General features: G+C 40.8%; 4 protein-coding genes and 1 long non-coding RNA gene across 9 annotated transcripts; 4 read left to right on the top strand and 1 right to left on the bottom strand.

Moving 5' to 3' along the window:
• Positions 1-2,114: 2,114 nt before the first annotated feature.
• Positions 2,115-19,476, top strand: LOC124288611 (sulfotransferase 1B1-like). Of its 5 annotated transcripts, XR_006901491.1 has the most exons (8): positions 2,115-2,201; positions 2,722-2,920; positions 3,384-3,704; positions 4,515-4,618; positions 4,937-5,099; positions 5,320-5,430; positions 5,934-6,191; positions 6,409-6,740. XR_006901491.1 is itself a non-coding variant. In XM_046725169.1 (7 exons), the coding sequence occupies exons 1-7, from the start codon at positions 2,166-2,168 to the stop codon at positions 5,935-5,937; spliced, it is 927 nt and encodes a 308-aa protein (XP_046581125.1). In that variant the 5' UTR covers positions 2,115-2,165; the 3' UTR covers positions 5,938-6,740. The 5 variants fall into 5 exon arrangements, 4 of the variants coding, with proteins under 4 accessions (XP_046581125.1, XP_046581122.1, XP_046581124.1 ...); XM_046725169.1 differs by having other exon boundaries at positions 5,320-5,419; positions 5,934-6,740; XM_046725166.1 differs by having other exon boundaries at positions 5,934-6,740.
• LOC124288619 lies at positions 9,876-16,128 on the top strand. The gene is made up of 2 exons (XR_006901496.1): positions 9,876-9,977; positions 15,929-16,128. It is a non-coding gene; the product is annotated as an uncharacterized LOC124288619 (long non-coding RNA).
• A 1,671-nt stretch (positions 19,477-21,147) lies between the features above and the next one.
• Positions 21,148-24,361, top strand: LOC124288657. Its single transcript, XM_046725226.1, has 2 exons — positions 21,148-21,451; positions 23,793-24,361. Exons 1-2 carry the CDS (start codon positions 21,431-21,433, stop codon positions 24,075-24,077), a joined length of 306 nt encoding a protein of 101 aa, XP_046581182.1. The 5' UTR covers positions 21,148-21,430; the 3' UTR covers positions 24,078-24,361.
• A 32-nt stretch (positions 24,362-24,393) lies between these two features.
• Positions 24,394-28,229, top strand: LOC124288656 (flavonol sulfotransferase-like). The gene is made up of 4 exons (XM_046725225.1): positions 24,394-25,272; positions 26,119-26,222; positions 27,103-27,265; positions 28,001-28,229. The coding sequence occupies exons 2-4, from the start codon at positions 26,133-26,135 to the stop codon at positions 28,123-28,125; spliced, it is 378 nt and encodes a 125-aa protein (XP_046581181.1). The 5' UTR covers positions 24,394-25,272; positions 26,119-26,132; the 3' UTR covers positions 28,126-28,229.
• Positions 28,230-30,568: 2,339 nt separating this feature from the next.
• LOC124288621 (protocadherin-23-like) lies at positions 30,569-52,834 on the bottom strand. Its single transcript, XM_046725174.1, has 9 exons — positions 52,761-52,834; positions 51,030-51,214; positions 41,665-41,909; positions 40,025-40,214; positions 36,754-37,290; positions 33,773-33,947; positions 33,129-33,178; positions 31,598-31,662; positions 30,569-30,667 (listed from the first exon to the last, which is right to left on the bottom strand). The coding sequence occupies exons 1-9, from the start codon at positions 52,832-52,834 to the stop codon at positions 30,569-30,571; spliced, it is 1,620 nt and encodes a 539-aa protein (XP_046581130.1).
• Between the last annotated feature and the right edge of the window lie 8,114 nt (positions 52,835-60,948).

The following is a 60,948-nucleotide window of genomic DNA, read 5'->3' as shown; positions in this document are numbered from 1 at the left end:
ACAAAAAATGAGTATGTATTTACAAAACCCAACATCTCTATATATACACACACAATGAGCCGTGAGGGCGGCATCTGCAAATGAACCAGCCGTTACAGTTGAGTGCACACCCACCCGCTCTTACTGGGTTCGGTATCCCGGCTGCCTCGTTTCTTGGGAAGTAAACCCAAGTACAAAATATTGCACTTTTGATTTGCGATTGTACGCTTATAATTTTGTTTTTATGTTTTTTCATAACCAGCAATGTATATTATATGTCATGAATAAGTGATAATTGTGTTTTAATTATGTTTGATTTTTTGGTTGCATGTGACCTTTAATCCTGCATCCCGAGCATTGACTCTTCTTAGGCATAATAGATAGTCCTGTGGTGAAAAGCACTTGATGTATTTACAAGACTGTATGACTGTACATTGCAACCTGTGTTATCATAATGTTCCAGGCTGTGGGGAATACATAAATACCAAGAAGTACATGCTATCCATAACAGAGCATCTCCTGTTTTCCTTAATGTTGCAGGGTACAATGTGTGAAGCCCAGTTCTGGTGTCCCCCGCCGTGATGTTGCTGGAATATTGCTAAAAGCGGCGTAAAACCCAAACTCAGTCAGTCAGTCTTAACGTTGCAGAATAATATTTTGCCCAGCCGTCCGACGACGCTGATAATGGCCTGAGCGCAGCTTCATTTCTCGGGCCAAAGGTGTATGATATTATGCATGATGATCTTTACCGCAACTGATTTACCGTATTAAGTGAGTGAGTGAGTGAGTGAGTATGGTTTTACGCCGCTTTTAGCAATATTCCAGCAATATCACGGCGGGGGACACCAGAAATGGGCTTCACACATAGTGCCCATGCCGTATTAAGTAGCAATGTGGAGATGCCTATAGCTACATGTATGTATAGATTTATGAATGCTTTATACGACAATACTCTCATGAGAGTTTCTATCATCAAAAGAGCAAAGAGTTTTCAATAGGCATGCTGATGTCATAAATTCCGTTGAAATTCGTGGAATAAGCCGCGAGGGAGACCATTCGGGATATGAATTCTTCTTCTATTGTTTCAGACCAAAGCAAAATCTGTCGTTTTAGCAGCAGTTTTCGTAGAACTTTCAGTGCAGGTTGAGAGACCTCCAGGTATCATGGGATGATTTTGTGGAAGATTTTAAAGTTTAATAACTGTCCATCTAATAATCAGAACTGGTTATGTTATTAGGAATCTACGTTATATGCCAGTTTAGTAAGGCTGTGAAGTGTTCTCTTTGGTTCGCTAAGTTTGTTCTTTTGGTTATTTCTGCTTTAGTTTCATGTTCGGAAGAACGTTTCCGTGGTCAGTGAATATATCATTTCCCAGAGAAACTATTCCCCAGTTATCTAATGAACAGTAGATGCCAACCAACCTGTTGATTTCCTGTGTATCCAGACGCAGAAACCTTATTCGTACGTATGCAGATACTCTCTGCCGGAAGTTACAAAACAGTCACAGCCACAGACCGTAGAGCAGTAGCGAACGATGATAGACCTCGGATCACGTACATTCTTTTGTCAAAGTCAATTAAGTTTGGTATTTTTCCTTGTTGATAATCTCTTAAAGTGGCAGCGTAAAGTAGGTGCAGGAGCCTTATATCGTATAATTCTGTAAAAATAACATTTAAACCAGATAGCCTATCTCGTGACAGGGCATCGGAAAGGTACGAGTCTAAAATAGGGAACAACGCCGCCACATAACTTATTTATGAATACGTGAATGATATAGGTTTCATATCGCCTCCAGAGAAATTGAATTCCTATGTCAATCGTACTTGAACAATTGATAAGAAACCGCCAGATTGTACGTATATTAGATGGATTGGCTATGCATGTATGCAATCATTACATCCTCCCCACCTCTCTCTCTCTCTCTCTCTCTCTCTCTCTCTCTCTCTCTCTCTCTCTCTCTCTCTCTCTCTCTCTCTCTCTCACTCACACACACACACACACACACACACACACACACACACACACACACACACACACACACACACACACACACACACACAGACAAGCAGGAAACAACTATCAGAACGTATACGGTAACCACAAATCCAGGTCATCCTTTCACCATACTGAAGCTATATGGGTGAGGACTGTCTAGATAGTCAGTGTATCATAGTGTGAACATCAAAATGGAGGAAGCAAAGAATGAAGAGGGAATAATCACTGTAAGAAATACAAAGACACGCATTTGAATCACTATATTGTTGCTAATTATCATGAATTCTCTGTCGTCATTAGTATGGCCAGCGTTGTCTGTCGTAAAGCTCGGTTATCTTCAGTGTTACGACGCTATATATCAACTAGCAAGTTAAGATGCAAGGTTTTAATCTCCAATTGAGTTATTTTGCTAAGATGTGGACCTGAGCACGACTTACGATGGTAAGATGGAATTCAGCAGACAGATTTCAGCTGACTTATAATGTTATATAATCATTTGGGGATGTTTCCATGGTAACATGGACTTGAGCGGACAGGACATCGTTACTGTCATATACGGTTTCAGGGATATTATGACCACATTATGATCCATACCTCTGTTGATGTTGCTTGTACCATTTATATTTAGGAACTGACTGATTTTTTATGGATGCTGAAAGGGTTTTTTCGCTCTTGCATATTATGGTTCAAAACCATAACCATCCTCACTGAGGACTACTAAATCATTTACCTAAAATGTTTTCGCAGATTGATGAACAGAAGTTTGACATGGATTTCAGTGGACAACATACCGTTACAGTAACAGATCGAAGTGGCCACAGTATGAAATATCAACTTTTCCGTGGAGTACATCTTACACCTATGTATAAAATTGAAATACTTCAACAAATCCAAGGTTTCCGCATGAGGCCAGATGACATATACTTCACCGGATTTCCCCGTACAGGTAAGTTTAGAACGCCGATACCAGTGAAATTTTAATTATCCGGCGAAAGATATTTGCTGGGGAGTGAAGACATGATAGAACTGAAAATGTTCTCAGTGGTTCCAAACCAGTGATGACACTAGGTGTTCGAGGAAAGGGTTGAATGTTCTGCTGTACTGGTAGAACCAACTACTTCGTAAAATTTGTTTGCATTTTGCCTGAACGCAATACACCGCAATACTCCTGCCATACAATGTACGATGGCGGGAACGTATCAATCCAATCTCAGCCATACGATCTTGTGATAACACGGTAAGCATCATGTATCATGTTGATTTAGTAACGCATTTAGTTAATTCCTCTTCTACATCAACTCTAGACTTGGCCTCTAGACTTGGCCTTGACTGTGATGGTGAAACCCAAAAATACAAGCTGTATGTTGGCTGTGTGTGAAAATTCAACATATCATTTTCTCTTTTCAAAGGAACAAACTGGACGTTCGAAATGACAAGTATGCTTCTTAATGGTAAAGCTGAAACCATCCAAAGAGCCAAAGATCTCATTGAGCTAACTCCTCCTGAAGAACTGGTCCAACGACCATCACCACGTGTCATCAACGCACACATGAAAATGTCCCACTCTCCAGATGATGTAGCAGCCCTCAAGTGCAAAGTCATCTTTACCCTGAGAGACCCAAAGGATGCTGCCCTATCTTTGTACAAACTCATTCACGACAGACCCTCGCCCTATGGTAGATATCAGGGATCCTTTGAGGATTATCTTCACCTCTACTTGGATGAAAAAGGTCTGAAATGTTCTTCACATTTCTCACTGCAGCTGCTTAAATAATTGGCAATCGAATATAGTTCTATTTTGTTCAAATTATCCCCAATGTATATCTTACATCCCAATTCATACCAACTGATATGAATATGTTCATAACATTTCGGATGTTAAGTATGAAAATAAGCACATAACGCCGATGGACTAGGTTCAATTCCTTCCATTCCTCTAATGGTATCACGGACCTTAAGTCCTCATGATCCAAAGGTGGTGCAGTTTTGTTGCTGGTACCTTACAGTCAGTTTTGACACTTGTAAACACAACTGATATGTTACCTCTTTGGTTTGGATATTGTGTTGTGTTTATCATTCGCCTTGTTTAAGAGGCAACTAAAGGTATCCGATGGCCAGGCTCACTGATTTGGTTGGTGCATCGTATCCCAATTGTGTAACTCGATGCTCAATGTGTCGCACCACTGGAGTGTCTGGTCCTGATTCGATTATTTGTAGACATCCATCACACAGTGGAAAAGTTGTTGAGTGCGGACTTACTCAACAATCAAACAGACACTCACACATGTGTCTTCGCCGTTGATATTGCTGGAATATTGTTCAACCATAATCATTCGTGCACACCATAGTGATGTTGTTAAAGGAAACCAACAATTTCAGAAGGTGTGTTATGGCAACTGTACACTATGCATGCAGTGAATCCCAACTCCCATGAAAGTTAGTTCATCCTAGGTTGATTTGTACCAGTCATTTCTCTGATTACTTAGTTCTTGTTGCTATTTCCCTGACCTTGTACAGAGAACATTTCGAATTTGCTTCAGTGGATTATAATGGCATATTTGAACACTTGAAAGACGCCGAGGAATATTTCAGTCACCATCCTGATATTCCAGTTCACTTCCAGTGTTATGAAGACGCCATTAAGGTAGGAAGCATCGTAGATAAAATAGTCTTAGCGCTAAGACAGTCCTACTTATATAGCCTAACGGTTGCTGTTGTTGCTGTAAAATATCATGGTCATATGAGACCGTGGAGGAAATAATATAATATTCTCGTTTATTCGATTTGATTCTGTTTTCAATTTTTACTTACAACGACATATGTACAGATATAAAACGTCACTGCAATGCAATGAGTGTGTCGTGTGCGTGTGTGTGTGCGTGCATGGGTATAATGTAAGCTTGAATCTTTACATAGTTTGTACGTTTCGATTTCTTACACGATTTATCCTTTCTTACCTGAGGATCCTGTAAGTGCTGTACACGCTCTGTCTGACTTCCTCGGTCTTCAAAGAGATGACAACCTTTGCCGAGCCATTGTAGAAAAATGCACCTTTTCTAGAATGAAAATCGACAAGGTGCCCTTCGCAATAAAAATGGATGGTGAAAATGTCCTTTACAGAAAAGGTAATTTCGTGACTTTTCTTGCTCTCCAACAGTAAACGTTTTCTTAGTGACGCACATCTGAGGGAACACGATGTTTTGGAGTATGTACTTACTTCTTAACCAGGTGATGGTTCAGCAGGTGATGAAGAAGTAAGAACATTCTCCGAAACGTCATGTTCCCAAGATTACACAAGTTGATATCCATAAATGTTCGCCCTTTATACGACATTATCTTTCCCAGGAATCGTTGGCGACTGGAAGAACTATTACAACGAGCAGATGTTGCACGATTACTACAGAGTGTACGAAGAAAAGCTGGCGGGGACCAGATTCTATGATCTGTATGCCAGGAGTAAATACTAACACTTTGGGAGTGACCATTACCATGTGACCATTACCATGATACTGTAATATTGGGATTCAATGGAAAAGGGTTCTGTTGGAATGGTCAAGTTACTTTCTAATCGAAAGCACATTGGTTAACATGATCACACTAAGTAGAATTGCTACTGCCAAGGAGACATATTATATATCGATTCCAATGTATGTCCTAATCTAGAAATGTGTCTTGTACAGCGTTAGTTATCTAAAAGATCGCGTTGGTACCTTGACTATTGAAATCAATTAAAACATGTTACAACTCATCATTTTATCACATTGAGTTACTTTTAAATAGAAGTGACAAATAGAATGGTTGTTGCAATATTTTGTACATTTTACGTTACAAATTAAAAGGCTAAAATTATTTTTGCATCTCAGAAAAACACAAGCTACACTTTTATATATAAATGGACTAATTTGCTATAACTGTTTAATCTATACAAGAATGAAACTGTGACTATGTTCTTTATTTAGGTGAACGAAATAGACGTACTTGGCACAAACGAAACAGGTCCTTTTGTTCAGAAACTCAGCACAAAACGCAGATGTATTAAATAGTTAAAACTGCCAGACTCTTCAGGAGTGATGTTTGTATACAACTGACGGTATGGTACCGTGGTGGTGTTAATACCTGTTTCAACAAATGTCAAGGTTGTCGATCCAGATTACCTACATCATCAATGACGTTGAAGATCAGCTGGAGACTGTTACTGTCCTTGCTGAAGTGTCAGGGTAGGGTGATGTGGTCATTTCGCTCCTGTTGTTCATTTTAGACTTTACAATTACATTACATTAATTGTTAAATCAATACAATTTGTGAAACTTAGAGAACTGTTTGTGTTATTAATGATTTCCATTATCAGATAAACTGATAAACAATAAAGTTTGCATTATGAGACGAATATACTATTTTTGACTACTAAGTAATCGATCTTTGTTCAAAGTACAGCAGGAAAATAGCTGTTGGTCTGGATTTACATATTTGTCAGTTCAACGTCCGCTTACATGAAGGTGGTCTGTGAATATTCCAGTCAAATCCAGACAGTCAAGTGATTAACATCCTGAACATCGATTTGATAAAAAGAATATTAATTTCGTTATTAGAGCTTGGTCCTTGTTTATCCTTGTCTGACCTTATCTAACTTTATTTGTAAGTGCGGACGTTGCTGCTTTGAACTGTAAATTAACAGCGTGTCAGTAACCTAGCTAGAAGCGACAATATCTTTGAAAAAATGTACAAAAGCATGAAACGATACGAAAAGAATAAAAATACAATATACAGTTTTGCTATATTATTATTTTAACAGCCGCTGGGATTCACAGTGTGTTTGTTGTTTAATGCTGAATTCCGGCAATATTCCAGCTCTGGCTCGAGGGTCTGTACATACTCAAATCTGAAGCAGACAATCGAGTGATTGACATCGCCCTCGGGCTGCAAAAGGTCTTTGCCGAGAAATTGCAAAAAGTGCACCATTTCCAGAATGAAAATCGACTAAGGAAACTTCGCAATGAAACTGAATGTGGAAAAAGATAATTTCGTGACACTGATATTTTAGATAATTGGGACGTAATTGTGTTAAATTGACGAAATTATTCACAAGTCTTTTAACACAACGACTTGATACAAAAGGTGCCCCTGAAGTGGATGCAAGTAAAATATATCCCCTTTTAACCATTCGAAGGATGCCTTACCAGAACGTCTATATCTAGAATAATAATTGTGAATTTGTAATGCGTTTTTCCATGTACAAGGCACATGATCAAGACGCTAACAGAAAATCTGATTATTACCCTGGATAACCCAAGCTGAGACGCTAAAAGGTTAATAGTCCCACTGGATACCCATTTTCTGCTGGGTGAACAGAGACAAGTTTGAACAAACTCAAACTCAGTTGCCTAAGGTGGCAGGACTGAAGTCAAGGACACACTCAGGAGTCAAGCTGCCAAGCACGGTCACCCACTCAAGGACTCTCTGCGCCCAAAATTGCTTAATGTCAACTGATTTGTGACCTGGGCTGTACGCGCAAGACCTCACACCACCACACACCGGAATGTTGTTTAAATATCACAACCGACCTTGTATTTCCCAGGATTCGGTGGTGACTGGTAGAACTTATTCAATGAATAGATGTTGAAAGATTGCTACAGAGTGTACGAAGAAAAGATGGCAGGGTCCATGTTCTATGATACTTATGTCAGAAATATATATATCTGACAGTTTAGGCTTTTTCTTTTCTTTTAGGTTTTCAAATGGACAGTAATCTTTGGATTTTATCCCAAAATATGTCTATTCAAATGGTTAAAACATTATATTATTGGCGACACATTTGTTAGCAATATTACACTAATAAGAACTTGTACACTATCGCTCACGAGTAATACCATATGTCCCCGTCGTCGTCAGTTACGTTGAAAACCCCCCTAAAAGGGGTTGACCTCCAGAATATGGACCAGGTAAGTTGTCTTTCAGATGGCTTTGCGCCGTTGGCGTTTACAACATTGCCAGTGATTGTTGTTTCTTTGCGTTTATGCGATCTGTGACAATTGGCAATGTTAAAAAGTCCATAGCAATGGAGGTGATGATTTGTGTGCTTTACATGTATGCATAATGTGTATTCCTCTCCAGAAAATATAGATGAGCTATATGGAATGAACAAACGATAGTTATTTTATCAATTTCCTTGGTGTTCCATAAAGCTAATTGCAACAATACATCAACATGAAGGCTGTGAATAATATGAATCAGTTAAAAATAGCCTTAAAATGAAGATTGTGGATGAGCCTAGTTTTTGCATGTTTTAAACACAGTAGGCACCAGTGGAGAGGTGGATTATGAAAAATGCTGAGCTAAAGTTCAGGAAACAGCGAGGTTTCATGATATTCCAAGTGTTGTACTAAAGAATGCACCGATGCTGAACAGAGTTATCTCCCAAAGATTCGTGACAGGAAGCAAACCTGGTATCTGGAATACAGGCAAGATAAAACCCATCCCAACAGAAGTCAGTGACCCGGTATATCCGGTATATCCAGTGATATATTAACCAATATGAAAGTAATACCTTTCCTGTACAGTCAGGTGTTAAACAAGGACGTGTGTTGTCGTCCACTTTGTTCCCTATAAATATCAAAAGTCTTGCTATGGAAGTAAAATAAAGTCCGATTCATGATCACATCGATGTAGCCGTGCTGCTGCACGCTGAAGATATAGTTTTGCCGAGTCCAGAGGCCCACAGTCAATAATTACTACTCAACAGACTGTGGAGAGGGAGCTGTTTACATTTCAGGCCGAGAAGCGGTGAAGTGGTCACGTGGAATTCGCCAATGCTGATGACTACAGATATCTCAGGCTATGGTTAAGTGTGAACTGTGTTCTACGTAATCCTGCAAGGGAAAAGGTTAAATCTGCATCCAGAGCATTGGTTTTTCTTAGGCAAAATAGTTGTGGTTTGAAGCACTTTATCATAATTACAAGACTGTATGACTGTACATTGCAACCTGGTTATCATAATGTTCCAGGCTGTGGGGAATACATAAATACCAACAAGCACATGCTATCCAGAACAGAGCATGTCCTGTTTCCCTTTATATTGCAGAATAATATTTTGCCCAGCCGTCCCACGACGCTGATAATGGCCTGAGCGCAGCTTCATTTCTCGGGCCAAGGGAGTATGATATTATGCATGATTATCTTTACCGCAACTGATTTACCGTATAAAGTAGTAATGTGGAGATGCCTATGGCTACAAAGATCTATAAATGCTTTATACGACAATACTCCACGTCTCGTGAGACCTTCTACCATCGAAAGAACAAGATAAGAGGTTTTCAAAAGTCATACCGAATTCATAAAATACGTTGGAACCCGTGTCGAGCTCGACTATTCGGGATACGATTCTTCTTCCAATGTTTCGGATGAAAACAGAATCTGACGTTTTACAAGCAGTTTCGTAGAACTTTCAGTGCAGCTTGAGACACATTGCAGTTATCATGGAATGATTTTGTGGATGATTTGTAAGTTTATTGATTGTTCATCGAATAATTACAACTGGCTATGTTATTGGGAATATACGTTATATGCCAGTGTAATGCGATTGTGAAGTGTTCTCTTTGGTTAGCTGGGTTTGTTGTTTTGGTTTCTTCTGCCTTAGTTTCTTGTCAGGTTAACGTCACTGTGGTCAGATAACTGATGAATTTACAACGGCAACACTCGATGACTTATAACCTGAAGACATAATCCAAACCTTCAAGTGATAATGACAGACACACACTTACTTGGAGTGAAATTTCAATTATTACGCGCATCGTACCTCCTTTCATCTCCTCTCTCTCTCTCTCTCTCTCTCTCTCTCTCTCTCTCTCTCAGACACACACAGAGACAGACACAAAACAATTATTATTAGAACGTATACGGTAACCAAAAATTCAGAAGAAATAGGGCATGCACAATGTAGATACTCAGTGCATCATAGTGCAAACATCAAAATGGCGGAGGTAAAGAATGCAGAGGGAACATTCACTGTAAGTAATACAAAGAAATGCTCTTTTCTTACTGTAATGCATTGTTCAGCTGATCATTGACACAGATACTGTGATGAATTATCCTTTCTCATCAGTGTGGCAAAGGTTGTATGTCGTAAAGGCGCAGCTATCGTCACTGTTTGTCTCGCCCATTGTCTCCCGTACAAACACGTAGAAGCTAATATGTGTCCAAAGTGAGTGATTTCAATAGGGGTTGTAGTGGGCGAGCTGGCTAAGGCGACAGGCTAGTGATCCAGCGAGCATGAGTGCCGGGATCGAGCCCACCTGTGACCGGGTGTAAACAACCTTGGAGTCAACTTTGTGTGCAGAGTCTTTCAGTTATGTCACAACCCCTAGTGTATAGTACACAACCTTGTTCACTTAAAAGAACCCACGAATCCGTTGGCAACATGAATACGTGCAAACACCTAGTTGCGGGAGAAAGTACTGTGAATATGTGTTCCAGTCCACCCAGCTGTGAATGGGTACCTCATGAAGATTGGACAGTTGCAATAACTCGGTGCGCCTTGTGGCAGCAAACCAGCAAAATTTGTATGCTCCCCAGGGAGCTGAGATTGGTAACAACATCTGCCGTTGAGATTGACATCCAATGATCGAGGGAAAAAATACCAGCGCCATGAGCATGCACTAGAGCGTGGATATATGCGCTATATAAATATCCAATAATAATAAAATGAATGAAATAATGCCTGATGATGTACGCCTCTCCGTGGTGGGCCTAGATAGGGGAATTTTATTCCCTGAACTAAACGTACATCACCTAGTTAGGGCTGACCCACCGAAGCTGGTTTTACACTGGGTTACCGAAAGCCAAGGAGAATATCATCATTCAACTCCACAGCCCAGTCATCCTTCCTCCGGTAGTCAAACCAACCTTACTGGAGATGGGACTTATACCCCACTTCCGGTCTCGTTGTCATGGTTTCCTTTGTTAAAAGTGTAGGTGTATTGACCGGTACACCTGTCAAAAGTGTAGGTGTATCAATGATACACCTACACTTTTCACTAGGGTATACCGAAGCAATAAAGACACAACAAACGGCGAAATATAATTTTATTTCAATGGACTCACATTGAGATTTCGATTGTTTCAAAATCTTCCTTATCATCCAGGTCGAAATGTGACGCTAACGAACTGTCAATTTGAGAAAGAAAATCCTCTGTCCACTCTTCAGCATCCATGGCGAACGAACGTGTGATCTTCCAAATGTTTTCTATGCCACATGCGAGTCAGAGAACGCATGCGCATTGGCCTGCCCATACAAATGTCAATTATCAGTAATATTGCGCATATTTGGGGCTACTTGAAGTCATTCTCGCGCCCGAACTGGTGTTTAAAATCGTGGAATCGTGCAAGCCCGTGCATGCACGTGCAATCGACTGCTTATAGTCTATTTGCAGTGAAAACGTACCGATGAATATCACTTTAAAAAAGTAAATCAAATAAAGTGAAACTAAGATTGCAAATGCCCATAATTTTACCTTGCCTATTGAACATTTAAATCTCAGAATTATATTCAGCTTAGGATAAAAGTTGTTTAACAAACGATCATAGTTTCAAAGCGCTGTTATTGGTTTGTATTACAATGGGGTATGCGCATTAAATGAAACACCCAGAACATGCAGGTTTGGTAGAAGTTAACGCTTGTTACGTACCGCACGGGCATTTGTTTCACTGTTCCAACTACTGCGCTTACCCCCCTAAAATTGTAATACAAACCAATAATATTGATTTGAAACTATGATCATTTGTTAAACAAATTTTATTCTAAGTTGAATATAATTCTGAGATGTTCATTTGGCAAGGTCAAATTATGAGATTCGCAATCTTAATTTCACTTATTTGAGTACTTTTTTGTTTAAAGTGAAATTGATCGGTAGGTTTCACTGCAAACAGACTATAGACGCGGGACATTTGAGGGTCTTAACCAGTGGGCTAAAAATAAATGAAACAGATAGAAAAGAAATAAAAAAAATTGTCATAATTAGAACATAAAGTGTTATAATAAACTCGTAACTCGACCAGAAGTGAGGTATAAGTCAGATGTACCCACACTTCCTCGGTGTGTCGCCCAATACCCCTACTGTTTGAGTCGTGTGGTCTCCTCGGCTAACGCCTCGGAGGCCACACGACTCAAACAGTAGGGTATTGAGCGGCACACCTCGGAAAGTGTGGGTATATCTAATACTTGCCCCAGGGGAAGGCACAGCACCCGATCAAGAATATCTTGGTCAAACCATCTGAAAATCACACTACTAGAGTGTGCAAGAGCGACAGGATGGCCTGCACATCCACGAATAAACGACAAGTCGCTTAAGCTGCATTGGGACAATGCCATGCCCATGTATGCTTTCCTGACGGAGCAAAATCTCCGAGATCAATTCCGGCGGCTTAAAAATCTCATGCCCCGTGAGCCAGTTCAGCCCATAACCGGTGCCCGTCAGGAACCTTTGCATGAGCAGAATGCTCAAGTGGCAGCAGACCCAAAATTTCTGATGGACGTCCGTGTTAACCTCTCTCCTCTTCCTGATGGAAACTCTTCCGGCACAGAGCCAGTTGGCCCCGAAATTTCGGATCCTCATTCTTCTTCTTCTTCCTCAGTTGCAGATCTTTCCGAAAATCCTGTGTATATTTTGTTTTATTCTATTTATGATGAAATATCTGATTTACCTTTACAAAAACGGAGGCCAATTAAACAAATAACAGAATATTTTCCCAAAAATGAAATTAATTTATTAATGACATTATTTCTATGAAACTTTCTGTGGACTGTTCATTGCATGAAGTTAATTGTTGTGTCTATGCTGCCGCTCGAACCTTGGAGGAACTTCACACAGTTTCCAAAGAAAACACAGCCAATACTAAGAACAATACACCAAAGAAAAAACGGTTTCAAGTGATGCTAACAGAAACTAGAAAATACATTTCCTGGATAGAGCTTTGCCTGAAGTTAAGATCATCAGGGAATCTTATGTCTAAACGAAGGGCAATTTGGAGAAAATTAAAACTGAAATACAAAACAACGAAAGAAAAGATACTTCTCCAAATTGTCGATTCCCTGAAGGCAAAAATAAAGGTTTGGACTGAAAGAAAGAAAAAAATGGGAAAAGAAAAATAAATTCATCAAACAAAATAAACTTTTTAGAAACAATGAAAAGCACCGGCAACTGAAAACAAAGGGTGATGGTGAACATGACAAATGGCCTCCCATGGATCCCGATGAAAGGGTCTGGAAACAGTTGTGGTCTGTACCCGGCAACAGTAACCTTGAGGCACCATGGGTCCGTGATTATGGCCATGCAATGCATGAGAAGGTAACTAGGTCGTTTGTCTGTTACATCTCACCAGATTGCCTGAAAAGTGTTAAAAAAAAAAACTCGTGTCATCTTACTGCTCTTCGAATGATATAATTTACAGAGAGCAGAAGGGAGTAAGAAAGGGATGTTGGGGTGCAAGGATCAACTTCTTGTACAGAAAATGATTTTGAAAGAGGCTAAAACATATCACCGCAACCTCTCCATGTGCTGGATTGACTACAAAAAAACCAACATACGACTCTGTCCCTCACGAATGGATTCTGAAGTCTCTTCATTGTATTGACCTCCCTGAGGGACTACTTGATTTACTCAAGTCTTTAATGAGTTGCTGGTCGACTCAACTTGAGATGTACTCGCAAGGGCAGGTGCAGACTTCGGAATCTATTCCAATCAGAAGGGGAATATATCAGGGGGATTCCTTTAGTCCTTTGCTTTTTTGTCTGTCTTTAAATCCTTTGAGCTTTCTGCTCAATAAAGAGGAGGGTTACCATCCCGGACCTCCTCAGCACAGATCCGTTACACCTCTTACTCATCTCCTTTACATGGATGACATCGAGCTCCTTGCCAAAGGTGATTCCAATTTGAAAGAGCAGGTTCTCCTTGTCGAGTCCTTTTCTAATGATATTGGCATGACATTTGGACTTGACAAATGTAATACTCTTCATTTGAAACGTGGCAAGGTAACTAATGACGGATCGGTCAAGTTACAAGGGGGAGGAGTTATTGAGCATCTTGTGGAAGATCAGGCCTACATCTATCTTGGAATGCAAGTTCGAGACAAGCTCCAGAATGCCCAGATTCAAGACAAACTTCGGGCCGAGTACAAATCTCGTTTAAAGAAAATCTGGAGCTCAGAGCTAAATGCTCGAAACAAGGTCAAAGCCACCAATACTTTTGCTGTGCCAGTCCTTTCCTATTCCTTTGGAGTAGTTGATTGGACAAAACAAGACATCCAGAGTCTTGACCGTCTGACCAGAAGGATCATGTCTGATAACAGAGCCACCACCCTCGTTCCTCGAGCTCTCTTAACCGTTTATACATGCCAATCAATTCTGGAGGTCGGGGTTTGATTAATGTGGAGGCTCTTCAAGATAGAATTTTATTGTGTACTTTTGCACATATTTATTTATCGGATGATCCTCTAGTGATGCATGTGAAGACTCATGATGAAAGCAAGGAATTCCACAGCTATTTTAAGCGTGCCAAGGTTGTTGGACAGAATCTGAGATTTGAGGTTGATTTTGTTGATGGTGATGTACTGCTGGACGGTACAGTGATGGGAGTAAACCAGGTGAAGTCCTTCACCAAGTCTGCCCAGAGTCGGTCTTTTGTGGAGAAGCTTTCTGAGAAGCCATTGCATCGTGTGTACATGCAGTGTGTTGAACAGAATAGCAATCCCACCGACTCCTTCGCCTGGATGAAGTCGGCTGGTCTTAAATGTTAAACTGAGGGCTTCCTTTTTGCTGCTCAGGACCAGTCACTTCCCACTCGCAATCGCCTAAACGTGATTCTTAAAGAAAATGTCGACTTTGCAATAAATTCACAGAGACTGTCCAACACCTTGTCAGTGGATGCCCTTACTTGGCATAAACAGCATATCTTAAACGACATGATGGCATGGCTCGCTGCTTTTACTACCGTCTCCGACATGCCTGTGGCTTTGACTCCGAGGTCCATCCATGGTACGACCCTGAACATGTCATGGAAAATGATGCTTTCAAACGTCTGTGGAATAGGCCCATATACAGAATTCCAGCCAACAAACCTGATCTTGTCCTTTTTGATAAAGCCAATGAATTTATATATATCATTGAATTTTCTGTCCCTTTTGACACCAATGTGATTGCCAAGATTCAGGAAAAGCATAGTATTACTAAGTATTCGGACCTCGCCTTTGAAATGTCTCACTTGCATCCCAAGTACACTGTCGTCAGGCTCACCATTGTGCTCGGAGCCCTTGGTTTGGTACCTCCTGATCTCTTGGCGCAGATCAGGAGAGTGCCCGGGTTCTCTACTGGGAGTACAGCCCCTCTGACACTCTGGGTAAGGCAGAAGGCTGCAGTGTTGGGGAGCCTTCATATTCTCCAGAAAATTCTTGGTGGGTTCAAACTAGGCAGCGTTTCCTGGGAGAAGTCCCGTTCGCTGTCTGGGCTGCATGTAGAGGGGGCAAGGGCCCTGAGCTGATAATGAGCCTTACCAGCCTAACTGTGCCAGGATCACAGCTGCAGTTTCATCTGTAAAACATATTAATAATAGTATGTGGACTTGAGCAAGACGTTCGATGGTAACCAGGAATTCAGCAGACAGATTTCAGCGGACTAATAATGTTATATCAGCATTTGGGGATATTTCCATGGTAACCTGGATTTCAGCAGGTCATCGTTACTGTTATGTACGGATTCCAGAGATGTCAGCAGTCACCTAATTCGTAAATTATGACCGCATGACGAAACATTTCTCTGTTGTTGTGGCTTGTACCATCGACTTAGCTCGTACAGATAGCAATCGAATGGATTTTTTGGGGTGCGGAAAGGATTTTGCCGCTCTTAGTTCAAAACTGTGACTGTCTTCACTGAGGACTACTAAATTATTTACCTTTAACGTTTTAACAGATAGATGAGCAGAAGTTTCACATGGATTTCAGTGGACAACACATCGTTACAGTAACAGATCGAGGTGGCCACAGTATGAAATATCAACTTTTCCGTGGAGTACATCTTATACCTATGTATAAAATTGAAATACTTCAACAAATCCAAGGTTTCTGCATGAGGCCAGATGATATATACTTCACCGGATTTCCCCGTACAGGTAAATGTAAAACGCTGATCTAAGTGAAATAGAGAATATCGATTATCGGTCAAAAGAAATTTGTTAAGGAGTGACGAAATTTGTTAAGGAGTGACTGGTAGAACCAACTTCTTCGTACAAAGTGTTTGAATGTTGCCCACACATAGTACCAGGAGCAATACTCCTGCCATACGATGGAGGCAACGTATCAATCCAATATCAACCATACCATCTTGTGATATCAGGGGTAGAATCACACTTCATGTTGATAAAGTAACGCATATAGTAAATTCCTCTTCTATATCAACTCAACGTGTACTTGACCTTGACTTTGATGATTAAACATACATGAGCTGTAACAAAATTCAACATATTCTTTTCGTTTTTCAAAGGAACAAACTGGACGTTCGAAATGACAAGCATGCTTCTTAATGGTAAAGCTGAAACCATCCAAAGAGCCAAAGATCTCATTGAGTTAACTCCCCTGAAGAACTGGCCCATCGGCCATCACCACGTGTCATCAACGCACACCTGAAAATGTCCCACTCTCCAGATGATGTAGCAGCCCTCAATTGCAAAGTCATTTTTACCCTGAGAGACCCAAAAGATGCTGCATTCTCTCTGTACAAACTCATTCACAACAGACCAATGCCCCATGGTAGATATCAGGGATCCTTCGAGGATTATCTTCACCTCTACTTGGATGGAAAAGGTCTGACATGTTTTTCACGCTTTAGAATGTAACTACTTAAAACATTGACAAGGGAATATAGTCTATTTTGATCAAATTATCCCCAAAGTAACTGGGTTATCAATATGTTAACAACATTTTAGCTTTAAAGTATGTAAATAAGTGCATAACGCCGACGGACCAGGTTCCTTCCATTCCTGTTGTGGTATCATGTACCGTAAGACCTCATGATCCCAAGGTGGCCCAGTGTTAGTTGCTAGTGACTTACAGCTCGTTTATAACATTTGGAAATACATTTTGCCAATGCGACTTCAATAATTTACTTAATCTCTAACCATGGTGAACCGTGACAATCCGTTTTAGAATAGGTATTCAGCAACCCATGCTTCTCATAAGAGGCAACTAACGGTATCAGGTGGTCAGGATCGCTGATTTGGTTGATGCATCGTTTCCAAATTGCGTAACTCGATGCTGATGTTGTCCACTGGAGTGTCTGGTAGAGACTCGATTATTTACAGATAACCTTTGAACAGCTGAAAATTGAACGTAATCAACAAACAAACAAACAGACTCACACTGTTGTCGTCGCCGTTGATATTGCTGAAATATTGTTCAATTCGGAATAACCAAACTCACTCATGCACGCCACAGTATTGGTGTTAAAGGAAACCAATAGTCCCAGAAGGTGTGAAACGCTTTATTCATCGGTGATCTTGTTATGGCACGTTATGTATGCAATAACAGTTAGTTCATCCCAGGTTGATTTGTACGATGTTTATGTCCAGTCATTTCTCTGATTTACTTAGATGTTTTTGCTATTCGCTGACTTTGTACAGGGAACAGGTTTTCGATTTTGCTTCAGTGGAAAATAATGGCATATTTGAACACTGGAGAGACGCCGAGGAATATTTCAGTCACCATCCCGATATTCCAGTTCACTTCCAATGTTATGAAGATGCCATGAAGGTAGGAAGCCTCGTAGATGAGACCACGGCGGAAATGATATGTATTCTCGTTTATTCGATTTTATTCTGTTTTCAATGATTACTTACCAACAACATGTTTGCATATATACAACGTCAATGCGTGTGCGTGTGTGTGTGTGTGCGTGCGTGTGCCTGCATGTGTGCGTTAGCTTGAAAATTAACATAGTTTGTACCTTTGCGATTCCATACAAGATGTATCCTTTCTTTTCTAAGGATCCTGTACGTGCTGTACAAGCTCTGTCCGATTTCCTCGGGCTTCAAAGAGATGACAACCTTTGCCGAGCCATTGCAGAAAAATGCACCTTTACAAGAATGAAAATCGACAAGGAGCCCTTTGCAATAAAACTGGATGGTGAAAATTTTCTTTACAGAAAAGGTAATTTCCTGAGGACTATCTTTTGCTGCTCTCCAACAGTAAACGTTTTACTGGTGACGCACATCTGAGGGAGCACGATGTTTCGGAGTATGTACTTATTTCTTCATCAGGCGATGGTTCAGCAAACCAAGTGATGAAGGAGTAAGAACATACTCCGAAACGTCATGTTTCCAAGATTACCGAAGTTGATATCTATATATAAATGTTCATCCTTTATACGACATTGTCTTTCCATAGGAATCGTTGGCGACTGGAAGAACTATTACAACGAGCAGATGTTGGACGATTACTACAGAGTGTACGAAGAAAAGCTGGTGGGGACCAGATTCTATGATTTGTATGCCAGGAGTAAATACTAACACTTTGGGAGTGACCATTACCATGTGACCATGGCTGACCATTACCATCATACTGTAATATTGGGATTCCACGGAAAAAATGGTTCTGTTGGAATGGTCAAGTTACTTACTAATCGAAGGCACATTGGCTAACATGATCACACTAATCAGAATTGCTACTGTCAAAGGACACATATTATATAACGATTCCAATGTATGTCCTAATCTTGAAATATGTCTGGTATAACTGTCGGAATCTTCAGTAGTGTTGTTGTATACAACTGACGGTATGGCATCGTGGTAGTGTTAATACCTGTTTTAACGAAGGTCAACGTTGCCGAATCTAGATGACCGGCGTCATCGATGACGTTAAAAGTCCGCTGGACACTGCTACTGGCCATGTTCTCGTAATCAGGGCTGTTGTGTTTGTAGCAAGCCAAAGAAGGTGTTAATAACTAAAAACCTGAACAGAAACACATTAAACATATACAACACAACCGTGTAATGCAGTACAAAAGTGACAGACGAAGAACGAACTGCCAAATAAACTGAAGTGTCAGGATGGGGTGATGTGGTCATTTCGCTCCTCTTGGTTCATTGTAGACATTACAATTAATTGTTAAATTAATACCATTTGTGAAACTTAGACAACCATTTATTTGTGTCATTAATGATTTTCATTATCAGCTAAACTGATAAATAATAATGTTTGAACTATGAGACGAATTACTAGCGATTTTCGTAGAAATTTCAGTGTTACTTGAGACACCTCAAAATGATTATTGGAAAGAAATATATGTTTGTCAAATGTCCATCGAATAACTACAAATGGCTATGTTATTAAGAATCTACGTTATATGCGTTTAATGCGGTTGTGTAGTGTTCTCTGTGAATAGTTAGGTTTGTTGTTGTGGTTACTTCTGCTTTATATTCATGTTCAGAAGAACGATACTGTGGTCAATACATAATTATTTATTTACTAGTCTCTTGTTATTTAACGATTATCATCACTAGTTGTATTTAGCAAAATGCTAGCACACCTGTTCATTTCCTGTGTATGCAGACACAGAAACCATCTACCGGGATAAACGTGCATGAACGTTTATCTTACCTCACACATAAATGTCGCTTTCTGATTGGCTGAGCGCTCTTCTATTATTTTCAATGTACCCCGCTTACTAGCGAGTAACATTTCAATGTACCCCGCTGTCAATGGCAACTCATTTGGTACTTCGTGGTAGTGATTGGTATCTCGAATAACATTGAATCACGTATGATGTACGGAAATTACCGATGTTGTGCGAATGCAAATCGATGGAAGGGCGATAACTCTAAATCTGTTTTTCTTGTCAGCAAAATCTAGCGATGGCTACAAAAAGATTTGTACCCGGGCTTCAAACAAATCAAAATTAACATTAAGGTGTTCGGTAAGATAAAAATACATTGTTCACTGGTCCCTCGGGGCCCATGGGTTGATGTACCCTCGATGTTTGTTTATGTTCCCCTCGCCCTTCCGGCTGAGGGAACATAAACAAACATCGAGGATACATCAACCCATGCCCCCCTCGTGACCAGTGAACACCTTATAAAGTACTGTCTGTGGGAAGGTATAAAGTCTTCAAATGCTCGAGACAGACACACGCTTACTAGGAATTTCAATGATTACGTTTTGTTTCCGCTCCCGCTTTCATCTGGCAGGACCAATTTACTTGAAACACTTAGTATACATGTCAAGTATAACAACATGTCACGCACTCTCTCACTCACGCGCACACACACATTGAGTGAGTGAGATTAGTTTTACGCCGCACTCAGCAATATTCCAGCTATGTGGCGGCGGTCTGTAAACAATCGAGTCTGGACCAGACAATCCAGTGATCAACAGCAGTAATTCTATCCTAAGAAGAGGCAAGTCCAGATAGTCTAGTCTATATTCATTATTTTTAGAAATTATCATTTAAACTATCAATTTTTACCTTATAGACTTGAGCAAGTCTAATACCGAAGCGTCGCATCATACTATGGTAAAGAAGCGGTCATCCATAAAGCATCTTACCTTTCTTATAGTTCTTAAAGTAAAATTCAAGTCACAGTATCACGTTAAGATGTAATACTATTTGGTAGATCATTTGCTTTGAATATATGTCACAGGAAATATGTATAATCACGTGCTTGATGTTTGTGCTACTGCCCTTAACGGTGTTGACGTTGCCAAGGACAAAAATATTTCACTTCGACAAGCTGTTCAGTTCGAGTCTAACTTTGGTGGTCAAGGATTGGTCCGTTGTAATTGTGCTGGGTCAAAAACATGCCAAACAAACCGCTGTACATGTTTTAAGGCTAAAGTTTTGTGCAATTCAAGATGCCATTCTTCTGTTACATGTAAAAATAAATGAAATACCTGGAGATCTTGTTTGCTTTGAAACTGTTATACTATATATATGAGAAAATCCATAAAAAACTGGAGGTGCTACAATGATAAGTTAAACATTTAAACTTCAAACAGTATCAGGAATTATGTCTAAAAAAACTCTCCTAGAACCAGGGAATATGTATAATTCCTGAAAGTGTTAGGTATTATGTATATTCCCTGAGTGAATCAGAAATTACACATATTCCCTGATTATACATATTCCTTGTAACATATAGACGGGTACACACATAGCGCAAACCACATTCATGACAAAATGTATGCACAGATTTCGTTTTGATATCCCGCTATCTATTTTTGTAGAACCTGTTGACCTTCACCGAGTCGACTTTTATGAAATCCCAAATGAATGGAAGCTACACAAGCATTAAGCGATTCACATTGTGACGCTGATGGTATGTTTTATGGAAAGGCTATTGAATGTACAACTGACACGCATTTCAGTAGGGTTGTATTCCAGAGTCTAGGTGTTGTCTAACACAAAACTGTAAAGGAGAGGAACATGACATCCCCTAGAATTACGGTACGTCGCTAAAGTTGCTTTATCATTTCAACCAGGTGCAGGTCGCCGTCTATATTTAGCCGAGTGTTAGTCGTATTCATGCTGTAACTGCATGTGTGACATGGACATGAGATAGCTTGTTTATCTAGACAGACACAGCTGCAAGGGTACCGACTCGAAGGACATCAACCACAGATCTCAAGGTCAAGCACGTCCTTCTTGACTCTATTCATTTTTCCATCACAAGGGACAATACTTCAATGTCAAAACAGTTAAGGATCTTTTCAATGTTAATTATCTGATTTAATCATTCAATTTTTAAAAGAATGACTAGATAAATTTTGATAAATGGTTTGTAAATAAATAAATATTTTATTATTGGTAGTTCACATTAGTAACTGAGATTGTTAGTGGTTGTACCCTTAAAGGGGGTTGAAGTATTGTAAAATTATTGTCCTCCTGAGAAGGAACGTAAGTCCCAAAACATTCAAGGTAAATTTAAACCTACTATTATTTTTAATCGTGGAATATGTGTTCTTTTAATTTGTAGCTAGATTATCTAAAATTGCTAATAGCTGAAGGGATGGTGTAAATCCAGCTAGGGTCCATGCAGGAAGCAAATGTACTGTCAGCATCTAGTATGGTGACCTACCTTCAGTTGTTGGCAATCCATAGCCTGGTTGTATATTGTATTGTGCTCTATAAAAATATCGTTTTATGACAACATGCTAGTTTTACTTTAACATCTGTGATACACTGGCTGATTTACTGTTCTTCATCAACAGGCTTTATTTTCTACTTTTATTGATCCCTAATACAATAATTAATTGTTCACGTCACGATATAACTCAAATATTGTCGATGTGACGATAAATATTAACTCACTCACTCAATCTCCGTTCTAGTGGTATGACCTGGTTTCTTTGAGTAAATCTACTCCAGAATGTAACAGCGACCCCACGATATCTTTTGTTTCCGCCCCATTTCAACGTTTCAAGGTTTGTAAACAAGCCGGCTCATTCTGAAATCGGAGCAGGCTGGCCACACAGGTACATGAAACACGAACAATTGAGTACGGGTCATGACTTTCATTACCGTAGTCAACCAAGCATAATATATGGAAAGGGAATGTACACGTTTGAAGGGATGGCCTAACGCCTTGTTCTGCGTTGTGTGCTGTGTTGGTTGGGGGGCTCTGTTGGGAACATGTGAGACAATTGTATTATCAGTAATTGATAGGTTTAATGTCCACTTCTGATTTGATGTTAAAGAGGGACCATGAGGTACAAAAGGAAAGACTCCTCCCCAAAACGACTGGCTGACTGACTGAGTTTGGTTTTACGCCGCTTTTAGCAATATTAAAGCAATATCACGGCGGGGGACACCAGAAATGGGCTTCACTCATTGTACCCATTTGGGGATTCGAACCCGGGTCTTCGGCGTGACGAGCCAACGCTTTAACCACTAGGCTACCCCACCGCCCCTCCCCAAAAAGAGAAATCATAGGTGTCAATTATTTCAATGAAAATGATGTATTTTCATTGTATTGTATATGGAAACTTAGAAAAGTAATGAATAAAATAATAAAACCTTGATGAAAAATGAAGTGAAAACAGCTTGTACTAATTAGGAGAAAGAATAACAAGAAACTTATAACCGAATGGTATAAAGCGTAAGTTAAACCAACAGACGGATATAACAACATATGTTATGCTCCCGGTGTCTTGCTGTATATTTTAGTCGTTATTGCATACAACGAATTACGGTAATAATTAACCCTTTTTGTGGAGTAGCCCATTGGTAAAGCGTTCGCTCTTCACATCGAAGCCCGGGGTTATATTCCCCACATGAGTACAATGTGTGAAGCCCATTCCCGGTGTCCCCCGCCGGGATATTGCTAGAATATTACCAAAAGCGGTGTAAAACCCAACACACTCACTCACTCACTATAGCAAATTACTAGATTGCCAGTTAGATTCGAATATTTACGGGCTCTGTGGAGCTCTTCGTTCCGCTGTATCCAAGTCTGTATCTATGTCGGCACCTTTCACCGTGATCCGTGAAGATCCGGGTTAGACTTGGTCTTCAGAAATCCATGCTAGTCGTTAGAGGCGACTAACATGATCGAGTGGGCAGGCTCGCTGACTTGGTTGACACATATTATCGTATCCCAATTGCGTAGATCGATGCTCATGATGTGGAACACTAGACGGTCTGGTCCAGGCTCGATTATTTACAGACCGCCGCCATATAGCTGGAATATTGCTGAATGTGGCGTTAAACAAACAATCAATAAAAAAACAAACAACTGTCACCGTGCTTTGTGGTGTTCTTTGTCATCACGCCACTTCTTCTGCCCCAGTACGATGAGGAGGAGGATGTTTCTGATGAGAGTGAGATGGAGATTGTCGTCCTGACAGACCCAGGAGGAAGCACGATGAGGATGCAAAAGGTTGACAACGTGATCTATGGGACCCCTTACATGGCTCAAGTGCTCAAGCAGATAAAACATGTCCAACTGAGGGAGAGTGATATATATTTGACAGCTTTCCTACGAACAGGTACTTTGCATTGTCGACTTGGCGACTCTCGTGTCATACAGATCAAACTTATTATACGTGACGGTATGAGCATTTGCGCATTATGAATATACGATATATATATGACGTTTTTAGAACCGTCACATAACGATATATCATGTGTCTAGCATATCTTGGTTACACCTTCATTATTTGATAGACAGGCTCCGATTAACGAATCGTATCTTGCTCAATGGCATGATTAATCATGCAACAATATGGTTTACTTTTACGGGGCCCTTGAAGATCCGGGTTAGAATTTATCTTCAATAACCCATGCAAGTCGTAAGAGGCGACTAACGAGATCGGGTGGTCAGGCTCGCTGACATGGTTGACACGTCATCATATCCCAGCTGCGAAGTTAAATGCTCATGCTGTTGATCACTGGATTGTCTGGTCCAGACTCGATTATTTACAGACCGTCACCATATTGCTGGAGTATTGCAGAGTGCGGCGTTAATCTAAGCTCACACGTCCTATTTTTACGTCTGCAATTTCTGTTGTGTTGGGTAGCCCAGTGGTAAAGTGTTCGCCCGATTTCCCATATGGGTGTAATGTGTGACGCCTATTCTGGTGTTCCCCAAATGTGATATTGCTGGAATATTGCTGAAAGCTGCGTAAAACACACACACTCATTCACTCAAACATGGTGCGCCTTCTTACACTTCTTATCACATTACGGTGATAAACAACTAAACAAGGACAGGTCGTTTCAGAGTTAGGGTGAGGTATTCATGGTTTACTGTGGCATGCGTAATCAGTTGGCTTGCACTATAACACCGACATAAATCTGGACTACCATAAGCAGTCACACACGTACAGCACGTGTTCGTTCACGTTATACCCTGTCTCACAAATGCACGTTACATTACTCACTCACTATAGAGAATACATGCTATCTGAATCACACAGTTGTGTTATCAATATTTTCTTTTCATTTCTGGTACACACTGGACCTTTGAAATGGTCTCCATGCTACTGAATGGGAATGCTGAGACAATCCAAAAGTTCAAGGGAAAGAACCAGCTCGAATTTAGGACAAGCGACCAACTGGCTTGTCTGCCCTCACCACGTGTCATCAATACTCACATGAATCTGTCTCTGGCGCCAACACAGCTTAGAAAAAAAAAAGCAAGATAATTTACAACGTCAGAGACCCAAAAGATGTTGCTGTGTCTCTCTACAATATATACCTTGGAGGAGGAACTGGAGGATACACTGGGAAGTTTAAGGACTTCCTCCATCTGTTCTATGAAGGAAAAGGTACCCTCTTAATCACATTCCATGTGTTTCGTACAAGTATAATTTTGACGAAGAAATTCAGTTTTCGAGAATACATAATATGGATACATATGATGTTCGTTAGTTGTTGTTTTCAAAACTAATTAAAGATATGTAATCATGTATTATTACAGTCAATTAGATACACTGTAGCGAAAGGTAAGAACAGATGTTTTCTTGAATATATACTACCCATCAAAAGTTTAGACTCACCTAAAGCACTTACTGTATGTTATGTACATATATATTGTTACATCAATGTTGAATTTCTTCTCTAACTTGGGGGAACCAACTGCAAACCGTATGCAGATGAATTGCACGAGGATCATGCATCAAATTGCTGTAAAGCATGTGCAAATATCGTGCTTGTGAACAGCTGCGTTTTGATTTTGTTAAGAATTTGCCAATTTTCACTGAGTTTCATCATTTATTGAACGCATGACAATAATATTTTCAACGTTACAAATTCGAATTTGTTTAACAATACATCAGTTCATGTGTAAACAGTACCTTTAAACAGTATGGATTATTTTTCAAAATCTACTTTAAAACAGTTGACTGAAGTAAGTGGCTACATTTACACTAGTGAGTCTAAACTTTTGATGGGTGGTATATATAAATAGATAGACACGTTGAATTTTTACAGTGCCAAAGTGTAAGTAGTATTATGTTTCAATTGATACCAATGGGACCTACTTGGCGTGGACAGGTCCTTAGTGTAGACACTTCTATATTGTGCAGACACATCTGTACAGAACACTTACATTTAGCTACTCATTATGTGATGTTACAGTACCTGTGTATAACAAGTATTTATTTTACTTTCAGTTGACAGCAATGGGATGTTTGAAAACCTACGTGATGCTGAAAAGTTCTTTGGTGAAAACCCTGACATCCCAGTACACTTTCAGATTTACGAGGAAACCATGAAGGTATCACGATAATTTCAGTTCTGATACTCATGCTATATTTTACATGTGACAGAACAATACAAGGTTAAATCTATTTAGACGAACAAATAATATCACTTTTTGCAAAGGTTCAATTGAGATGGGCTGTGAAGAGATGGGTTGTTGAAGAGATGGGGTTACGTGTCAATTCTTAATTCCATGGGGAGAAATGGCAATTAAAAGTATTCGTTGTCCTCTGCACGTTTGTGAAAATGATGTTTCACCCTAAACACGTCTGTCACTGGTGGGGCGGTGGGTAGCCTAGTGGTTGAAGCGTCCTTTCGTCACGCTGGAAGCCGAGTTCGTTTCCGAACATGGCTATAACACGTGAAGCCCATTTCTGGGGTCCCCCGCCATGATATTGTTGGAATATTGCTAAAAGTGGAGTATAACCATACTCACTCACTCACTGTCATTGGTAACATACCTTCTGTATCGTACCTGTTGTAACCCTTATGCCCATGCTCGTGGTTGTCATAAACTATCTTAAACGCCCACGATTATATTTACCAAAGGCACTATGCCACTCATAAAATACTGATCAAAGAGTCGTTAAACCAATCGCACGTTGTGAAATTGTATTACCCTAACCACCCTGTCCAAGGTTCCGACCCGTGAAGATCCGGGTTAGAATCCATCTTCAGTAACCCATGCTTGTCGTAAGAGGCGACTAACGGGATCGGGTGGTCAGGCTCGCTGACTTGGTTGACATATGTCATCGGTTCCCAATTACGTAGAACGATGCTCATGCTGTTGATCATTGGATTGTCTGGTCCACACTCGATTATTTACAGACCGCCGCCATATACCTGGAATATTGCTGAATGCGGCGTAAAATTAACTCACTCACTCACTGTTACAGGACCCCGTTGCAGCAGTTAAGGCTCTGTCTGATTTCGTCGGACTACCCAGAAACGACGATCTGTGTCATGCTATTGCGGAGAAGTGCACCTTTGTGAGGATGAAAACAGACAAGGACCAATATGCAATGAAATCAAATGGAAAAAGCTACTTGTTCAGGAAAGGTTAGTTACTGGCTGGCCTGAAACATGCACACACAAATCCATGGTCCTTGCGGTTAAGGAGCAGGACCTAGATTTTCGAAGCTCTCTTAGCGCTAAGATAGTCGTAACTGCCATACGTCAACATTAACTTACGACTATCTTAGCGCTAAGAGAGCTTCGAAAATCTAGGCCCTGGGTCGCTACTCTGAAGACCGGGTCTGGGCCCACATACTAAGTGTGACGGTAATCTTCGTTGCCACCAATCTTCGTCCTCTGACAGAACATTGCAGGATTATTTCCACAATCAGTCACTCAGTTCCATACTGTATTATACGATACATGACGATTCGTCGAGGGTCCCTTTACTGTCCGCTTCATGTTTGATTGAAGGTGGTAGTGGAGTAGCCTGGTGGTTAAAGCGTTCGCTCTTCACGACGAAGACCCAGGTTCGATTCTTCCTATGGGTACAATCTGCGAAACCCATTTTTGGCGTTCCCTGCCGTGGTATTGCTGCAATGTTGCCAAAGGCTCCGTAAAACCATACTCACACACACACTCACTGTTATGAAAGGCGATATTTATGCAAAAAATGTATGGTTAACAAGTGACACAGATAACATTGTTTAACTTCTTTAGGTACCAGTCTTGAAGATAATCAAATTGAGCTGGACTCTCTGTCATATCTTTATCCCTTATCTGCATTATTGATAATGATCGAAATGACTCATCTACAGAATAGCAGGGATATGTCCACAGGTACAGTTGGAGACTGGAGGAACTGGTTTACGGAAGAGATGTTGGAGGAGTACTACCGCGTGTATGATGAGAAAATGGCGGGTTCCCGGTTTTACGACAGATATGCAAAGCACACGACACAATAGTTTGTTGGTTTGGTGTTTAACGCCGCACTCAGCAATATTCCAGCTATATGGCGGCGGTCTGTAAATAATAGAGTTTGGACCAGACAATTCAGTGATCAACAGCATGAGCATCAATCTACGCAATTGGGATACAATGACATGTGTCAACCAAGTCAGCGAGCCTGACCACTCGACCCGCTAGTCGCCTCTTACGACAAGCATGGGTTGCTGAAGACCAAATCTAACCTGGATCTTCACGACACAATAGACACAAGTAGATATTGATTTGAATGATAGATGGGAGCTGGCTTTCTGGAATGTCATGGATAGTTATACTTTAAGCCCAATTAAAATAGCACAGTGCCGTAAATGTGTACATAGATGGATGCATGAAGTGTAATTCCGCTTTAAATAATTTACGGAACAAATAAATGATGTGTGTTAACATACTGTACATGTATTTTTATTTTTTCTGCGACAAGTTGTTCCACCTTAACCAGGACCTCGTGATGAGATATCAGGTAAACCAGTCGTACAAAAACTATGTATAATGGGGAGTCTTGGGGACTGACTTTAGAATTGTCAACTATCATTTTATGTCGAGCAATATTCTAAATGCTCTAGCCTTTGTGTCATCCTTTCAAGTACAGTCGAGCATATTACGAACATTTCAAAGAACATTGCTCAAAGATGTTTTTGAATATGGTTAAAACGTTCAAGGTGTAAGCCTTTAAACGTTAATAAGAGATATGCAGAGAAATAGCTCCAGTTATAGACAGATTGGCCATACTATATAAGCAAGGATATTTGAGTTTATGTGGAATTAAACTATCCAGTAAATTACATGTACTGTCAAGATCATTTGCCGGCAATAGGAGTCAAACACCTTCGTTTTCGTTTTTTTTCGAAATATTTTGTTGATGTTTTTTTATATTTTGTATCGGTGGTATGAATCAAATAATGTGAATATATAGTTAATGCTAATGCATGTTTTGGATACTCTGATCTGTACTTCTATTGAGGTTCTGCAGTGATTAAGTCAACGAAACCATATACAGGGAATCAAAGCACACACATATATACAATACCATCAATACCTGAAAAGGACGTGCAAAATAAAAATCAAGATATTTCTAAAAATCCCCAAAACAAACGTTATAGAGGTGTTTATGCAGTGCAGAGGGTGGGTGTTTCGGAGAAGTCAAAGCGTCAAGTTATATATACAACAAAGACCAAGCTGAAAGGTTTTCTTTTCTTTCTCAATAGATTTTATCATCTCGTGAATCGATTGATACATTGAAATCAAGCTAAATAAAATGGATCTTGGGAACAGAGGTTGGCAAGGTAACAACAGGCAGCAACAGGGCACAGAAAGTCAAACAGTTCATAATTCAATACAACTGCGCTAGTTGCATAATGCCATTGACATGAGAAATATACATATATATTTATAGAATTGATATAAGCATATTCGAACTGTGATATATTATAATGTTGCATGCATATAGGCTATAAAACGCATTTGTCCGAGATAACAAGGTTACATACATACAGAGAAGTATCTTTGCAAGTAGATATTCATATAGAATAAACAGTTGGACATTTTTCACATGGTTAATACACAAATATTTCCTGTTTGACATGAACATGAAAGTAATTCGATCACATTTACGCAAAGTATAACTACTTATATACGTGTTTGAATTGTCATTCCCCCACTTGAACTAAACACACCTTCCTCCTTTAATATACTCTTCACAAAAAGTAGGGGAACTTTCAATTTGGATCGGAAGTATGAGCGTTAACAAACATTTCAAAGACACAAATCTTACGAACGCACCACCATTTCTCTTTATCACCCTCCCTAAACCCAACACATGGGATGCACGTGCATAACACAGTAGCCCCATACAAGTGCCTGAGGTGTCATTCGTGATTTTGATGGTTTTCAAGAAGATCTATAAATTACTGCAGACCATTAATTTTGACAATCATCTCGCATATAAACAGTTGTTACTTAGTGTTTGTTTATATCCGGTCTGTTTTGTTTGAAAAGGTAAATCATATGCATGCAAATTTCACTCCATACACCAATCATCTTTCAAGAACGATTACTGTACAAACAACTATGGTCATAAGGAAGTGCAAGTGGTGATGCACTCTCAAAACATTCATTATTATCATAGCAACATTGATTGACTCCGATATTATCTCCCATTTTTGCAATCGTAAATTAAAAATGAAGTTCCTCTACTTTTTTAAAAAAGTATTTAACGTTTGTAAGGGTTACGACAGAATAATAGAGTAACGACAATTTTTTTAAAAAGTTCCATGAAACAGTGTACGTGTTTTGTGTGGTAAAAAAATCAAAGGTCCTCCTTCAGAATAACATACTAACGTTTACATATGCCTTCGAGGTACAACCCCGTTCGTATTTCATAGGGATCACAGGAAGATGTGTGTATTAGGGATTATATTTAATAGTGGGATGACCCACTGGAGCGCTGGAGGTAAGCATGTCTTTCCCGAAACCTGGCGGTCCATCGTTAGTCTCCTCCGCTATCTGTTAAAATATGACATGTGGTTCAATTCAAAATGAACAAGCGCCATATAATTTATGTAATGTCAGGAATATGAGTTCCTTTGCATTCACAGAGAGAATATGACACAAGTGACATTATTACCATCTGAATTCTTAAAACGTCATTTGCTTGACTTTCTGCAATCTCAGAAAAGAAAGTTCCGCCAAAATAATTGTATGTTCAACTTCCTAGATCATTAGCCACCTTCAGGAGATCCGGGAAGTGAAATCAAATGCGGTTTGACGTTTACTGAGAAAACCTATGCAAATTGCTAAATTTCCTCATCGATAATATATACATATATAAAATAAAGGGTAAAGCATTTAGACAAGAAGGTGGCATCCGCCATGGGGACCAACTGTGCTCCTCCTCTAGCTAATCCCTCTTTATGCATATGAATCAATTTAACGTCAGTTGAAAAGAACCTAGTATGTTCTAAACATTCGCCAAATGACATAGTTAGGACCAAAAGGCTAATTTGATATGAATTTGAGAAGGTTTTGATCATTGCACTCAAACTGTGTGATCCATTTCCTGGCACTAAGTATAGCTTATCCAACGAGGAGTCCAGATAAGTGTTCGTCAGCATATTGTCGATCTTAACAAGAACATTGAACAAACCCCGAAGCCTGGACATCTTGCGCATAATATCAGTCTACTCAAGCCAAGCATCTTTATAGTCACTATACTTCTTATATATATTTACTAGCAATGTCGAATTTGAATCTGTCGGTCATAAAAGTTAATGTACCAGTGTTATGGGATTTGGTTTGGTTGTTGTTTAACGCCGCACCCAGCAATATTCCAGCTATATGGCGGCGGTCTGTAAATTATCAAGTCTGAACCAGACAATCCAGCGGTCAACAGCATAGGCATCGATTTACGCAATTGGGATGTGGTACAGTACTCACGAGGTTACGTACTCGGATTTTCTTTTCCATTGTGTTCCCTCTGTCCAGGACACTCCTGGGTGAGACTGAAACACAAACAGTGTCAGGCACTTACTAAAAACATTACATGGCAGAATTAGACCAGCTTATCAATAAAATTGTTAAAGTCCACATTATTATTACATTATAGGCAGCGTTCTAAATTAACGTCGGTCCTTGGGCCCGAAGCCAACTGAAAACCACTGGGACCCACAGCTTTTGTTTTCTGCAGTTCGTTGTGGCCGACAGCTTTTTCATCCCCAATAACTAAGAGAATTATTTCCATATTTAAATATTGGACCTACACATTCTGATCAACTGACCAACTTTGTATGGTTCTGGGTCCTTAGGACCTGCAGCTTTTCAGGGTTAAGGGCAAACACTGATTATAGGCAAAATTTGAACATTTGAAAAAAAATATTGGCGGCCATCTTGGAATCCCGGATTCTCCGTGAATGGCGTGTTTCTTTTGTTCGACTCGACAGCTCACTAAGGGCATTTCGTGTACTATTTGAACGGATGGGATGGATATTGTTTGACAAATGTTTCACCACGTTATATTGGACAATTAGAATAGTGATATAAAGGTATTTTACAATGTCTTATACCTGCCAAGGATAAAAATGATAACGCACATCGCGTATTCTGATTTCACCTTTACCGGTATCCGCAGTCATGATAGTTAAGTTAACTATTCTAACGCTCTCTAATGATTATTTGTGATTGTAAGCACTCTATTGTTGACGGAAGACATGTATGAATTTGTTTCCGACGAATAAATTCAGTGTTTATTTACTCTCGTTTTTGTTGTTGTGTGGGTTTAGTTATGTGCAGTGGTTCCTCTGCTACGCGGTCAAGGGAGCTTTTATACTGTTATCTGCTCAAATATGGGTCCATGGATGGGTAACCATACTTGGCAGCTTGACACCTGAGAGTTTCTAGGACTTCTGTCCTGTCCCGCAACGAAGCACCTATGAGTGTGTTCAAAATTGCCTCTGTTCGCCCAGCAGAGAATGGGTAACCGGTTATATAAGTCATATGACTGTTAACCTTCTTGATCCTCACAGACCATTATGCTGTATGCGCTTAGAGCATGTCCCTGCGAGTTCAGCGCTCTATGAGTGGTCAATCATTATTATTACTTTAAATGCTAAGAGGTTTTGATTGTTTTATGTGTACTTCGATGAGATGATGTATTTTTCATTAGAAACAATAAACAAGATAAACTCCTCCATATCAAAGGCCTCAATAGTTCGCATAATCCCCGTCAGTTTGCCAGGTCACGTGATGCTTTTTTATTCAGCTATATATCTTTATTGTAACTTTGGTCATAGTGATTCTCCTGTCCACATGTCTGCTGACGACAATTATATTTGCCGGGAAACACAAATGGGTGACAAAGAGAAATCTGTAAGAATACATTTGCTATAATAAAACAATGATGTGTGTTGTTTTGTACCCTATTAAAGAACATTTGTTCCATGTGATTGTATAAGACAATGTATTATCATACCTTTCCTTTGTTTCGACAGCATCGAATCAGCTACCGTCGCAGCCCGTGCCCTGAAATTACATTCATTTCACATTACTCTTTACGACTTTACTAATTGGGGAGATGACAGAGAAGTACACCACTGAATAATGGTTCTACTCCAAGTTGAGTACAACTGCTGTGCTACTTAATGGATACGCCTCCGCGATGCAGTGGATCGAGTGTCCGCTGGAGAGTGTAAGGTTGGCTGTCCGCGTCAAACATGGGGTTGGGGGTGGGCGTAGGTGGTGTAGCCTAGTGGTTAAAGCGTTCGCTCGTCACGCCGATAATCCGGGTTCGATTCCCCACATGGGTACAGTGTTTGAAGCCCATTTCTGATGTCACGCGTCGAGATATTGCTGTAATATTGCTAAAAGCGGCGTAAAACTAAACTCACTGACTCACGCCGTTGACAGCAGTTTTGTCCAGAGAGTAACAAAGGTGATATATCCTGAAATTGCCTCTTTTGTCCTAAAATAGTCTGCAGATTAATGTCCTCGGAAACTTGTTTGGAGGTTTGTAATGGCTGCTGAAAGTAACTGACACATTGAATTGTTTCTTTGGCATCTGAACAACAACACGGGTCATCCGCCACGCCCCATAATGACCCTGTTAGTGGCACTGACCTGCTATTCCATATGTTTGCCACAATTACTCCCACGAGCCCCACGCCGAGCATGCCACAGAAGGTCCTCGTGGCCCACAACTCCAAAACCTGACCACGTAGTGGGCTACAAGCTGTCCGATTGGTCGACGATTCTGTGGCCTCTTCCAATGTAGTTGTCAGGATAGTTGTTGTTGCTGGAAACACAAAGTATTTCAGCCATTCACACAGGATTGGTATAGGGAATCAATATTCTTGCAATATGTATGGTTCTGTCTGCTGCGTTCACCATGAAGTCGGCAGAGGTGCAGTTACTCCTCCTTGTCCCTATCCTTAGCTTTCTTACTTGTGACATGTAGTCCTATTTATCTCTTTTTACCGTGTTCTAACAGTCACATGTTTAAGTTTTTACTACTAATCTTAAAACAATTTGTGATATATTGATTGGTATAACACTCTCTGGTTTTAAGGTATGGTAACAAAAGCTTGTTCCAGTCACAATGTGGCTTGAATATTGCCGATGTCACTCTAAATTATAACTCACTCACTCTAAGCTTTCGGAAAGATTTTTCTCCTGTTATAATCAGTGACCATAAAGAGATACCCACGTGAATGCTCTTGTACCTCATACTTGTTTGATATATGTATGATTAATGCTCTCATAAACTTAGTCGTATATCTGATCTTTCCAAAGTATTAAGTAACCTTGCTTGTTCTATTATAGGTTAACAATGCGCTTGTTGGATTCAGCTGCGTAACAGACAATCCATCCACGATAATCTCCAGGGCATACGTTACGATAACTCTCCACTATACCCTGGATGCATGTACGGCTCGGCCCGATGATTTTATTACCTCCCATTGCTGGCTCCGCATTCTCACAGTAGCCAATCAGATAAGCCGCCGTTACAACCGAGCTTGCCAGTGTCAACAAAAATAGCGGTCGCAGCCGCTAAAGTTTGTTCACAGTGCGACTCAGATTTGGGGGGAAAACATACAGACAAATTGACAGGTCCTAAACCTTAACAAAATATATGCAAGAACTCCTTCTTTCAGAGTATCTGCAACAATGTATTATTGTGTTGACAAGTTTAATTGGTTAGATCATTTAAAAAGCGAAAGTGAGTTGTGATTGGTACGCTCAACTTGCGTAGCCACCTGATTGGATAAAAAGCCAACCAGCGTAGACACCTGAATGGATAAAAAGCCAACCAAGGGAGGTAATAAAATCATCGGGCCGAGCCGTAGATGCATCCATGGTATACCCTGGATATTATCGAGGACGCAGTCAATCGTACAACATGCAACATGCCACGTTGCTACGCGAGAAATCAAGGGCTAATTGTATGTGCAACATTACCATGCAAATAGTCAATTGCTATTTGTATATGGATAATTGTTACGCGAGGGTTAATTGTCTAACATATGACATGCAACGTTCTTACGCGAGTATTCAAAGGTTCATTGTACAACATACATAACGCAACGTTGCTATGCAAGTAGTCAAGGATTAATTGTTGGAACATTGCTACGCATGTAGCCAAGGGTTAATTGTACATGGAACATTGCTATGCAAGTAGCCAAGGGTTAAATGTACATGCAACATTGCTACGCAAGTAGTCAAGGGTTAATTGTACATGGAACATTGCTATGCAAGTAGTCAAGGGTTAATTGTACATGGAACATTGCTATGCAAGAAGTCAAGGGTTAATTGTACATGCAACATTGCTATGGAAGTAGTCAAGGTCAAGGGTTAATTGTACGCGGAACATTGCTAGGCAAGTAGTCAAGGGTTAATTGTACATGGAATATTGCTATGGAAGTAGTCAAGGGTTAATTGTACGTGGAACATTGCTATGCAAGTAGTCAAGGGTTAAATGTACTTGCAACATTGCTATGCAAGTAGTCAAGGGTTAAATGTACATGCAACATTGCTAGGCAAGTAGTCAAGGGTTAATTGTACGTGGAACATTGCTATGCAAGTAGTCAAGTATTGTCAAACATTGCTCCGGTCAAGGGATAATTGTACGTGCAACATTGCTATGGAAGTAGTCAAGGGTTAATTGTACATGGAACATTGCTAGGCAAGTAGTCAAGGGTTAATTGTACGCGGAACATTGCTACGCAAGTAGTCAAGGGTTAATTGTACATGGAATATTGCTATGCAAGTAGTCAAGGGTTAATTGTACGTGGAACATTGCTATGCAAGTAGTCAAGGGTTAATTGTACGTGCAACATTGCTCCGCAAACAGTCAAGGGTTAATTGTACGTGGAACATTGCTATGCAAGTAGTCAAGGGTTAATTGTACATGGAACATTGCTATGCAAGTAGTCAAGGGTTAATTGTACATGCAACATTGCTAGCAAATAGTCAAGGGTTAATTGTACATGGAACATTGCTATGCAAGTAGTCAAGGGTTAATTGTACATGCAACATTGCTAGGCAAATAGTCAAGGGTTAATTGTACATGGAACATTGCTATGCAAGTAGTCAAGGGTTAATTGTACATGGAACATTGCTATGCAAGTAGTCAAGGGTTAATTGTACATGGAACATTGCTATGCAAGTAGTCAAGGGTTAATTGTACATGGAACATTGCTAGGCAAGTAGTCAAGGGTTAATTGTACATGGAACATTGCTATGCAAAGTAGTCAAGGGTTAATTGTACATGGAACATTGCTATGCAAGTAGTCAAGGGTTAATTGTACATGGAACATTGCTATGCAAGTAGTCAAGGGTTAATTGTACAAGAAAAATTGCTATGCAAGTTGTCAAGGGTTACAAGAACATTATACATATAACATTGCCACGCAAGAGTGGAAGGTAATTTGTACATGCAACAATGCTGTGCAAGTTGACAAAGGTTAATTGTACATGCCACATTGCTGTGCAAGTAGTCAAGGGTTAATTTGTACATGCAACATTGCTATGTAATATTTAATGGTTCAGTGTATATGCAACTTAAGATTTGCATAGATTCAGATAAACATGATTTTTCTCACTGGTCGATGTTGTAGTTGTTGATACCGTTGGTCTGTCACAGTCGGTGAAGAGGAGGTAGACAACGGCGTAGTCTGTAAGCTCTGGATTCCCCCTGTCCGTGACCTTGACCACGAATATATCGGAAGTGACGTACTTCATGCCGAGTTCCGCAGGCGTGTATATCAATATGATCCCGCCGCTTGTGAGGTTAACGTAAACGTATCGGCTGCTGCCGTTGATGTTGTAATAGAGGTTTGTATTGTCGATGTCGTTAGCGACGACGGAAGATACGAGGTCGCCGTTGAAACTGTAGCATGTTACCTGGATGGTGTACAGAGATTTGGTGAAGACGGGTGGATTGTCGTTGTAGTTGGTCAGATAGATCCGCTGGACTCCCGCTGCGTATTCAGGGACGCTGGAGGAGTCTTCGGCACGGATTGTGATGTCGTAATATAGACTACCGTTTGTAGCGACATCGGCGTCGACGTTTCTCGACGTCGCTAGGACTCCAGTGACGTCATCGATCGTGAACATGCCCATGGAATCTGTTCCGGTATCTAGGACAGAAGTAAGTGGATGGGTGAGTGAGGCACGTTACGAACAAATAAGCGAGAACGCACTGAAACTAACCTGTACATTATGCGAAACGACCTAGTACATATTCCCTTTCTGTTTCATATAAAAATGCTATTTTGTAAGCAATCTCGCAAATTACATTTACTATTTGTAAGATTTAATTTATTTACATCATTTCATTGGTTGGTTATGTTTGTTATATGTGACCCGATCATCATAGTACCATCCAACAAAATTGCATAATATACTCACCAGATATCAGACCCGATCACCTCAATACCATCCAATAAAACTGCATATACTCACCAGATACAGCATAATATATGTTTTATGTGACCCGATCACCATAGTACCATCCAACAAAATTGCATATACTCACCAGATACAGCATTATATATGTTATATGTGACCCGATCACCAGTCTACCATCTAACAAACTAAATTGCATACATACTCTTCAGATACAGCATTATATATCTGACCCGATCAACCCAATAGCATCCAACCATAATTCCATATACTCACCAGATACAGCCATATATACCTTATTATATATGACCAAATCGTCAGAGTTCCATCCAACAGAATTGCATGTACTCACCAGATACACCAGTATATATCCTACATCAGACCCTAACACCCTGGAACCATCCAACAGAATTGCATGTACTCACCAGATACAGCAGCATATATCCTATATCGGACCCTAACACCCTGGTACCATCCAACAGAAGTGCATGTACTCACCAGATACAGCAGTATATATCCTATATCAGACCCTACCACCCTGGTACCATCCAACAGAATTGCATGTACTCACCAGATACACCAGTATATATCCTATATTGGACCCTACCACCCTGGTACCATCCAACAGAATTGCATGTACTCACCAGATACAGCAGTATATATCCTATATCGGACCCTAACACCCTGGTACCATCCAACAGAATTGCATGTACTCACCAGATACACCAGTATATATCCTATATCGGACCCTAACACCCTGGTACCATCCAACAGAATTGCATGTACTCACCAGATACACCAGTATATATCCTATCGGACCCTACCACCCTGGTACCATCCAACAGAATTGCATGTACTCACCAGATACACCAGTATATATCCTATATCGGACCCTACCACCCTGGTACCATCCAACAGAATTGCATGTACTCACCAGATACACCAGTATATATCCTATATCGGACCCTACCACCCTGGTACCATCCAACAGAATTGCATGTACTCACCAGATACAGCAGTATATATCCTATATCGGACCCTAACACCCTGGTACCATCCAACAGAATTGCATGTACTCACCAGATACACCAGTATATATCCTATCGGACCCTACCACCCTGGTACCATCCAACAGAATTGCATGTACTCACCAGATACACCTGTATATATCCTATATCGGACCCTACCACCCTGGTACCATCCAACAGAATTGCATGTACTCACCAGATACAGCAGTATATATCCTATATCGGACCCTACCACCCTGGTACCATCCAACAGAATTGCATGTACTCACCAGATACACCAGTATATATCCTATATCGGACCCTACCACCCTGGTACCATCCAACAGAATTGCATGTACTCACCAGATACAGCAGTATATATCCTATATCGGACCCTAACACCCTGGTACCATCCAACAGAATTGCATTACTACCCACCAGACACAGCAGTATATATCCTATATCGGACCCTAACACCCTGGTACCATCCAACAGAATTGCATGTACTCACCAGATACACCAGTATATATCCTATATCGGACCCTACCACCCTGGTACCATCCAACAGAAGTGCATGTACTCACCAGATACACCAGTATATATCCTATATCGGACCCTAACACCCTGGTACCATCCAACAGAATTGCATGTACTCACCAGATACACCAGTATATATCCTATCGGACCCTACCACCCTGGTACCATCCAACAGAATTGCATGTACTCACCAGATACACCAGTATATATCCTATATCGGACTCCTACCACCCTGGTACCATCCAACACAATTGCATGTACTCACCAGATACACCAGTATATATCCTATATCGGACCCTAACACCCTGGTACCATCCAACAAAATTGCATGTACTCACCAGATACAGCAGTATATATCCTATATCGGACCCTAACACCCTGGTACCATCCAACAGAATTGCATGTACTCACCAGATACACCAGTATATATCCTATATCGGACCCTACCACCCTGGTACCATCCAACAGAATTGCATGTACTCACCAGATACAGCAGTATATATCCTATATCGGACCCTAACACCCTGGTACCATCCAACAGAATTGCATGTACTCACCAGATACAGCAGTATATATCCTATATCGGACCCTACCACCCTGGTACCATCCAACAGAATTGCATGTACTCACCAGATACACCAATATATATCCTATATCGGACCCTACCATCCTGGTACCATCCAACAGAATTGCATGTACTCACCAGATACAGCAGTATATATCCTATATCGGACCCTAACACCCTGGTACCATCCAACAGAATTGCATGTACTCACCAGATACAGCAGTATATATCCTATATCGGACCCTACCACCCTGGTACCATCCAACAGAATTGCATGTACTCACCAGATACAGCAGTATATATCCTATATCGGACCCTAACACCCTGGTACCATCCAACAGGATTGCATGTACTCACCAGATACAGCAGTATATATCCTATATCGGACCCGACCATCTTCCCCCCTGTCCTGATCAGAGGCCGAGAATGTTACCACCACTGTTCCAGGTCGGACGTTCTCGGACAAGGACAGGATTGGGAACTGACCAGTGTTGTTATCAAGGGAGCGAGAAGTCCAGATAGGTGCAAACTCGTTCCGAGGTGCAACCTGCAAGAGATGAAGAAAGGCATGCAATGGAAAATGCTTGTTGAACTTGCCACAGTAAATAACAGACCATTTGTACAACCCAACACCACAGGGTTATGCCTAAACAATAACATTGATGCCAGCACCGAATGACACCAAATTGACTGTAGGGACGGTGGGGTTACTGGTTGTTAAAGCATTCGCTCGTCACGCCGGAGACCCGGGTTCGATTCCCCACATTGGTACAATGTGTGAAGTCCGTTTTCCTGATGTCCCCCCACGTAATATTGCTGGAATATTGCCAAAGGCGGCGTAAAACGGAACTCACTCACTTATTCCAACTGTATGATTTAATCCTAAAAACATTACATACCATTAAGCATCTATCATATAATCATCGACCGCATCCGTGGTGTAGTGGTAAGAGCGTCCGCCCGGAGAGCGGAAGGTCGCGGGTTCGATCCCCGACCGCGTCATACCAAAAGACGTTAAAATATGGTACTTGTTGGTCCCTGCCTGGCGCTCGGCATTAATGGGTACAACAAGGACTGGTCGGCTCGGAGTCAGTATAATGTGTCTGAGTGGGGTATTCATGCTTCACTGCGGCATGGTATCTCAGTGGGCTAGCACTATAAAACCAGCTTAAGTCTGGGCTAGTACAAGTAGCCGCACATACACATACACACGCATGCACGTCGTCATATGAGCGAAATATTCTCAAGCACGACGTTAAACCCAATTTCACCTCACCTCATATCATCATCCCGAGAACGTCAATAAACCACTGAGTTACTTGGCCAGCTGATTTAAGAGGTGGCACAGCGTTCTGATCCAGGGTATTCTTCGCACAGAAAAGTCGGTATAAAAATTAACAATCTAAATCTTAATATAGTAAACTGTACAGTCTTACCGTTGAATGAACGAATATACTGGAATGAATGAGGGAGTGAGTTACGTTTTACGCCGCCTTCAGCAATAGTCCAGCAATATCACGGAACACCAGAAATGGGCTTCACACATTGTACTCATGTTGGGAATCAAACCGGGTCTTCGGCGTGACAAGCGAACGCTTTAACCACTTGGCTACCTCACCGCCCCCGAATGAGTTAAGATATGTGATGAATAGTTATAAACACTGACTGTGAATGCACACATTTAACTCAACACGTTATATACAAACCCCATGAAGATTGTATTTCACATCGACTTCAACGTGAAATACAGAACAAACTATTGATAACAACTTCTTTTATTTCGTGAGTGCGACGTTTCGATACAGATTATTGTACCGTTGCACATCGTTGTTATCTGTATCGAAACGTCGGACACACGAAATAAAAGAAGTTGTTATCCGTAAAGTTTGTTCTGTATTGTAATTCCCAATTTCTAGAATGCCACGCAAAGAAGTAGCATCAACGTGGTCGCCACATAGCAACGTGGTCGCCACATAGCACTCTACCAGCGCACTCACCGTTACCACCAGTATGAGGTATGCTGTCCTCCTGGCCTCCATCCGAGGGTTGTCGGACACGGCAAGTGTGAGGGAGTAGATTGGGACGTCACGGGTTAATGCCTCGTAGTCGACTGAACCCACAATTACTTGGTTGTCACTGACGTTGAAGAGATTATCTGTGTCACCATCCTTAATGGAAAGCGTTATCTCCCCATTACTTCCGGTATCAACATCTGTGCACTCGTGTATGAAGATAGTTGAGACTAGAATAAATAACGGATCTGATAAATGTCGATACAGGAATTACGAATTCACTATCCTTTTAGGTTGGTTAAAATGGTGGATAAAACCACGTGTTTCTTACACTGAAATAAATAAAATCATAACATAATCGATATCTTGATTGTTGACATGAAGACAGTATTATCGGGTAAAACATTAAATGAAATATCCATCCGTTATTGATCTGTATGACTTCAGAACATTGAAGGCTTGAAAGAAAGTGGACAGGCTGTTCAAAACGTTTTACAGACATTTATTGACACAAAACCCGCTTAGTAAGCAATAATATTCGCAAATGTATAGTAACAATTAAACTACACAAAAACACTTTCATAGTCATAAGAAATCGGCACTAAAACAGCGTACATGTATATTGTACGATTACATCATGAGCATGTGTACATGAATCCAAATAATACCAGATGTTCGTCAGAAGGTTGCGTATCATTCCGGACCGGCGTCACAAACACACGCAAGGGCATGGAGAAATCTACACATTTCGTATCTATGTTGGTAACAAGTCAAGAACCTTTTTTCAGAATGTTGTTAGAAGTTGCCATATTTACCTCGGTTTAACAATCGTATGCGTTCAATACGACTATCGTCATTGTAAAATCCATATTTTGTAAACACTATCCAATATGGCGGAATTCTTTCTCCGGCGTTCGTATCTGCCTGCTTCTCAAACCATTTCAACCGATTCTGGAGTCATCAGCGAAGTTTCTGAATAATCATGTGTGACTTGATGACACTGATATCGGTGGTCACTAAAATGCTATTTTTTAATTTCAATTCTCTGAGTAAACATTTCCATTTTAAAACATCTAGAGATTATTTTCAGCAATTTGGCTTTGCCTAAAATGCCACCATCTGATATCAAGATGGAAAAACATCTTTAGAATTAAAAACTGTCACGTGTATTTGTGCGCGTAATGTATGTTGAATTATATCGACTTCAAAATGAAGGTTGAACGGAAGGTACATCAATGTCTGTCTGGCTTCCATGGGGTTAATCAATGCTGATTGGCTATGTACACAATAATCACTGACTTGCAACACACCATGTTCTAAGCCTTTGGTACAGCGAACACACGATTGGGAGAATATTATTTCGATACTGCGTTGTTGATCATCATTTTACGTTCGTGCTTTTTTGGTTTGTTTACAAATTGTTTTAAGAATCCCCGATCTCATCTGGGGAGTAGCCTAGTGGTCAAAGCGTTCCCTCGTCACGCCGAAAATCCGGGTTCGTATCCCCACACGGGTATAATGTGTGAAGCCCTGCCGTGATATTGCTAAAAGAGTCGTAAAACTAATCTCACTCACTCACTCATCAGACGAGACCAAGTAGCTAATACAACTGTGTCTTTTTCAATGTAAATTGCGATGCAAGTGAATATATACTCAACAAAAGCAGCAACACAATAATCACGTTGGATATTGCGATATTCACACGGTTCTACCTGAAGTACTGGTATATCAGAAAGCATACGGTAACTTCAGACCTACGTCTATGACAGTCGACCTTTAGCCATATTTCGTGTAATATCGAGGTATATCAGAAAGCATACGGTAACTTCAGACCTACGTCTATGACAGTCGACCTTTAGCCATATTTCGTGTAATATCGAGGTATATCAGAAAGCATACGGTAACTTCAGACCTACGTCTATGACAGTCGACCTTTAGCCATATTTCGTGTAATATCGAGGTATATCAGAAAGCATACGGTAACTTCAGACCTACGTCTATGACAGTCGACCTTTAGCCATATTTCGTGTAATATCGAGGTATATCAGAAAGCATACGGTAACTTCAGACCTACGTCTATGACAGTCGACCTTTAGCCATATTTCGTGTAATATCGAGGTATATCAGAAAGCATACGGTAACTTCAGACCTACGTCTATGACAGTCGACCTTTAGCCATATTTCGTGTAATATCGAGGTATATCAGAAAGCATACGGTAACTTCAGACACACGTCTCTGAGAGTCGACCTTTAGACATATTTCGTGTAATATCGAGGTATATCAGAAAGCATACGGTAACTTCAGACCTACGTCTATGACAGTCGACCTTTAGCCATATTTCGTGTAATATCGAGGTATATCAGAAAGCATACGGTAACTTCAGACACACGTCTCTGACAGTCGACCTTTAGCCATATTTCGTGTAATATCGAGGTATATCAGAAAGCATACGGTAACTTCAGACCTACGTCTATGACAGTCGATCTTTAGCCATATTTCGTGTAATATCGAGGTATATCAGAAAGCATACGGTAACTTCAGACCTACGTCTATGACAGTCGATCTTTAGCCATATTTCGTGTAATATCGAGGTATATCAGAAAGCATACGGTAACTTCAGACCTACGTCTATGACAGTCGATCTTTAGCCATATTTCGTGTAATATCGAGGTATATCAGAAAGCATACGGTAACTTCAGGCCTACTTCTATGACAGTCGACCTTTAGCCATATTTCGTGATAGTGTAGTGGACATAGTGTCCCGACTGAGTAGAATCCTTCGTGTGTCACAATACAAACATCAAAATGGATGGAGCAAAGAGTAAAGAGGGGGGAATTGACAGTACGTAATGATGAAAACCGTCTCTCTAGATCTATAATGTTGATGAATTATTATGTAATAAATTAATATTCAACTCTGCAGTGACAGATACGGCCTTGACACCCTTCTTGTTTGCTAGTGAAGGCTGGACGACCTACTTGTATAGGCTTTCGATCGTACTACCGTATTTGGTAGCAAAGTCGTAGGCGGTGGGATAACCTAGTGGTTAAAGCGTTCGCTCGTTACGCCCAAAACCCGGGTTCAACGCATGAAAATCCGGGTCAGATTTCATCTTCACCCCATGGCTCTCGTATGCGGCGAATAAAGCTGATTTGGCTCGTTCGTTTATGCCTGGCGTCATAGGGGCGGTTGGGTAGCCTTGAGGCTAAAGCCGGAACACCCGGGTTCCATTTGACATATGTATACAATGTTTTAAACCCATTTCTGGTGTCCCCGCCGTGATATTGCTGGAATATTGCCAAAAGCGGCCTAAAACCATTCACTCACTCACTGGTATCAATGTGCTATGTGATATATCAATACTTTAAAATTTGATACGTGAATTCCTAGTTCAAGAGATGAAACTCTCAGACATCTACAATCAAAACTATAATTGTGATTGCGTTATGTCCGTTGGGAACTTAGTGAGTTTGGTTTTTACGACGCTTTTAGCAATGTTCCGGGAATGTCAATGCAGGTGACATCAGCAATGGGTTTCGCATATTATGCCCGATGGGAACCAAACCTGGGTCTTCAGCGTGACGGTCGACCGCTTTAAAGGCTAAGCTACCTTACTGGCCTTATGATTCTTGTAAGTGTGTAACGTATGAGGCTTGCTCCTGTACAAACATATGGCCGCCACCATATAGTTGCAATAGTCTGAGTGCGGCAACAACCAAACATATGGTGGCAAACACTTTAGCAAAATAGACTTTGAGCTGTAACAGAATTAACTTCACAATATACATGGGATACCTTATCTTTCAAATAGTTTTTCTTTTAAAGTTTTCTTGCTTTAGACAGGTGGTCTCCCAAATCGAAAATGTGCAAATCATTAAACCGGCGAAAAGAACTTCTTACTAAATATACAGTATAGATAAAAATGTAGAAGTTATTGTTTTAAAGTTGTCTCCCAAGAGATGTGAAATAAGATGACCACAGTCATATGAGTATGTGTGTTAATATATACATGTGTCAGAATTGGGGTGATGATATACAACCGAACTGTACTTGATAACGGTGTTTCTAGTGAAGGGATGCCATGGTCAAAACATTACCTCTCTCTTGTAATGTTTAGCAGTCAGTGAGGACATAATAATACATGCGTTTTGCAGGCATAACCATAAGATACTAACCAATCTACAACTGTTTCCTAGATCTCTGGAAAGAAGATTGACATGGAGTTCAGTGAACAAACACCTCGTTACAGTAACAGATCGAAGCGGACACTCCATAAAATATCATCTATTCCATGGCGTACATTACGCACCTTTGTTCAAGGTCGCTCTGCTTAAAAAAATCAAAGGTTTCAAAATGAAGCCAGATGACATATACTTCACCGGATTTCCTCGCACAGGTAAATTCAAACCATCAACGACAGGTGTTTATCAGTCTGAATGACGATCATATAAATAATATATAAACAGTCGGTTTGTAATGCGCCTTTCTCCAAGGATAATGCATGCTCGAAGCGCCCAATGTCACACAGCACAGGTATAAAATAAGTTAATTTGATACACTTCAACTTGTAGGGTAGCCGTTTTGGAACAGATAAGTTTTCATACATGATCTGAATGCAGAATATGATGTGCAGTTCTAATAGTGTGGGGAAGGCTGTTCCATTCCATGGTTGCATAGAACGCAAATGATCTTTGGCCATACCTGATGGTTTTGACTCTGGGTACACACAAGAGGTTCTGTGAAGCGGGTCTGAGAGATCTTGCTGGTGTGTACAGCTGGAGTAGTTCACAGAGATAGTCAGGAGCAGCACCAGTTACACACTTATAGGTGATGCACAGAACTTTAAAAGCAATTTTCTGACGGACAGGTATCCAGTGCAAGTCCTGAATCACAGTGATAAGGCTAGACTTTGGACATAGAGAAACTACTCTTTCACAAATATTCTGGATCCGTTGAAGTTTTGAAACTAGCACTTGCGGAGCCCCGTCAAATAAACTGTTACAATCGTCTAGTCTAGACATTGCAAGGGACAGAACAATGATTAAGGTTGATTCTTTAGTCAGATAATTTCTTTATGCTCGCACGAGATGATTGACTTGTCCTTCAAGATCCAACTCAGGGTCAAGGATGGCTCTTAAGTCTTTCACTGATGATGACTGCGAAACAAGACTGCTTCCAACCTGAAGAGAGTGTGAATTACTTCGAGACCGGTTGAGCTTTGAACCAACAAACATACATTCTGTTTTGTCGTCATTGAGCTTTAGTCTGTTTTGGAGCATCCATGTCGTGGTATCCTGGCAACATTATGTTGTCTTGGTTGCTGCTGATGTTGCCTTGGATGGTTCAGGATCAAAGATGTTGATTAACTGCGAGCCATCTGCATATCAATGTCGCTTTATCTGGTGAGCATCACTCACTGAGTTGTGTTGTATATAATGTAAACAACACCGGACCACGGACTGAACCTTGAGGAACACCACATGTCAACTGGACCGGATCAGACAGTGAGCCATCAACAAGCACACGTTGTATCGTTGTGTGAGGTAGGACTTGATCCACATCAAAGCATTTCCAAAATCACATTTGAGTCGAGACAAAAGGAGACTGGTCAATAGTATCAAAAGCGGCAGTGAGGTCGAGAAGCACAAGCAAAGCTAGCTGCCCGCTGTCCACGCCTAGTCGTTCAGGACTCTTAGAAGCTCTGTTTTCTATGTCCTCGACGATAGGCAGACTGGATCGAGTCATATATATGTTGTGTCTTAAGATGCTGTGAGAGTCTCTCGTTAACTGCTCGTTCAATGAGTTTTGAAACGAATAACAAATTGGACACGGGTCGAAAATACGTTTATTCTTTGCTACCAAGAGAAGGCTTTTTGAGCAATGGCTTGACTATGGACTCGTTGAAAGGTGATGGCATTACTCCTGTGTGTAGGCTACAGTTCACAATATTCACAAGAGATGTGAGCAAGATATCAACATTGTCCAATAGAACTTTGGACAGGATATGATCAAGGAGACACGATGTATGTGTGGCGTTCTTGATCAACTTCAAGAGTTCATCGTCTGTAAAAGGTCTGAACGCAGTGAGATATCCCTCTGCAGGTAATATACTGTGACCCTCGTCACCAACAGCATCAAAGTTGACATTTGCGAAAGTTTCTCTGATTTGCTCGATTTTATTGCCACAAAATTCCAAAAACGCTATGGCAATATCTTTGGAGCTTCCAATGTATGGAAGATAACAGTTCCTTTCTTTTCCCATTTGTGAGGACATTAATTTGTAGAGGGTATTGGAGTCTGCAATACTTTCCTGAATCTTTATATTCATGAACTCTAGCTTTGAGTGCTTAACAGCTAATGAGACCTTATTCCTGTGGGAGCAGTAGATCTGACGGTCTACTTCAAGGCGTAACTTGAATCTAACCCGGGTCTTTTGAGTGAAGACCACTAGGCTACCCCACGTCTTTCATGACGTTGCCAAACAAGTGTCGTATTTAGTAAACTCTTCTGTTTATTCCCCCCTCCCCCCAAATATTTATGGACATTAACAAGGCTTTGATTGAGACATCTTGCTGTTAGTAAATTGTGCTTTTTTTTGTTGAAATTTGGTTTATTTGAAAATGCTCTTAGGACCTAAGTAAGAGTGGTCCATATACACAAATGTCGTTTCAAATCTATCCACTTGATATTTATTATCGCGTCGGCACAATTTGTACATTAAATTTCTCTAGAAAATTTAACTTTATTTTAAGCTAAACCACCTTTTATATTCAGATGTTTTAAAGGTCTATGTACTGTAACTTACTCTAACATAATCGAAAAGTCGAAATGGTTGTAACGTTGTAACGTTCAGGAATTGTAACGTTATTGTAGAACTTCGAAAACGATATATTATTTTGCTCAATTCTACGCTGCCGGCGGAGCAGTCAGTTCTGGAATTTCATAAACGTGATAGAAGTCATTGCAGATATATATTACATGTATATCTTTAATGAGACTTGTTATGCTTCCTTCCCAAAAGGCACACACTGGACATTCGAAATGACAAGTATGCTTCTTACTGGTAAACCTGAGACCATTCAAAGGTACAAGGATCACTTGGTGGCGCAATCTGTATTGCTTACGAACACGTGATCCACTCACATTACCCAGATGAAAGAGCTCATACACGTTCTATAGGAGTACTTACAATTGCCAGAGTCTTCAGTGATGTTGACAGAATACAGCTGACGGGGACATGTCGGCGTGTTGTCGTTTATGTCTGTTAGCATGAAGGTCAAGGTTGCGGAAGCCATGTGACCTACGGCGTCAGTGACGTTGAAGGTCAGCTGCAGACTGGTATTGCCAATGCTCTCATAATCAAGAACTTGCGTTATCGTCAGTGAGCCAGTTGTAGTGTTGATACTGAATAAACTGTTATTCCCTTCAGAAATAGAAGAACAACGGTTTGTCGAAATATATAACACTTTTTTAACCATGTACACATTTATCTTGGACGAGGGCTGTATTATTTGGAACATGTCTTACTTACATGCGACAAGTTATTCTGTTGCCACCGATCAATCAAACCTTGCATCACAATCACGTGATATGTACACTGTACACTGTAATTTGAGGCGGCAAGCTATGTGACTACACACGTGTCTGTTTGAGAACGATACAAGAATCTGTATCTAAATGTCGCATCACCTGAATAAAGAAGTTGTCCATCCATAAAGTTTGTCCATATATCACTCTCCAACTTCTAAAAATACCATTCAAAGAAGTTAAGCATAGCAGAGTTATGCCCCTTTTCCTTTGCACGTATATAAACCTCTCAGAGGTGAGGTGAGGTGAAATTGGGTTTAACGTCGTGCTTGAGAATATTTCGCTCATATGACGACGTGCATGCGTGTGTATGTGTATGTGCGGCTGCTTGTACTAGCCCAGACTTAAGCTGGTTTTATAGCGCTAGCCCACTGAGATACCATGCCGCAGTGAAGCAGGAATACCCCACGCAGACACATTATACTGACTCCGAGCCGACCAGTCCTAGTTGTACCCATTAATGCCGAGCGCCAGGCAGGGACCAACAAGTACCATATTTTAACGTCTTTTGGTATGACGCGGTCGGGGATCGAACCCGCGACCTTCCGCTCTCCGGGCGGACGCTCTAACCACGGAGGCGGTCAAACCTCTCAGAAGTGATGCGAAGGAAACATTAATGAAATGGATATATGTTGCAGTTGGCATTTCTTTAGTTATGAAAGGTTTGCACTTTTGGGTTTTCAAACCAATGTTTAACTTTCCCTATGGGATAAAAGCAATATTTCAATTTCAATTATATGTAACGATGTTAAATGTAAAGTCAGAGTTTGGCCCAGTGCAATACTACCGTAATTCTGAAACAGCGTTCATTTTTCACAAATTTAACAAGGCAACCATAATTTTTACGGCAATGTACATACTCGCACAGGACAATATGGCAGCCCCAGATAGAATTGTGCATGTGTTTAAACAGGTAGTCACCATAATAAGAGAACTACAATATACTGTACATAATATGTGTGTGTGTGTATGTATTCAGAGTGTCTATATCCATTCATATCAGACACATTGAATTGAACATCACGTTAAATCAGTGTCTTGCTGGCTAATTTCTTTGAGTGAGTGAGTGAATGAGTTTAATTTTACGCCAGACTCAGCAATATTCTAGCTATATGGAGGCGGTCTGTAAATAATTGAGTCTGGACCAGACAATTCAGTGATCAACAGCATGAGCATCGATCTGCGCAATTGGGATTCGATGACATATGTCAACCAAGTCAGCGAGCCTGACCACCCGACCCCGTTGGTCGCCTTTGACGACATGGGTTGCTCAAGGTCATTTCTAACCCGGATCTTTACGGGGCATATTTTCTGTAATAGTAGAACTTTGAAAATTAAAGCAGTAACATTTGCAATGACCAAAAGCAACCTGTAAACATGAATAGGTAAAAGCCGCCCGTGTACATGGAACTCAACAATCATTTTTTATATGTTTAAGTATTTGGAATCAAACTAACTGAAGAAGCAGCCAGACAGGCCACTGTGAAAGTTAATGGCATGTTGCTTATTGGCAAGAAAGTGTATGTTGAAAGTTTATCCCTACCAAAGAGCGAATCGCCCAATGTTTGCATCAAGAATTTCGGAGACGAGTTAGATGATGACTAGAATAGGGAATTGTTTCATCCATTTGGCAAGATCATCAGTGCCAAGGTTATGCCTGATGAAATTGGCAAGTCTGGAGGATTTGGTTGTGTTAGCTACAGAAGTACAAACGGTGATAATTTATACAGGACTTGAAATATACTAAAGTGAATGCCTCACCCACAATATCATATGTTAATGCATCCCCTTCGTCGCTGTCAGTCACAGAGAAAACTCCACCCAAGACTGTTCCGATTGGCTGCTCCTCCAGAATAGCGATGGGGCCGGTAGTCTGGATGAAGGGTATTTCGTCGTTGATGTTTACGACATTCACAGTGATTGTTGTATCTTTGCCGTCTCCAGACCTAGGACGACGAATCGTAATAATAATCAAACTTTAACCATGATATCGTAAAGCTCGTTCCTGTTGAAATTCATTTGATTAATATTTTATCCATTTGTCTTTTATGATATCCACTGACATTCGTCATACATTCATGTCAGCTACAATGTGAGTTTGTTCTATGGGACAAATCTATATTGCTGCTCGTTTGACTATACGAAGATACATAAGATGTGCTCATCGTTGTATATTATAACAATATAGTAGATACGTATAACAGCATGCCAGTTCACGCACAGGCAAACTGTAGTGCAAACAGGGTTGCGCAACAGAGTTAAATGACCAGTTTGAAAGCTCGGATATGGTACGACTGATCATTTTTCTCTCTCTGTTGCGCAACCCCATTTGCGCTACAGTTTGTCTGTGGTTCACGTTTGAGGAATAGATGAGGCGATCGCAAACCAAGTGTCATAATCGGGAATGAACTGGTTTTGGCTTTGTTTGTAGGCGGTAGGGTAGCCGAGTGGTTAAGGCGTTCGCTCATCATGCTGAAGACCCGGGTTCGATTCCCCATATGGGCACAATGTGTGAAGCCCATTTCTGGTGTCCCTTGGAGTGATATTGCTGGCATATTGCTAAATGCGGCGTAAAACTAAATTCACTCACTCACTCGTTCAGTGGAGCTGTGGGTCACAACACTGTCCGTTAGACAGTTATTAATGGCACAATGTTCATATTTAGGTGCATGACTCTCAGTAATTGCTTCGAGAGTCAACGACATGATCTCCATTATATAGTTCCAGACTAAAAACCAAAGGCTCCACATGATTCTCAAATGCGAAGTATCACCCTTTTAGTAGCCTATAGCTGTTCTAGATTAGGGGTTTCAAATCAAGAAGAGAATCAACCTCAAACACTCCTTACTGTACAATATGTATTGTATTTCTTGCCAGAATACAAAAGGACATGGCCTCCTTTCGTTCCAGGCTGACAATTAAAGCTTCACATGATTCTACATACGAAGTATCATAGTATTTACGTTTAATAACCTATAGCTGTACTAGATTAGGGATTTCAATTTCAGAAGAGAATCAACCTCTAAAAATGCTTACTGCACAATGTGTATTGTATTTCTTGCCAGAATAAAAGACATGAGCAATCTATTGATATGGTTAGTTTTCATAAACTATGACATTTAAATAGCCATATTGTTTTAGGATCCAATGACAGGATTCATAATTTAGAATTTTTCTGAACACTTTGTTTGTTGTTTGTTGTTAACACCTTAGCAAAATGTCTGTATATGACGACGCTTTGTTAAGAGCCTGGACTACACAATCCAGTGATTGATATGGTGAGGATAGAACTACGCAACTGACAGGCGACGCCAGGCATAACCCACTGAGCCAAAACAGCATTACTCGCCGTTTACGAGAGGCAAGGTTGTAAAGATTTGACCCGAATGTTTATGGGTTGGTTAGCAGTGTTAATTATGCAGAAATTGTACAACATTTTGCTTTCGTTTTCAGTCATAGATAAAAGAATATTGTGTACAGACGTATACGTACGTTATGGTCAAAGTATAAAGTCGCTTCCTCTCGTAATCCAGTGTCCCGTTCAGGAGAAGCGAGGTCCCATTCATCATAAACAGACTGTTACTGACCTTACAAGGTTCAGCCTTGACGTCAGATCCTTGTAACGTGTAAATTACGTCCCCTATAGTGGCGTTCTCGAAAACACTGATGGTATCAATTCTCTGAGTTACAGTCGGGGGGTTATCATTACTGCTTGCTATTACTATTCTCTGTGCTCCTTCAACTGATTTAGATGGGGATCCGTTGTCCCTGGCAACAACGACGACATTATACACAGTTCCGCTTTTGACTTCAACATGGCCGCCGTTCTAAGTGTTCCAGATGTTGCATCAATGACGAATATATTGGACGAATTGACGCCAGTATCTGTAACACAAACATATGGAGGTGTTCCCAGGGTAAGTAATATAAGTATTTAAATTACGATTTCACTTATACTCTTTCAAAAATGATAACCAACTTATGTTACTGTTTGTTTGTTATTTGACCCGTAAAGGTCCGGGTTAGAATATTGATCCTCAGTAACCCATGCTTGTCGTAAGAGGCGACTAACGGGATCGGGTGGTCAGGCTCGCTGACTTGGTTCACACATGTCTTCGGTACCCAATTGAGCAGATCGATGCTCATGCTGTTGATCACTGGATTGTCTGGTCCAGACTCGATTATTTACAGACCGCCGCCATATAGCTGGAATATTGCTGACTAAACCTAAACTCACTCACTCACCGTTTGTTATTTAACGCAGCATTAGCCGCAATATAGCTTTTTGGCGGAGGTCTGTAATAATCGAGTCTGGACCAGACAATGCAGTGATTAACTGACGTAACCGGGCAATGTTCTAAGGTTATCATTACATATGGAATTCCGAGTAAGCATAGACGTCCCCAGGAAACTATGTTCGTAGTAAGAGGGCACAAAACGAATCAAGTCGTCAGGTCGATGGCGTGGTTGATTGCATGCCGTCGTATTCCGTGGGATCGATGTTCATGATGCAGCAATATTTACAGACCACCGTCAACAAGCTGGAATATTGTGCGGTGTTAGAACAAACACAAATATTATACCTTGAAGCGCGTTAGAAGATCAAGTTTGAGTGGGTGAGTTTAGTTTTACGCCGCTTTTAGCAATATTCTAGCAATATCACGGCGGGGCACACCAGGGAAGGGCTTCACACATTGTACCCATGTGGGGAATCGAACCCGGGTCTTCGGCGTGACGATCGAACGCTGTAACCACAAGGCTATCCCGCCGCGCAGATCAAGTTTGAAGATCCCAGTACAAGAAATACATTAATTCAAATTGAAACACAGGAAACCTAACACTTTCTTTCAAACAGAGTAAAAATGAAAGGTGTGACTTAAACACATTACCGTCCTACTTAATGATATAACAACAAAAAGAGCAAAGGTTCACCTGTGGTGACAGATTTCAAGACGTAGCTGATGACGCCATCTTGTCCTCCGTCTGCATCCTCCGCGTTATACACAGTAACAACAGAGCCGATGGCCACGCCGTCATACACTGTGATGTTGACAAAGGTGGAGTTGTACATTATGGTCGGCGACACCCATTTAGGCTCGAACTCATTAACTGGGGAAATCTGTGTACACAACGTAAGGTACATGTTGATTAATGTGATATGCATATACATTTGTAAATGTATTTTAAATATTATGATATATTTTTCAAATCCTAAAAAAAAGTGTCAATAGACACATGCTACCAAGAAATCAAACATAATTAAAACACATATATCACTTATTCATGACATATAATATACATTGCTGATTATGAAAAAACATATAAACAAAATTATAAGCGTACAATCGCAAATCAAAAGGGCAATATTTTGTACTTGGGTTTACTTCCCAAGAAACGAAGCAGCCGGGATGCCGAACCCAGTCAGAGCGGGTGGGTGTGCACTCAAGTGTAACGGCTGGTTCATTTGCCGATTCCCTAACGGCTCATTATGTGTGTGTATATATAGAGATGTTGGGTTTTGTAAATACATGCTCATTTTTTGTGTATAACATTTTGCAATCAACAGGTATCATAACATGTCATGTGTACAAGTATCACACCTGCCTGTCTGTGTAATTACATAATGTGACAGAGACCGAACTCGGGCCATAGATCAATGCGTTTTGCTTATGGTGTATAGCCTGATAGGTGTTAAGTTCAAATTGCATGTGGTCAGTGATCGAAGGCGTGTATTGAATATTGCCATTAGCAGACAAGCAGGCAGACACATAGGTGTCAATAAAACAGACACTGAGTTTTGTCTGTGACAACGACATATCTTTATTACAATTAGAAATTCTGTCAACACTAATCGCTTTTAAGTATGGAACTGAGAAAGTGACTCGGTAAGAAGAACGTGTGGTGAAATAGACGAATGAAATTATATAAACAGTTAAATCGGTAATCTACTGTCATAACATATAAAAGCTCGCGCCTGTGAAATATCAACAAAACATAAGAAAAATAGCTCACACCAAAGCCTTCACCGAGTATTCACCGGACAACCCGCTTCCAAGCCGCGCGAACCTATTTCACTGCGCATGTGCTATGAGCGCAGCCCAGCCCAGCTGTTGAAACCACTATTTCCCCCAAGCGCTGGGGAGAAATTAGTAAATCGTTTGAACTCCGATTTCGCGCGGGTTTTTTCATCGCGTAATTGTCAACTTTATAAGTTGAATTTGCATTTTTGATGATTTGTTTCGGTAAGGCATACCGAAAGGTTTTAGAATCTGCAAAGTTGTGTTTTACGTTGCATGTGACCTTTAATGTCGTGTAATTTAATCGAAGTGAACGCAATACACGTACATGAATTATTCGGATTTCAGAGGTTCTGTTTTGTTTTGTTTGTTTATTAGCTGGACTATTCAAACAACAAACTTCAAACAACAAACAGACAAAACTTTTCAATAATTAAAAAAGGCTTCTGACAGTATAGTTTATGTTACCACTTTGTTGGGATATTTCTGAAACAATTTTCGCCCCATAAACTGATTATAGAATCTCACTCACCTTAACTGTTATCAGCACTGTTGAGGTGAGCTGAACGTAACCTCCGGGGTTGTCAGTCAGGACGACCTTGAGGACCCTGGAACTATCTGGTCCGACCGACTCGAAATCCGTCACATTGTTTCCCGTGTACACACGCAGATCTGATAAGACGACGTAGTCGCTGAAACTACCGTTACTGACGAGTTTACTGGTGAAATTCCCAAGTTGGTTGTCATCGAGGTCCGAACACTGTAGCGTCAGCAGCAGTTTCCCTGTAGATGACGTAACACACTGTGACTGTTCTTCTTTGAAAAACATTCTTCGAAACGCTGTTCTTTCATTCAAAAAACCCATCTAAGCTCACAAAAACATCGTTTGTCTGTCTCATGTTTGCTTTTGTTTAATTCTGGCTATACTCAACCCCTTTCCGCTGTACAACGGTGCCTGTACTTCAAACGTAGACCAGACAAACTAGTGATTGATATTATGAACAAGGATCAACGCAGTCAGGGAACGATGGCACACTTTGATTAGGGCCAATTCTAAATCGTTGTTTGGGGATATAAGGCTCATGATTCAAGATGTTTGTCATGTTTACTATATTCAAAGCCATACAACCGGTACATGAAATCGACACATGTAACACACATTAGGGCACATTGCACCTCCAACTTGGAACTCAGAACGTAAACCGTTAGCAAATGGTTTGTTTGTTTGTTCATGGAATGCCGCACTCAGCAATATTCCAGCTATACGGCGGTCTGTAAATAATCAAGTCTGGACCAGACAATACAGTGATCAACATCATGAGCATCGATCTGCGCAATTGGGATAAGATGACCAACCTGACCACCCGATCCCGTTAGTCGCCTCTCATGGGTTGCTGAAGATCAATTCTAACTCGGATATTTACTGGTGTTTAGCAAAGATAGAAGATATAACAACATATGCCACTTAAATTCTATACAGATCGTGGTTCATGAAAGGATTGAAAACATTTCATTCCCAAACTATTCAGCCTTGTTTGTCTTTAAGTACGAAGTGGTTCTTACCTGGGGGTGTGTTTTCTGGGACGTCCACAACATAGTCAGACTGAGAGCACATCGGACTGTTGTCGTTCAGGTCAATGATTGCAATATTAAAGGTAACCCAGTCCTCTTGCCCAGCAGAGTCATTGACGGTCAAGGTCACGCGGTCAAGGACTCGAGTTCCGTTGTCGTAATCGACAAATTTCTGCAACTTCACCTCCCCTGTTGCTGTGTCTATAGAGAAGTACACGGCATCTTCCCCTGCAGCACCATAAAGAATTATGTACCGTTAGAAAATGTCATTGATGTTTACCTTGGAATCAGGTATTATGTTCCGTATTGAAGTTCGCTGGTCTTCACGAACAGTGATGTAGCTCTGTCAGTCTCCTATATAACCGTTTAGTAAAGTGATACAATTCAATGACTTTAGTTTTGCAGTTGAGATATTGTTCATATCGAAATTAAAGAAGAGGGAAAATAGGTAGAAAAAAATAGTCATTATTTTTTAGATGATGAAATTCAGAAAACCTGGAAACGTAACGTTGTTATCATGATCAGTCATTCACGGAATTGTATGTGACAAAAACACAACACATTTCCGGGGCGCGGTGGGCGAGCGGTCTAAGGCGCCAGGCTAGTAATCCAGCGAGCTTGGAGGTGCCGGGATCGAGCCCACCTGTGACCGGGTGTAAAAACTTTGTGTGCAGATTCTTTCAGTGTTGTCACAACCCCTAGTGTACAGTACACAACCATGTGCACTTAGAAGACCCCGCGAATCCGTTGGTAGATGACCAGATGGTGGCCACATGACTACGTGCAAACACCTAGTTGCGGGTACGGCAACGTGCAGTAAAGTTGGACAAAGTACTGTGACTATGTGTCCCAGTCTACCCAGCTGTGAATGGGTACCTCGTAAGGATGGGAAAGCCACATTAACTCGGTGAGCCTAGTAGGCAGCAAGAGTTGTATGCGCCCCAGGGAGTTGAGATTGAAAATACGATGTGTCGTTGTGATGGACATCCAATGATCGAGGAAAAACAAAGCGCCTTTGAGCAGTTGTACTGGATATGTGCGCTATACAAATGCTTTGTGTGTGTCTGTGTGTGTCTGTCTGTCTGTCTGTGTCTGTCTGTGTCTCTGTGTGTGTGTGTTATAATTGCACTATGTTGTATTATGGGCCAAAGGCCTACATTACTGAAATAAAATGTCTGTCTGTCTGTATGTATTTCCTTAGCGGAATGAAATCGACAATTAGTACCATCAACAATTCAACACTTCTTTTACCATAACTACCCTTGAAGAACTGAGTGGTCAGGCTCGCGGTCTTGGTTGACAGATGTCATCGTATCCCAATTGCTTGGATCAATGCTCATGATGTCAATCACTGGATTGTCTGGTCCAGACTCCGTAACTTACTGACCATCGCCAAATAGCTGGACTATTGCTGAGTGCGACGTTAAACATTATTTAACAAACATAATTTTACAACAATTACAAAAGGCTTCTGACAGTATAGTTTATGTTACCACTGAGTCTGAATGCAAGCGGTGGACTCCCTCCTTCAACAGATTGGAACAAGGGGACAACTGTTCCTATAGGTCGTTCCTCCATCAACGTCGGTGACGACAGTGCTCGTATTTTAGGAGCTGCAACCCCTTCGACGTTGTTCTTTATGACGTTTATCGTAAACGACGCTGATGTTGTGAACTTTCCGTCTGTAGCGCTGTAACCAGGGAACAAAACGTAATTTTGAAATACTCAAAATGTTCAATGATCTTGAATTGCTTGATTATAAGGGACACAAAACGGATAACTAACTTTAGTTTAATACATTAGTACCGTAGTTCGGTGTATGCCTTTCCACTAATTATAAGGGCGGTGGGTAGCCCATTGGTTTTAGTGTCTGCTCGCCACACCGAAGACCTGGGATCGATTCTCCACATGGGTACAATGTTTGAAGCCAATTTCTGGTGTCACCCGCAGTGATATTGCTGGGACATTGCAACAAGCGGCGTAAAACCATACTCATGGACTCCTTAATATACAGCAGGTGGATGGGACCCACAAATAGTTTGTTTTGTCCGTCTGTTTACGCTGTTAACTCTGTTTATATCAACCTGTGAAGATCCGGGCTAGAATTGATCTTCAGCAACCCATGCCTGTCGTAAAAGGACTGACTGAGTTTGGCTTTTAGCAATATTCCAGCAACATCACGGCGGGGGACACCAGAAATGGGCTTCACACGTTGTACCCATGTGGGGATTCGAACCCGGGTCTTCGGCGTGACGAGCCAACGCTTGAACCACTAGACTACCCCACCGCCCCTGTCGTAAAAGGAGACTAACGGGATCGGACTGTCAGGTTCGATGACTTGGTTGACACATGTTATCGTATCCATATAGCGTAGATCGATGCTGATGCAGTTGGTCACTCGATTGTTTTGTACTGACTCGATTATTTACAGACAGATGGAATATTGCTGAGCGCGGCGGAAAACTAAACTCACACACTCACTCACTGTTTATAATAATATTTATATCGTTATATCATATTAATCATACCACATACCTAAGTCATAGCAATCCCTTGTTATGGCAGGGTGTTAGAGAGGAGTGTCTTATATCAAAACGCTTTCAATAAAAAGCAGCTAACAGTAAGTATTGTGGGGTCATGATGCCTTACTTTTTTTTAGGATGATGTGAGTGGGTTTAGTTTTACGCCGCACTCAGCAATATTCCAGCTACATGGCGGCGGTCTGCAAGTAATCGAGTCTGGACCAGACAATCCCGTGATCAACAGCATGAGGATCGACCTGCGCAACTGGGAACCGATGACATGTGTCAACCAAGCCAGCGAGCCTGACCACCCGATCCCGGGTCATTGAAAGTTCATTTTAACCCGGACCTTCACGGGTTTTAGGATGATGTATGTGTGTGTGTCATTAACGCTACATTGTATAAGTTCTCGTTACCTCACTGTAAACATTTGCATGTTGTCGGTCTCAAAGTCCAGTTTCTTCGATAGAGTCAAATTGGATCCAGAAAACCTGAAAAGATTTCCCGTGACAGAAAACGTCACTGCATCGCCATCTTTATCACCAGCACTCAACGTAGACACCAACGACGACATTGCTGCATTCTCATTGACATCCACACTCGACTGGAAGTTTTGAATAACAGGCGGGTACTCGTTTACAGGGATCAGAGTGAGATTCGTTTGGCTTTGTGCCTCCTTGCTTGGTGTTCCGCCATCTTTAACTTTGTACTTAATAACATAATAGCTAACGCCACCAGTTGATATGTCACTGTCAAGGACAGCAAGGGTCCGTAGCTCTCCTGTTGTTGAGGACATCTCAAATCTGCTCATAGCGTCATTTGAAGAATCTACAAAGACATAGAAGTGAGACAATATTTTGCGTGACCCAAAACAGTTTTGCTAATTAATGATCATTGGGTATTGCTGAAACTACCAAAGCCTTTGAAAAGCCTCAATGAGTGTTCTTAGCTTAATCAAACACCATTGGAACCATCAATCTCTGAGGTATAAAGGAATATATAATGCTTTCCTCAGTAATATAATATTCCATTGATATCACGACTGCGTGGCGAAGCCAGACTAGCAATTGCAGCAGCAGCAGCATTTTATCAGGATGCTTTTTCACTGAAATAGCATGCCGCAGTGAAGCATGAATACCCCACTCAGACACATTATACTTACTCCGAGCTGACCAGTCCTTGTTGTACCCATTAATGCCGAGCGCCAGGCAGGGAACAACAAGTACCGCGTTTTAACGTCTTTTGGTATGACGCGGCCGGGATCGAACCCGCGACCTTCCGCTCTCCGGACGGACACTATAACCACTACACCACGGACGCGGTTTGTGACACTGACATCTCACGGGGTCATATGTACTTATTCTGTGTTTTTCTAACTGCATGCATCACTGGCCCTTAGTCAGCAATACGAATATAGGATTACGTCATGCCTACTCAGATACAAACTCCCAGATTGCAACTGGTGTTGCTAAATTGAATTGTTCTGTGGAGCTGAATTACAAACCGTCAACAGCACTAATGAGGCTGTACATGAGCACCCCGTCCACCCCCTTGTCGCCGTCGGTGGCG

The sequence above is a fragment of the Haliotis rubra genome, unplaced genomic scaffold (genome assembly GCF_003918875.1).
Source record: "Haliotis rubra isolate DU_JTF1 unplaced genomic scaffold, ASM391887v1 Scf421, whole genome shotgun sequence".
Lineage (NCBI taxonomy): Eukaryota > Metazoa > Mollusca > Gastropoda > Lepetellida > Haliotidae > Haliotis > Haliotis rubra.
The sequence above is the reverse complement of the archived record's forward strand: the minus strand, read 5'-3'. Positions and strand labels throughout refer to the sequence as shown.

What these genes read in the sequence shown, in the direction of transcription:
- LOC124288611 (XM_046725166.1), top strand. Translation starts at nt 2,166, where the DNA reads ATGGAGGAAGCAAAGAATGAAGAGGGAATAATCACT. An exon ending in CACCGGATTTCCCCGTACAG is followed by an intron (nt 2,921 to 3,383) that starts GTAAGTTTAGAA and finishes CTCTTTTCAAAG; the next exon opens with GAACAAACTGGACGTTCGAA. An exon ending in GTTATGAAGACGCCATTAAG is followed by an intron (nt 4,619 to 4,936) that starts GTAGGAAGCATC and finishes TTCTTACCTGAG; the next exon opens with GATCCTGTAAGTGCTGTACA.
- LOC124288657 (XM_046725226.1), top strand. Translation starts at nt 21,431, where the DNA reads ATGACATCCCCTAGAATTACG. An exon ending in TGACATCCCCTAGAATTACG is followed by an intron (nt 21,452 to 23,792) that starts GTACGTCGCTAA and finishes CTTCTGCCCCAG; the next exon opens with TACGATGAGGAGGAGGATGT.
- LOC124288656 (XM_046725225.1), top strand. Translation starts at nt 26,133, where the DNA reads ATGTTTGAAAACCTACGTGATGCTGAAAAGTTCTTTGGTGAAAACCCT. An exon ending in TTTACGAGGAAACCATGAAG is followed by an intron (nt 26,223 to 27,102) that starts GTATCACGATAA and finishes TCACTGTTACAG; the next exon opens with GACCCCGTTGCAGCAGTTAA. An exon ending in AAGCTACTTGTTCAGGAAAG is followed by an intron (nt 27,266 to 28,000) that starts GTTAGTTACTGG and finishes ATATGTCCACAG; the next exon opens with GTACAGTTGGAGACTGGAGG.
- LOC124288621 (XM_046725174.1), bottom strand. Translation starts at nt 52,834, where the DNA reads ATGAATGGGACCTCGCTTCTCCTGAACGGGACACTGGATTACGAGAGG. An exon ending in CTTTATACTTTGACCATAAC is followed by an intron (nt 51,215 to 52,760) that starts GTACGTATACGT and finishes TCGTCGTCCTAG; the next exon opens with GTCTGGAGACGGCAAAGATA. An exon ending in ACCTCATACTGGTGGTAACG is followed by an intron (nt 40,215 to 41,664) that starts GTGAGTGCGCTG and finishes CATCTCTTGCAG; the next exon opens with GTTGCACCTCGGAACGAGTT.